This window comes from Dipodomys merriami, unplaced genomic scaffold (genome assembly GCF_024711535.1).
Source record: "Dipodomys merriami isolate MVZ:Mamm:240054 unplaced genomic scaffold, mDipMer1.0.p SCAF_38, whole genome shotgun sequence".
NCBI lineage: Eukaryota > Metazoa > Chordata > Mammalia > Rodentia > Heteromyidae > Dipodomys > Dipodomys merriami.
In genome coordinates this window covers 6,318,862-6,390,950 of record NW_027205381.1, presented here as the reverse complement: position 1 = coordinate 6,390,950, position 72,089 = coordinate 6,318,862, and positions in this window count along the sequence as shown.

Here is a 72,089-nt window from a genome sequence, read left to right as displayed (position 1 = left end):
ACAGTAAAAGCAGCTTACTTTTTTAGGTATTAAAAATCATTTGTCAGCAGCAAACCTTTCCTGGTAGCTAGGCTACAAGTCCAAAGCAGTACAAGAGCATCTTGTGCACAAGGCTGCCATAGAGAAGCTCATTTGCACATGAAGCATGTTCGCTGGAACTTCTATTAAGGCCAACTTCCAAACCAGAGCCTGGGAGGGTCAACTATGCCAGCTGATTCAGAGAGACAATTAAAAACTATTTTGTGATTCCGCCTAAGCCAAAGACAGGAAGTGTTCTGAAGCAAATTAGCAATCTCTCCACAGCCCCACAGGCCCACAAATGCCTTCTAACATGTTGACTATGAGCAGAGAGTTGAGTGAAGTTAGTGCACTTTCCTGACCTGTGGGGATGGGAGGATGAGCAGTACGGAGGTCTGGGGATGGGAAGATGAGCAGCACAGAGGTCTGGGGATGGGAAGATGAGCAGTATGGAGGTCTAGGGATGGGAAGATGAGCAGTACGGAGGTCTAGGGATGGGAAGATGAGCAGTACGGAGGTCTAGGCATGGGAAGATGAGCAGTACAGAGGTGTCTTTTTTATATCAAAAGGTAATCTCAAATTCTTTAATATTATAACAAAGATTCTTTTGGATCTAGACCAAGACAGGCTCACCAAATTCAGGTATTTCAAACTCATTCTGAGTTCTAGATGTAAATGTCCAAATAGCAAGCTACTTCCATACCTTCCAGAGGTTTCTCCATCACTCAGTCCATGCCCAACATCCATTCCCCTATCTGTATGACTGAGTTCTTTAATTCTCCATCCAAATATTTCTTCTCAACGCCTGTAAACTCTTTAAATTATTTGTCCCCATGAACTCTGATAGTATTTCAGGCAACATAAAGTTTATTTATTAACCATGGAACTTTTTATTTATAATGGTATATACATATATATATGAATAAAGCACACGTATTAATTTTTATGCTCTTATCTACTAACACAATGCCTTGTGTTTTCCATCTATAGACTCAAGACAGATTTTACTGCCACTGTTTTGTAGGAAAGGCTAACCTATACAGGCACGACTGAATATAGGGATTCCTATATCAAACTATTCCTATATTTCTATAGTCCAACAACCATGGCCATTATTCATATCATTGTCTCATATTATAAAAAGGTATCCTTTAGGGAAAACAAAAGATTGATTGTCTATGCCAAAGAAAATAATGCCAATCTATTTTCTAAAGATCTCCTCTAATTGCATAGAAAATAGGCGGCATAGATTTAGTTAATGACTCTCTAATTACTTTTTAAATGTTTTTTTATTGTGAAAATACTGTACAGAGGTGTTACAGTTACATGAGCAAGGTAATGAGTACATTTCTTATCAAGCATTATTGCCTCCTCCTTTGTTTAGGTCTGGGGTCTTATACTTCTCTTCCTGAGATTGCTCTGGGGCAAAGGGGAAAGCATGGTGTCTACCAGCAGTTTTGGAAACTGTTCATTGACTCCATCACTCATTCAACATCATATTCACTGACCACCTACCTCATGCCAGATTTGCTGTGGCAAATGTACAGGAGGCTGCCAGGAACCAGCTGTGGGGCACCCATAGCCTCCTCCACACAAAGCAGTGGGACTCTAGCAATGAATCAATGTACTCTTTTTTAATTTTTTTATTGTAAAGATATTGTAGAGCGGGGTTACAGTTACATGAGTAAGGTAATGAGTACACTTCCTATCAAGCATTGTTATCCTCTCCTTTGTTTTTCCCCTACCATCCCTTCCTTCCCCACCTCCCCAACTCCTCCTACCCCCCTCCCAAATTTGTAAAGTTTGTTTTCAACATAGTGTCCTGTACATCTCATTGTTACAATGGGTCAACCTACATCCTTATTTCAGCATTTTGTTATTTCCCTTCCCCTTCCCAAATTAGAAAAATGTATATACAAGATGCAGATGCAGGGCACAGGAATCAAATACAGTGACAACAGGGGTCATACCATGGGGGAAGAATATACAAAGAAACAAAAAATCATACAGTACATTAAAAAACAACAGCAACAAAGAAAAAAATCTCTGTGTCCCTATCTTGGGGTTCATTTCACTTAGCAACATCTTATATGGTCATATGTGCATAGCTTTTGACCTTTTCTGCTTGTCTGGTAAAATTATCCTCGATGTATACTAGTTATTGCAAATAAAGGAAACCGTGGGACCTATATTTCTTTGGGTTGTGGTAAACAGCCTGGTGGACCCTCAGAAAGTTTAAAACAGAATTGTTCCATGATCCAGCAGGGAAAAAGGATTTATTTTGCTTATGATTTCAGAGGTTTGGTCAATAGTGGCCAGGAGGCTGTGAGTAGGAATTATCCAGTAGGCTAGAAGTAAGCAAAACAGGTTAGCAAGATAGCAGAACCTGTGTGTATTTGCAGCAGGAAAGTATGGTGGGTTCAGACCTGCTGGAACCAGCTCATACTGCAGCAGATGGAAGAAGGGTAAAATCTGAAAAGGGTTGTGGCCAGATCTGCCTCTTAGGGTCATGCCCCCAGTAACACTTTCCCCAACCACGTCCCACCTTCCAAAGCCCCACCAGTGCCCTATAGTCTGTTCAAACTCTTAATCCAGCCATGCATTCATCCATTATTAGGCGAGAATTCTCATATCTAATTTTCTCTGGAAACCCAGAGATGTGCCTTACAAATCTCTGTATTTCTCAGTCCCATCATACTAGTGTTTGGTTCATCAGCAACTCAAAAATATCATCACAAATCCAGATTATTTTTACCTTTATATTACACATGCTAGATTATTCTCAGGAGAGAGTTCCTCATGATTGCAAAGCAGTTGAACTTGTTCTAGTCTTTACGTATTTTCATCCAACGTTTATTTCTTAGCTTTCTTCTTAAGAATGAAGGATACATACTCTTCACTTCATGTGTGGGATTAGAGAAAAGATGGCAAATTAGGGAGATTTTAGTCGTGGAGTCAAAACCACTGTGCAGAAAGACTTCAGAGTACCCTACCAATCACCAGTGGTCTCCTCTGGGCCAGGCATTCTAGGAAACTAAAAAAAGAAATATAGCCAGAGGCTGCTTTATCAAGTCCCCTCCAGCAGCTCAGGACAGAACCATCTGAAGGCTAAAAGGTAACACCATTAACAGTGGTGAAGAGTTGCTGTGTCATTGCACTTGATGATGAAGATTTCAATGAATGATTTCAAGAACAGAATACTTTCAGCCTCAAAACCTGGGTATATCCAAGAATCAGAGGTCATATGGATGCAGGAAATCAGGGCTCCACTGTAGGCCATTTCCTTCCATTAATATTGTTTTATAAATCATAAATGGCATTACCTGGCCAAATGCATCTATAACTCTGTTGCTTAATGAAAACACATTGGGGATCCCCAACTGTAACACCTAAACCCCTCTAGGAGAAATGCCTTTCCCCAAATTTCATTTGAGGTAAATTTAATTAGGAATAGTACTGAGAATGTCTGCTTTGTGGACTCACAGCTTCATTTGTCAAGACTGACTTTAGTATCTTTTTGTTTTTGGTTTTTTGTCCTAGTCCTGGCACTTGAACTCAGGGCCTGGGCATTGTCCCTGAGCTTCTTTTGCTCAAGTCTAGCACCTGACCACTTGAACCACACGACACTTCTGGCTTTTTCTGTGTATGTGGTACTAAGGAATCAAACACAGGCTGTATGCATGCTAGGCAAGCACTCTACCACTGAGCCACCTTCCCAGCCCCTGACTTTAATTTTTATGGTCACCATATTACACAGATACCTGGAGCCCAGTGGGCATTCCAAACCAAGGTCATTTCCTGAGAACTATAGACTCCTCGTGTCACCCTGATACCACATCTCCTCAGAGCATAATTCTGCACTCTCCAGGGCCCATGGTCGCCTCTTCTGTGGAAGATTTTTTAAATTCCCATACATAAAGCCCTGCTTCCTGACATAGGTGATGAGGGGAAAAATTCATGGTTAATGTATAGCTTCACCACAAACAGGTAGCAAATAGCAAAGAAATAGCAGTATGATCCAAGATCCAGTATGAGTTTCCACAATCTAGGCTTGCTAAAGTGAGATATGTCTCAAAAAATACTCAAAGCAAAAAGGGCCAGGGACATGGCTCAAGTGATAGAGCAACTGCCTAGCAAGCATGAAGCCCTGAGTCTAATATCCAATTTTTTAAGTAAATAAAAATTTTTCATTAGAAGTTACAAAATGACGTGATAATGGGAAGGAAAGAAGGAAAAGTGATGTAAGACTCTTCGAATGAAGAGACACAGCATAAGCAATAAATATGAATGCCATGATTATGAATTTTAAGTCCCAATTTCCTGAAATATCTAGAAAGCTAGTGAAGCATGATTTTGCAGGGGAGGGTGTGTTAGTAAAGGTGTTTCCAAAGCACGCTCGCCTGTGAGTCTGTGCGGATCAGATAAGAATATTCCCCTCTGTGTGGGCAGATACCATTGTGGTTTTGGAGGTAGAGTTTGGGAGATGGAACATCAACATATCACCAACTATAGCCCTCAATATGATGACAGAATAACAGAAAGAAGCAATGGAACTAAACTTGGATATGCTTCCCTTTCTGCAAGGCTGAAAGATGTTGCTGAAAGATGGCAGGAAGAACCTTCCAAGTAGTGAATAGAGATAAGAAAGTAAAAGATCAGGAAAGAGGAAGAGAAAGGAGGTTTCAAATTTTGACCAAAAAGAAGTCTTTCAATTAAAGACTGAAATGTATCCTTTGCTCTGAGAAGCTGAAGCAAAGTTGTGAACTGTAGCCTGGAACTGAGAAATCTGCAGACACCAGGGAAAATCCAGAAATATAGAAATGTCTAGGAGAAGCAGAAATGGGATTTTTGGACAGCTTCCTTGCTCTAGGGATGTCAAATGAGTGCTGAGGAATAAGTTGCTCTTCCTTTTCTCTCTTGTGCTCAGGTACTGGAAACTATATAATTCCTCCTCTTTTCTTCTCTTCCCTTAGCTCGACACCAAATGTTCAACCAAAAGTGCTCTTCTCCATTTTTATGACCTTCTAGGGCCAATATGTCCACAGAAGGAATCTGCCTCTAGGGGTTTCTGATCACGAAGCTTTTAGGAAGTAATCCATATCCCAAGCATGAAGAGTCATTGGTAGATGTGCGAGACTCATCAGGGATTCTATAACTCTCATTACCTGTGCTTCAGGCCAGCTAGCACAACTAGAAAGCTGTAGAGATCCATGCTGCTGGTCACCAAGATACAGAATTGACCCACAAACCTACAAACAGATCAAGAAAAAGTGGAAAGTAGATGCAATTGATATTATTAATCCATTCAAATAAATGGCATCATTTTCATCGATATAGGTGAGCCCAGAGGAAACTGCTGTCAGACACAATAGGATAAACATCACATTTCCTTCATGTGCCAAACCAAAAAAAAATTTGCTCTCACAGAAGTATAGAATGAGCCAGGCCCTGATGGATTATACGAGGATAATCCTAACTACTCAGGAACTAAAATCTGGAGGACTGTGTTTCAAAACCAGCCTAGGCAGAGAAGTTTGCTAGGCTCTAACTCCAAAATAACTAGCAAAAAGCCAGATTAGAGGCTTGGTTCAAGTGTAAAGCACTAGGTGAATAAGCAAGCCATTCAAGTTGCAAGGCCATGGGTTTAAGCCCTGGCACCACCACCACCATCATCATCATCATTGATAAAGCTGCAAAAGAGATAGGCCTTGTGTATGTATTAATTGGTAGAACACCAGCCAAGCAAGGAAACTGAGCAGAACAAGAGTATAAGGCCTGGAATCAAGCCTTGGTATGAAGAACAGAAAAAGAAAGAAGAGAAGGAGGAGGAGGAGGAGAGCAAGGATGAGGACAAGGACAAGGATGAGAGGGAGGAAGAAGAGGAGAGTGATCATCAGAGGCTAGAAAGAAAGAATGGCAAGGGGCTAGTTAACGGATACACAGGTGCAGCTGGATCAAAGGAGTAACTTCCGGTACTTTATAACATAAAAGAGTAACTACAGTTGACAGTTCATTGCTTAATTCAAAATATCTAGTAAAAATCATTTGTGACATTCATGACACAAAGGATAAGTCTTCAAGCTAATGGACGTGTCAGTTACCCTCATCTGCCCATTGAACAGATGAGTATTGAGAGATGGAGCTCACACGGACTGAGGGTTGTCTCATTGCTAATCACACACTCAGGCTTCTGAATAACAGGAGAGTCCCATCATTTTGGATACTTTTATAAATGTGGCTGAGACAATAAATAAAGTCTTTTCCAATAATATAACTCCTGGGTAGACAGCATTGTAGTGTAGGCCTGTTGAGACTTAGTTTATTTTTTAATGGCAAGTCTGGGCTTTATTCCATTTCTGAGCTTGGTCAGAGCCTCTGAATGGGGAACATTTGAGTTTGGGATTTTATTAATGTTGAAATGATAGCTATGAATTAAGAATAATATTTTTATTTAATTGCTTTTTAGACTAATATCTGTTTTTAAAGTTCACTATGTAAGCTCATGAAATTTATTTTCTCTACACCTGCCTGACAAGTCCCAGGGCCCCTACCCAAGCTGTCTGTGCTCTAGTCATATGTAGGCAGAGAGAGAGAGAGAAGAGGCAGGAAGGGGGGGGGGGAGTCTGGGTACTTTACATCATCCAGAGGCACCTATAGAGCCAAGTCTGAACAGGAAGCTACAGATTTACCACAAATCGGGCAGACCCTAGTGCAGTATAAGGACAGCCAAGAGCAAGGGGTCAAGAGGAGAAGGGAAAGCTGGTGACAGCCTCTGGTGAGGTATAGTGACAAAAAAGTTTGACAATGGCTAGAAAATAGATACACATTTCCATGTGGGACAGTCAGATTGAGATAAGCAAGGGACCCTTGAATTTTAGATTCTCCCTAATGTTTACAATTCAACCCAACCAGACACTAAGACTATTTCAGCTCTTATACTAAACATCCGGCATCCTGGGAAACCCGTGAGGCTGGCATATCAATCACCAAGAGATAATGAGACTGGTGATAGTGGCAAACCAGAATGCCTGGCTACCCTCCATCCCCAGCCAACATCTGGACCCTGCGATGTAGGACTGGAGATTACTTTGCTGCAGTTCCTTCAACAGAATCTTTGCTTCCATGATTTCTCCTTAGAAGAAGGTAGCAAAATGACTCTGTCTCTTAGTTTCAAAAATGGAAGGCACCGTGAGTCTGCAATCTGCAGACTTGCAGAGACTGGAAGTGGACCACTGTTGAGGATTATGGAAACCAGCACGGATGACTTGTGTCTCATGGGCACAGAGTTTCAGCCAGGGAAGAAGGAAGTATACTGCAGATGGATGATGGCCATCACTGTACAATAATGTCAAGAAATTAACGCCACTGAATTGCAGACTGAGAAAATGGTTTGAATGGTAAGCTTTCTGTTGTGCATATTTTACCATAATAAACAGAAAAATCTAAGAAACAAAAAGTGATCGAATAAAGAGAGATCAAGAAGAGTTGCTGTGCTGAGGGAAACAGAAGCTGTTTCCTGGTTGGACATGTTGTCTATGGTGGGCTCCACGCATACGCAGCACCCACACAGCACCAAGGGTCATTATCCAAATACCCATCAAGGACAATGAGAAGCAACGTGTTTTCATTGGAACAGAACAGAAGTCTGTACTTTCCACATCCAGGGGCACCATATTGCCTTGCTAGGAAGAGGGGTGAACCTAGGTTGAGAAGATAACCTAACAGACAGAAAGACTTTCTATCAAAATTAATGCCCCTTATTTTTCTGTGTGTTGGTCCTGAGGTTTGAACTCAGGGCCTGGGCACTATTCTTTATCTTTTTCCCTCCAGGCTCATGCTGTGCCACTTGAGCAGCACCTCCACTGCTGATTTTTTGGCAGTTACCTGGAGGTAAGGATTTTGTGGGCTTTCCAGCCCGGGACAGCTTCAGTCTCTGTATACAGTCACAGGCACAGGAATCCCAAAGGGAAAGTTACAAGAGAAGCCACAAGAGGAAACTTTTATTATCAAAGCTGACCAATGCCCTCCAATAATATACTTAAATATCAGGCAGATAGGAGGTCATGGTGCTGGGAAGGAAGTGAGCTCCGGGGATGGTGTATGGTTAGAAGTGCTGTGTTTTAACTCCTCAGTGGCTAGTCAGAATGTCCCTGCAATCACTTGACTACTGGAGTATGAAGCCTATTCTGACTTGCCTTCCCATTACGACACTGATTGCAACAAAACATAAACCACCCAGTACCTCATGAGACACAGTGACATTTGTTCTATCTCAACTTTCTGCAGATAGAAAGGCCAGGGAAGCTGTGGTATCTGATAGCAGGAGACAGTGCTATAACCTAGTGTCTGATTGAGAACCAGCATTTAAGGAGTATTACTGGCTGAGTGCTACTTGAAATGCCTGGTGATGCTGCAGAGAAATGAAGCAAGTCAAGAAAATGCCTGGTAGACTCTGCAGCCACCTCTCATCTTAATTCAAGCACACAATCTTGTGGGACTCAGGGACTCTGTAGAGCAGAAGCCATGACCATACGCAGCCAGTATCTCAATGTCCTTTACATGCATTTACAATTCTATACAATGCTGCTTCACTGCTCTTGGTTATGATGGTTCCCAGACCAAGGAACATGACATGCATGCATGTAGCATAAGAGACTCTGAGGATAGGACAATAGAACATTCTGGAAAACGCTGGAAATCCAGAAGGAAGCAAATATGAAATAAAGTTTTCCTTTATAGCATGGTCAGATTCCAGAGGATAGCCTGCATCCTGGGCATGGCATGCAGGAGTCCATCCTCCTACTGGAAATAAAGAGGCCCTGTGCCATAGTGCGTTCTCCATGAGATGGATGGCAATGGTGGGGAGAGGAGGAGGCCTGGGTCAAGGAGGCCCTGGGCTTCTTCAAGGAGGACACCCTGAGAAGGAAGCAAGGTGTCCATAAAACCAATGGAGATTTACTCTATTAAAAATAAGGTCTCTGGCTAGGAAGGTAGCTCAGTGGCAGAGTGCTTACCTTGCATGCATGAGGCACCACATAAGCAGAAAAAGCCAGAAGTGGCACTGTGACTCAAGTGGTCAAGCACTAGCCTTGAGCTAAAGAGCTGAGGGACAGTGCCCAGGCCCAGAGTTCAGGCCTCATGACCAACAAAAAATAAAAAAGTAAAACAAAATAAGGTGTCCTGCTAGGTGCTAGTGGCTCATGTCTATAATCTTCACTAATCAGGAGGCTGGGCCGAAATGTCCCCATGAGACTCTTATCTCTAATTAACCACTTAATAACCAGAAGTGGTGAAAAGCAAAAAGAGCACAGGGACAACACCCAGGCCCTGAGTTCAAGCCCCGACAAACAAACAAACAAAAACAAATCTCCTTTCTGTTGTAAGGAAGTTGGCACAAGCTTTATGTGGTCATTCCGATGACATGAGTTCAAATATACAAGGCAAGCAGCATGGTGACTAGACAGACAGTAAGTCCTTATTTTCACCTTCTCTATGGCACATATAGGAGTTCTGAGGCTCAAAATAGCCAAACAGCTTATAGAAAAACACACAGATCTGCCCTGACTCCACAACTCATGTTTGCGATCCCAGCACAACGCTGCAGAACTAAGATGCTAGAACTCAGAAGTCATTTCCCATGGTTCAGTAAATACTCCAAGCTTATTTTGTATCACGACTCTCTTTGTTTTCTGTAGATATGCTAACATTAGCAACATTAAAGCAATTATCTGTGAAATTATCCTCAAATTATATTAGCATGCCCATAGAATAGGATTTGGCATGTAATTTAATAGTAGGTGAGTTCAACAGAACTGCCTTTAAAATGAGTCCCAAAGAACCTATAATGAGAGACTATTTATTCAACAATTCTAGAAGCTATGCAATGTGTGATCACCAAAGGCATTCAAAGATGAGCAGATTTTACCTAAAAACAGGCTGAAAAAAATGGACAATCGCTTGAAGTTTTATGGTTTTAATTTTGGAACCATTTCTCTTTATCATCTTTGGAATCATCTTCATGTGTTGTTTACTGTCTAAGCATAGTAACTATTACTTAATGAAACTCTCTTTAATTAATTCTAAAAGTTCATTACCAAGTCCATCTTTCTGACAGGTGAAGCTAGTCACTCTGTCATGTGAACCAATTAATAGTATATAGACAGAACTCATATGACTGGAACAAACTGACCAAAAGTTAGAGATATTGGCTAAGTGATTTTTGTTTCAGTCTTTGCTTGGCTAATGAAACACCTTAGTTCAGACTGTGAGCATTTGAGAGAGAAACTATAGACTCATTATGAACAATCTTAATCACATTTAGTATTGCCCCTGGCAGTTTACATTAATTTCCAATTTGGTCCATGTTATGAGGTGAGTTAGAAGTTAGAGGCCTGAAGATTAATGACTAATTGCAAATCTCCCCCGAGTAAAGAGCAGAGCTAAGATTCAACCACAGATGGACTTAATTCATCTCTGTCTGTGCTTCCACTGCAGCAATACTATGTTGGATCTGATTTGATCTGACTCATCTGATGGAGAAATATGCTGTATATTACTACGAATAGGAAAAAAAGGCCAAAGATATCCACATTGTGGGCAAGATGGTAAATTAGTATAACATTATGGAAAACAATACAAAGATTTCTCAGACTACTGAGACAAGAACTACAACATGACCCAGCAGTTTTCCTATCTGATTATATTCAAAGAAAATGAAGTTTGTATGTAAAATAAATAGGTTAAAAATATATAGTAGATATGCTACAAATTCAATGCTATACCTATCAATATCCCAACCTCTTTCTTCAATGAAATAGAAGAAGCAATTGAAAAGTTCATATGGAACAATAAAAACCTCAAATAGAAAAACAATCCTTAGGGGCTGGGAAGGTGGCTCAGTGGTAGAGCGCTTGCCTTGCATGCATGAGGCTCTGGGTTCGATTCCTCAGCACCACATAAGCAAAAAGAAAAGCTGGAAGTGGCACTGTGGCTCAAGTGGTAGAGAACTAGCCTTGAGCTGAAGAGCTGAGGAACAGCACCCAGGCCCAGAGTTCAGGCCCCATGACTGGACCCCCCCAAAAAAAAAGAAAAAAGAAAGAAAAACAATCCTTAGCAAAATGAACAGCACTGAAGGAATACCAATACCAAGTTTCAAACTCTACTACAAAGCCATAGTAATCAAAACAGCTTGGTACTGGCACAAGAACAGACCTCAGGACCAATGGAATAGAACTGAAGACCCAGAAATGAACCCACAGATCTATAGCCACCTAATCTTCAATAAGGAAGCTAAAAAAAAATAGAATGGAAGAAAGACAGCCTCTTCAGTAAATGGTGCTGGTAAAATTGGTTAAATACCTGTAGAAAATTAAGCTAGATCTTTATATATCCCCCTGTACCAGAATCAACTCCAAATGGATCAAAGACCAGATACCCTGAAAACATCACAGGAAGAAATAGGAGAAAGTCCAGGACTCCCCGGCACAGGCCAGAATTTTCTTAATAAAGACCCAGAAACACAATAAATCAAAGAAAGGTTGGACAAATGGGATTGCATGAAACTGCAGAGTTTCTGCATGCCAAAGGACATCACTAGCAAATCAATAGAAAGCTCACAGATTAGGAGAAGATCTTCACTAGCCATACAATGGACAAGGGCCTTGTATCTAAAATATACTTAGAACTCAAAAACTTAACTCCCCCAACAACAAATCCTCAAAGAAAGAACCACTGATTAATAAATGGGCTAAAGACTTGGAGATTTTAAGCAGAAATAAAAATGGCCAGTAACAAATGAAGAAATGCTCAACATCTCTGGCCATAGAAGAAATGCAAATCAAAAACAACATTGAGATTCCACCTCACCCCAGTTAGAATGGCCCAGCAATGACCCAGAAATCCCACTTTTAGGCATTGACCCAAATGGTCACAAACAAGGCCATACTAAAGCTACTAGCAAAACTATGCTTATCGCAGCATTATTCACTATAGCTAAGATGTGGAACCAACCCAGATGCCCCTCAGTAGATGAATGGATCAAGAAAAAAATATATCTATATATATACATACATACATACATATATATATGTATATATGAATTCTGTGCTTCCATTAGAAAGAATGACACTGCCCCATTTGTTAGGAAATGGAAAGACTTGGAAAAAATATTATATTAAGTGAAGTAAGCTAGGCCCAAAACAGCACAGGTCCCATGGTTTCCCTTATTTGCAATAACTAGTATACACATAGGACAAGCAGAAAAGGGTCAAAAGCTATGCACATATGACCATATAAGATGATGCTAAGTGAAATGAACCCCAAGATAGGGACACAGAGTTTTTTTCTTTGTTGCTGTTGTTTTTAATGTACTCTGTGATTTTTTTGTTTCTTTATATATTCTTCCCCCATGGTATAACCCCTGTTGTCACTGTATTTGATTCCAGTACCCTGCATCTTGTATATACATTTTTCTAATTTGGCGAGGGGAAGGCAAATAACAAAATGCTGAAATAAGGATACAGGTTGACCCATTGTAGCAATGAGATGTACAAGACACTATGTTGAAAACAAACTTTACAGCTTTGGGGTGGGGGAGGGAGGAGTTGGGGAGGTGGGAGGGCAGGGATGGTAGTAGAAAAACAAATGAAAAGGTAACAATGCTCAATAGGAGTGTACTCATTACCTTATTCATGAAACTGTAACCCCCTTTGTACAGTATCTTTACAATAAAAATATATGTTAAAATATATGCATTACATATTAAAACACACTAAAATAAATAAACCATAGAGATTAAAAACAACTCCCATAATATATACTAGATATGGACAGTGAAATGTGTGATGTTAGTTTGAGAGAAACTAGATGAAGCTTGTAGATACTATTAAAGTGAAGTCAGCCACACATTGCCTGATCTCTGAGTCTAAAGACTCAGACTTACAGAAGCAGAGAGTACAAGGATGTTTTCCAGGAGCTGAGAGGGGTAGTTTGAGGAGGTTTGTAAATGGGTACAAAGTTTTAGTTAGAAATGTATATCAATTCTGGAGATCTACTACAATTCATGACTATAGTAGATGATACTGTTTGGTGAATTTGAAAATTGCTGAAAGTATATTTTAAGTGTTCTTAAAACCAAAAAAGTTGAGTCTTTAACTCCCATTTTCTGTAAAGGAAGCAAGAAATGTTTCTCCCATTTCTATTTCTCTATACTGTAACCCTACAATGCTAAAATAAAACCTTACTAAAACTTTACTAAAAATTATCTCTGTGAGATTATTGATATGTGAATTAGCTCTAACTAATCATTTTGTTGAATATAAACATATCAATACATCTGGTCATATACCATAAATGTACACAGAAAAGTAAAGATAAACTAAATAATTAAATTAAATTTAAAATCAAGTCTGTCTAGGTGCTAGAGGCTCATTCCAGTAATCCTAACTACTCAAGATGAGATCTCAGAATTAAGGTTCAAAGCCAGACTGGGAAGAAAAGTCTATGAAACTCTAATCTCCAGTTAACCATCAAAAAAAAACAGAAGTTGAGGTGTGGTTCAGGTGGTAGAGCATCAACCTTGAGCAAAAAGAAAGGTAAGACAGCACAAGTCACTGGAGTACTATGTATAAATAAGTAAATAAATAACAGAAAATTTAGTCCGAACTGAATCGGATCGCTAAAGAGTAAGACAAGTTGTCTGACCTTGAAGAACATTAATTTTATCAGTAACTTTAACAAGAGCCCAGAGACCAGCAGGCAACTCGGTGAAGGCCACCAGGGGGCTCCAGTGAGAAAATGGCGCTCAAACAAGGTTCCACCAAGGAAGGAGCAAAGCAGAGCACAGGGGAATCTCAGCGTGCTCAGGAGCAGTGAAGGAAGCATTGCGACTAAAACAAAGGAAGTGGCATGAAACAGCACTTCAGGAGTGGGCACCAGGACTATCCTGCGACCCAGAGCAGTGTCCAAGCCAATGAGGACTATGCAGCAAATCATAGGTACAAAAACAACAAGAGAACATGGATTTTTAGAATCTTTTATAAAGAGGATATTAAAGAATTCCATAGGGCTGGGAAGGTGGCTCAGTGGTAGAGCGCTTGCCTTGCATGCCTGAGGCCCTGGGTTCAATTCCTCATAAGCAAAAAGAAAAAAGCCGGAGGTGTCGCTGTGGCTCAAGTGGTAGAGCGCTAGCCTTGAGCTGAAGAGCTGAGGGACAGTGCCCAGGCGCAGAGTTCAGGCCCCACGACCAGACCGCCCCCCCCCCAGAAAAAAAAGAATTCCACAGACATTCCATTCACATACTTTTCTTTCAGGAGAGAAAAGCTAGAAAACCCATTCACAGACAGATAGATACACAGAGATAGATAATGATACATATATACATGCATGCACACATACATACATAGAAATAGATGATAGATATAGCACAAATACACACACACACACACACACACACACACACACACAGAGCAAGGAAATAGTTGTTATATCTGTACCAAGTCAAGTTTGTCCCATGCTTCATTCCCCCACAACATTCTAGAGGACTCCTGCTAATTTCTGAGTAGTCTGTTAGTGGTGCAGTTTGCAGGAAAACATTGTTTATTGTGTTCATTGATCAGTGTAGGGTGCTACTCCCAAGAACAAGTGTTCACATAGAATTCCATCTTGTGGTAATTTAGTTGCCTGAAATTTGAGCCAATCATAGGAGAATGTTTTCTTTTTTAAATTTTTTATTTATTTTTTATTGTGAAAGTACTGTACAGAGGGGTTACAATTACATGGGCAAGATGACGAGTACATTTCTTATCAAGCATTGTAGCCTCCTCCTTTGTTTCCCCTTCCCATCCTCCCCCTGCCCGCCCACCCAATCCTCCCCGCCCCCCCCCCCACCAAAGTTATAAAGTTCGTTTTCGACATAACAACTTGTACTTATCATTGTTGCAACAGTTCCACCTGTAAGAGAATGTTTTCTTGAGAAGGAAAAAGGGTGGATAAGGTAGATCATTTACTTTCTACAGTAGCATTAAACCATTCTAACACAGAGAATGATATAACTATATAGAACAATCTTTTGTACATTCATTGTTTCCCCCACTGAATCTGGACCTTGGATCTATTGTGTGCCAAGCACTGTATGCTACACAGTATATGCAGACCTGTGTAGAAAAACTGTATAGAAGAAAACAGCAAGTTCTGTTCTCATGCATTCTAGCAAAACAAGATGGAATAGACCTGTGTGTGTGTGTGTGTGTGTGTGTGTGTGTGTGTGTGTGTGTGTGTGTGTGTGTGTGTGTGTGTGTGTGTGTGTGTGTGTGTGTGTGTGTACGGGAGGTTTAGGAGGCTGCTTCCTTAAATTAACTAGTAAGAATTCTTAGACTATTGGGATTAGTACTTGGGGAAAAGACTGAATGGAAGTGGCACGCAGAGCCTCCCTCTCTGAGAAGAGTCTTAGGCAGATCTGTCCCAAGGTGGGGGCCTGGTGCATCTTGGGAGGGTAAGTATGGACCCAACGAACAGGGACGGACCTCTTCCTTCTTGGAGCCTAACTCCATCCTGGGAATAGGGGTTTTCTTTGTGATAAAACAGCATCCAGATGGTCAAGGAGGGTACTGTTAAACTTAGGCAAAAACCCACTGATATTGCGTACTTTGAGCACATGCATCACATGCTTTCCAGGTACAGGGAACACCATTGTGTACATTTTTCTGCTTCAAACATCAACTTAGGGAAATAACTTGCAAAAATAACAAAAACAGCCAGGCGCTGGTGGCTCACACCTGTAATCCTAGCTACTCAGGAGGCTGAGATCTGAGGATCACAGTTCAAAGCCAGCTCGGGCAAGGAAAGTCCATGAGACTCTTATCTCCACTTAACCACCAGAAAACCAGAAGTGGTGCTGTGGCTCAAGTGATAGAGCACTAGCCTTGAGCTGGAGTTCTGTCTTGCTCTCTTCAGGTGCTGGACAACAGTCTCAGCTGGCAAGTCATTTCGTGAGGACATGAGGCAGGGCAGAAGTGGAAACAGCTATAGAATGGGCTCTGATGGTCCCTGCTAACACTCAGCTTTCCTTCATGTTAAGGAGGAGGAGGAAGTAGCAGCACCTGTTTCCTGCTTCCTGTTTAAAGGATTTTGAAGAGAACTGATTCCATGGGGAAAAGACAGAGAAAGATCAATTCAATGTAGATGGAAAATAATAATGGCTGGTAACAGGATGGCAGCTGCAAGAGAGAAATGCCTTGTCCTGGATGGCAAGGCATTTGTGAAGTTGAGTGGATGGGATTTGCTGAGGAAGTGGATTCAAGCACTAGAGAAAATGGTGCTCCTCAGATGACTGAAGCAGAGTGAGTTATTAATGGAGGTGAGGAGGAGGAGGAGGAGCAGGGCAAGGCAGGAGGAATCCAGAGTTGAGTGTGGATATCCTGTGTGAGACGCCTCCCAGACACATGCAACCAGAAGCTCAGTTTTCAAGTCTGGAGTGTAGAGGAAAGGACATAGGGAAACACAAGCCCAAAGCCAGTAGCATGCAAATGGTATGCAAAATCTCATCAAAAACAGATGAGATTATTTAGAGACAAGATACAGGACAGAGTTCTATAATACCCAGAGCTTAGAAATTCTGGGAAGGTACTAAGAATGACTGCAAACAGAGCTTAAGAGCTAGTTACTCACACCTGTAATTCTAATTAATCAGAAAGCTGAAAGCTGAGAACTGCAATTTGAAGCCAGGTAGGGCATGAGACTTCTATCTCCAAGTGACTACCAAAATATTAGAAGGTGAGCTTTGATTCAAATGATAAAGCATTAGCCTTGAGTAAAAATGCCAGGGGATAATGCCCAGGCTCTTTATTTAAGCCCCAGCACTATCACACTTACACACAGAAGAATCTTATGAGTTTACACTCCTACCAACAGAATATTAGGGTTCCCTTTTTGCTGTATCCTCATCAGTATCTGTTATCATTCATTTTCTTGATAATGGTCACTCTAAGTGGGGTGAGACAGAATTCTCAGTGTTATGATTTGTATTACATTTATGGCCAGAGATGTCAAGCAGTTCTTCATGTGTCTATTGGACATTCTTACTTCTTTCTCAGAGAAGACCCTCTCTAGCTCATTAGCTCATTTATTAATTGGGTTGTCGGCTTTTGATGGGTTAATTTTTTAAGTTCTCTGTATATTCTGGATATTGGGCCATTGTCTGATGTGTATCTGGGAAAAATCTTCTCCCATTCTGTAGGCTTATTGACTATGTCCTTTGCATGCAGAAACTTTTATGTTTGTTGAGTCCCATTTATTCTTTCTTTGATCTATGCAGCCATTTTAGAAAGCAATATGAAGTTCCTCAAAATTTAAATACAAAACTACCCTATGATCCAGCAATTTTATTTCTAAGCATTTACTCCAAAGATTACACAAAAGGATACAGTAAAGCCACCAGCACAAACATGTTCAATGCAGCACTATTCTCCTTAGCCAAGGTATGGAATCAACCCAGATGCTCCTCAATGGACAAATGCATGGTATATATACACACTAGAATTTTACTCATCCATTAGAAAGAATGATATTGTACCATTTGCAAAGAAATGGAAAGACTTGGGAAAATTGTTATGTGAAGTAAATCAGGACCAGCGAGACAATGGATACATTTTTCCCTTATATGTAGAAGCTAGATTTAACATAAACTGTAAGTAAATACATTGGGTATATGCAAGTGTATACAAACATAACTGAAATATGATAGATTCAAGGGAGAACCCACATAATGTGATTCCATAGAAAAGCAAAGTCAAAATTCAGCAAAGCAAATACCAGGATTTGGGTAGCTGAAAGGGGTGAGGTGAGGTCGAGGGGAAAGGCGTAAACAAATGAAGAGAAGATGAGGGGATAATTGAGTCAAGAATTCAATGTATAACCTACACAATTAAGCAGGGGAGGGATAGATGAGAATGTTGAATGGGGTGACATTAATTAAGATGCATTGTATTCATAAACTGTTTTGTTAAAAGGCACCTCCTTTGTACATCTAAAGGCCAATAAAATATTTTTTTGATCTTATGAAGTAGAAATCTAGTAGGCTCTCAATTGGAGGAAAGAACTAATTGTTCTAACTTCACCTGTGAGATGAAAAAGAGCACTGTAAATCGACTGTCTCTCCAATTATATGAAGCCTTCAACAGAAACATAGATTAAAATACTGGGATTATCACATGAAAATAATGTACTTGGAACCCAACTGAACTTCTGTTTAGCTAGGATTGGATTAGTGGCATTGCATTAGAACACAATCCTGTATTTTCCTACAACTGTTTTTTAAACACTTCCTCACTCTCTGGCTGTTCTCACCATGATATTTTTCTCAAACTGACAAATCATCCAGTAGTTCCAAGATGTCTGACCACTTTTCTTGAAGAATGGTTTTAGAAGTGAGCTCTGGCCCTGGTGTGCTCATTGGCACTATCTGTGAGGTTGGTATTTCTAGGACACAAAAGGAAAATGTATATGTATATTGAGACGCCAGAGCAAAAAATATGTGTAGATATGTCAATGAATCTCTCTCTCTTTCGGTATGTATGTATGTATGTATGTATGTGCAGCCATACTACTCTGACTTTTCACAAGGTTATTCTCTGGTGGAACCCACAGCCCCCAAATCACTCCAGGTTCCTTCAAAACCTGCTTCCATCGCTTTCATGACATGGTTAATCCAATACATTTATGTAATGGTTTCAAAATTGTTCTATACCCCAGCTGGAAACAGCCATACCCACTAGAATGCAGTGCTTGTGGGCAGGTCACTGCCTTTCATGTTAGATTCTGCAGTCATTTCCAAAGTTACCGCCTTCCTCCCGACTACTACATAAGGTCCTCGTTACAGCTTGGGGTCTATTATCTCATAATGTACATTCAATCCACCACACCTTGATTATTTTTAACTTTCAGACATTAATGAAGATTCATCTTTCTTCTATAAAGTGTTGTAGATTTTGAGGGGCATGTATGGACCATAACAGCGTGCTACAGGACACAACAGTGTCATGAGAGTCCTGTGTTCTCCAAGTCCTTGGCAGCCGCTGGTCCGTGTTCTCTCTCCACATCAGCTTTGATCCACAAATAAGTATGAATGGGATAGTACACAATACAGCATTCATAGCAATAGAATAGGACATTATATATCATGCATATTGGTGTCTTTCACCTAGCAACATTCACTGAAGACATCTATGTTTTGGGTGTTGTTGTTGTTGTTGTTGTTGTTTTCTGTCATGGGGCTTGAATTCTGGGCTTGGGCGCTGTCCCTGCGCTCTTCAACTCAAGGTGAGCGCTCTCCCTCTTGAGCCACAGTGCCACTTCCAGTTTTGTTTTGTTTTTTATAATTAGAGATAAGATTCTCACGGACTTTCCTGCCTGGGCTTGCTTTGAACTGTGATCCTCAGATCTTAGCCTCCTGAGTAGCTAGGATTACAGGCGTGAGCCACCAGCGACATCTATGTTTTTGTATGGCTCATACCTCACTGCTATATAGTGGTTTACTATATAGATACCTCAATATAAACTGTCTACCCATTCACCTACTGAAAAACATCTTGATTGCTTTGAGTTTGGGGTAACTAAGTAAAACATTCACAGGCAGATGCTTGTGTCTGCCAGCATTCTCATAATGGAAAGATGACATTTAGCTTTCAAGACGCTGCAGGCTATCTTCTGAGGTGATTATAGCATCAGAAAATCCTTCATCAATCAGGTATCGCATCCACAACATCACTGTCAACTTTGGAATATTAGCCATTCTGATGGGGGTAGTGATATTTCTAATGCATATATGCTGGTAACTTCTTTTCACTTGAATTTCCCTAAAATGACAAATGAAGTTTAGCATCTTTTCAAATACCCATCTGGTATGTGTGTGTGTATGTGTGTGTACAGTGTGTGTGTGTGTGTGTGTGTGTGTGTGTGTGTGTACATATTAATATATGGCCTGCTTTTTAAATTGAGTTTTTCATTTTCATCTTGTTCAGATTTTTTTCTCATAGTTCTCAAATAGTCATGTAAGAGAATTTCAATTTAATATGACCATTTATGCAGAGTGCATCCTGATCAAATCACCCCAGCATTCTCCCTCTTCATCCCACCTGCCCTTCCCCAGTAGCTACATCACATTTCCTACATCCATTTTCACATGTGCATATTGAGTGTCATGACTGCATTTTTCCACCATTCTTTTTCTCATTTGTCTGCTGCATACCCATTACCCACCCCCTTTCAAGACATGCAGCAGCTTCCTTATATGTTTTTGTTAGGTTGTTAATAGTTCAGAGGTCATACCATACAATTCCACTCCTGCACACACCATATTTGATTATGCATATGTGTATTTTCCCCGGTGAATGTTTACCGGGGAGATTGTATTTCAGTCTAAGTTTCACACATGGAACAAGCATGTGCTGTTGCCTTTCTGGGCCTGGCTAACTTCACTCATGATTTTTTTCCATACCCATTCATTTCATTCCAAATGACATAATTTCCTCCTTTGTGATGGCTAAATAAAATTCCTGTGTGTGTTTGTGTATCTGTGTGTGTGTGTGCACATGAGTGCCTGTGTGGCCATTCTGATTAGAATGAGCTAGAATCCCCATGCTGTTCTGATTTCAATTTATTTCCTTGAGCAATTATTGGTCCCTAGTACTACTTTTGCTCCTTTGTGCAGTTATTAATTGGGTTATTGATTCTTGAAGCTTATTGTTTTGAGGTTTCTATATATTCTCTTTGTTAATCCTTTGTCAGATGCATAGCTGGTAGATTTTCTACTCTTCTATGAATGGTCCTTTCATTCTGATGACTAAATCTTTTGCTGTGTGAAAACATTTAAGCTACTTAAAAAAATAATTTAGTGGCTTATATCAGGGGGATTTCATTGTTACATTTCTGCCATGTTAATGTTGTATTCCAAGCAACTTCACCTCCATATTTCACTCCTTGCATCTTTCCCTCTAAGAAACAGTATTCCCAACAATTTTCTTTGTCCTGATTTCATAGTTACAAATAGTCTATCTTGACAATATTCAGTCTTCTTTGTCTTTCTCCCAGGGATGCTACCATCTTGCTGGCCCCGCACACAGAGTCTGTTTTTCTCTTCCTACTTAGTCTATTCCTTCTCTACCCCTACTTAGTCTATTCCTTTCCTCCCCTATGCCTACTTACCATCGGCTTGTTGCATGTCTCTCTGCTGTTCTCATATAGACTTGAAATGTGTTGTGCAGTTATTCAGTTTCTTGCTTCTTCATTCTCCCCTCTCCTCCTCTCTTAACTTGATTCATTTTCTGTTTAACCATCTAAGCAATTATGTATATAAATATTTCTACTTATGTATGTGTACACATACTTATGTATGAGTACAAATGTCTCAGATCTAGCGTCCACATATAAGTGAAATCATATAATAGCTTGTTTTGGGAACTTGAATAGACTCTCTTTAAGTAGAATGTATTCAGTGTTGCATTCATTTTTCATACAAATGACATGGCTTCATTCTCTTTATACCTGTGTAATATTCCATAGTGTGACAGCAATATATATGATGTGCATATACATATATCTCACGACTTCTTTATTCATTTGTTGTTGCACATCATGGTTGATTCCATCATTTGGGAATTGTGAAAGTATTGACAATACCATGGAAATGCAGGTGTTTCTCTGGTGTATTGATTTAGTCTCCTTCTGATATATACCAAATAAATGTTTGGCAAGACCATAGGGAAGATCTATTTTTAGGCTTTTGGGGTATCTCCATGCTGATTTCCAAATGCACTGTACTAGTTTGCACTTACACAAACAGTATATAAGGAACTTAGTTTTCCCATGTCTTCTCAGAAGTTTTGGTTTTTGTTTTATTTATTCTTGATGGCTGGCACTATGATTAGAATGAGAGAATCTCAGTGTGGTTTTGCTTTTCATTTCCTTTATGAATAGATAGATATATTGAACACTTTTTGATGGATTTACTAATATTCTAATTTATTTGTATTTTTTCTTGTGAGAGTTGTCTGTTTGGTTCACTTGCCAGTTTGTTGATAGGATTATTTGTTCTCTTGCTCTTTAATTGCTTGAATTCTTTGCATACTCTGGATATAAATCCTTTATCTGTTGAAAAGCCAGTAAAGACTGTTTTTCCTTTTCTATGGATTCTCTCTTGGTTGTCTTGATTGTTTCTTTTGCTGCACAGAAACTCTTTGATTTTATATAATCCCATTTGTCAATTCTTGCATTCATTCTCTGAGCTCTGGAGTCTTTTTTTTTGTGAAAATACCATACAGAGGGGTTACAATTACATGGGCAAGATAATGAGTACATTTCTTATCAAGCATTGTTGCCTCCTCCTTTGTTTTCCCTTCCCATCCCTTCCCATCTCCCCCTAACCCCCCTGTACCTCCCCCCAAAGTTGTAAAGTTCGTTTTTCGACTTAATGATTTATACATCTCCTTGTTGCAATGGGTCCACCTGTATCCCTATTTAAACGATTTGTTTTTTCCCTTCCCCTCCACAAATTATACCAACATCAAATACAGTGAAAGCAGGGGTTATACCATGGAGGAGGGACATACAAAGCAGGAAATTTTTACCTCTTCCTATATCTTCTAATGTTTTTCCTACATTTTCCTGTAGTAGATTTGAAGTTTCATATCTTTGAGGTCATCTATCCAACTGGTGTGTGTGTGTGTGTGTGCGTGCGTGCGTGTGCACATGCACACGCACGCACCCACACACAGTCCTGGGGCTTGAACTCAGGGCATGGGCATTGTCCCCAAGCTTTTCTGCTGAAGGCTAACACTACCACTTGAACCACAGTTCCATTTTCAGTATTTGTGCAGATAGGAGTCTCACAGACTTTCCTGCTAGGGCTAGCTTTGAACTGCAATACATAGATCTCAACCTCCTGAGCAGCTAACCTACAATAGAAAATAACTTATTGCAAAAAAAAGTGATAGAGTATGGAAGATAAGTGAATGTGTGAAGATACCTGTCAAATCTGTGCAAAGGTGCAGTAAAAATAGGAATAGTAGAGTGAAGAGTAGACTTCCAGTGAGAAAAAAGAAGTAAAAGGAAAAAAATCCGTTTTTTTTCTGTTTGACTGGCTCTATAAAATGTGTGTGTTCTGGTGCTATAGGTACATTTAATTAGAAAGAGTATCTAGCTGCTAGAGGACCACCCAACATGCTCCTTGTTTTTTGAGAGGGAGATTCCCAGGAATGAAGAAAGCCCTATGCAAGTTTGTCACTGTAAAGGATTCCACAACGCAGGAACCAAGCACCACTCACGGGGCACACGCATTGTGGCTTGGCCCTTCGCCTGAGGTAGGCCCAGTGGATCCCAGGGACTGGTCTGATCACAGGCAGGTTCCTCAGCACGACCAGGACACTGAAACACAATGACCAACGGAGGAGCCCTGCCTGCAGCTCTAGCTTCTCCTGCCTACTTAAGTCCTTTAGTGAAGTCTCGCATGAAGTCTTTCTGTTGTGGCAGCAGACTAACCACGCACTTCCAGAAGAGCTTGCCTTTTGCCCCTGACTAGTGTCCCAAACACCAGATTGTTCCAGAATCAACACTTTCCCCAAGGTCATGACAGAAAAGTTCCACAAGGCTGAGCTGCCCCAGTGGTGTTTTTCTCACAGGGGAAGAGATAAGGAGAAAATTGTTTAAAGAGCCAAAACTACATATAGAAGCCTTCACAAAAACAGAAAAGAATGAAACAGAAAAAGAAGGGGGAAATGGAGGAGAAAAAGAGAGAACTTCGAGTCCCTCTGCTGGTGAGGGAATTTTCCTGTAAGATTAACTGCTGTCTTCTCTCACAAGATTGTGATTTGCTACTTTTGATTTCCACTAGCTTCTGCCTCTTTCTGTCCTCTTTCTTTCTTTTTTTTCTCTTTCCTTCCCCCTCCTCCCCCTCCTTCCCCTACTCATTCTCCTCTTCCTCCTCCTTCTTTTTCTCGGTGCCCTCATCTGAGACTGTTTTCCCCTTAAACTACATCTGCTTTAGTTTGCAGAGACAAAGAAAATGTGACTGTGTTTTCCAAAACTCCATCTTGTTAAGATTTAAGAGTTCAATTTATGTTTTATATACAACTTTTCTATCATATATATATATATATATATATATATATATATATATATATATCCAACCAGTTGTGACTTGTCTTCATTTTCTTAACAGTCTTCCATAGAACAAAAGTTCTAGTTTTAATTAGCCCAATTTATCTACTTTCCCTGTCATTTATCAAGATTTGGAAGTTCTATCTAAAAGCTCACATTTATCAAGATTTAGGAGTTGTATTTCAAAGCTCATTACCACCCTTAAAGTCACATGACTTTTCCCATGTTTCTCTATACTTTTGTGCTTTGTATCTTGGTTTTTGATCTACTTTGGATTAGTTTTGTGAAAAATGTAAGGTCTATATTTGTTGTTTTTCTGTCTAGTAATATGTAATTGCTCCAAAGTTCTTTGCTGAATATTACCCTGGTCCCACTGACTTGCCTTTGTGGGTTGGGCAAAGTTTGCTGACTGTATTTCCCTGCATTTGTGTCTAGCCTTTCTGCACTGCATAGCTGATATAAAGCAGCTATTCTTCAGCATCATTCTTCCTTGATTATTGTGGCTTGATAGTAAACTTTGAAATCAGTGCCTTTTAACTTAGCATCTTTATACTTTCCTTTAGAAAATACAGTCCAGATTATTTTATAGATTATTTATCTCTACAAAGTAGCCCAAGAGACCTTGATAATTTGTTGACTCTATAGATTAAATTGAAAGAATAAAAATTGTAACATTGTCCCTTTTGTACCATGATCTTAGTATGCCTTCTAATTTGTTTAAATATCTTGATTTATTTAATCAGTTCTCAAACTTTTTCATATATAGAACTTATACATGCATTGTTAGATAAATAAGGATAAATGAGAGGAGTTATTGTAAATGCTTTTAATTTACATTATACAAAGGTTGTCACTGACTTTTTTATATCGCTATTAAGGTATAATTTGCATCCCACTTGATTTGCCTTCTGGAAATGGCACCTGCCTGGTTTAAATATGTCCATAAAGCTGTGCCAACCTCCCATAATATAAATTTAGAGTAATTCGTTGCCTTAAAGAGAAACCCAAGGTTCACAGCAGACACTCCATTTCCTTACAGCCTTCCATGTAAGTTTGTCTCTCTAGCTCTGCCTATTCTGGATTTTTTTGAAGAAAGTGACCTCACAGTACAAGGAGGTTTGAACTTGGCTTCTCTCATTTCACATGGTACTTTTGGGTTCATCCGCAGTCAGTCTCTGTTTATTGTGTTGTCGCAGCCCATCCATTTGCCCATTTGTCTGTGCATGGCATTGGAGATGTTCCCATTTTAAATCTGAGCAACACTTCTATAAATATTCATGCACAAGGCAAGTTCTTAATTAATCTTAATCAAATTATATGTTACTTGAAGCCTCATATAACATTAAAAACAGAATGTTTCCAGCATTATCAATGCCATCATGACAAATCAGCTGATTCACAGAGAGAAACCATTGCTATGAAGTTTTCTTTTTTATTAAGAGAATTTTAGAATCGCATGAAGCTGTATAAAACAATAGAGCAATACTCCTCTGTTCTCTATGAACTGAAAGTAGCATTTTGAAGCTCTATAGTATAATGTACATCCAAATTCTGATTTACTAAAACTCTGCTTATAGTATTAGCTCATTTCTTCCTTGTGTATGTGTGTGTGTGTGTGCACGCGCGTGCATCTGTACAGTTTTATCACCTATTAGTGATAGCCTCCTCAAGTCAAGATGCTAAACCATTCTGACCCCACATTAGACCCTCTTCCCTTTTAACCACGCCCACCTTCCACTCCACTCCTGTCCTGTCCATTGCCCTCATTATTATTACCCTCATTCTCTGAGATCATTAGTGAAAACCCCTCTCCCACTTTGATGCTAACAATTGGTGCCATTTTTTGCCTCTTCATAAGCTAGGAAAAGAATTGAAACATTCATGATCATTTCAACAGTAAACTTAATGTTTGTTAATTATCATTGTTATTATTCTCATGAATTTCTATTCTCATTTCTAATTATTTTCTTATTGATCCATTCACTTTAAGTTTAGAGTTTTCTTCCCCTGTCTCTAGTAGCTAACTTTTATTTATTTATTTATTTTTGCTGTTCCTGGGGCTTGAACTTGGGTCCTGGTGCTGTCCCTGAGCTTCTTGGCACTCTACCACTTGAGTCACAGTGCCACTTCTGGCTTTTTCTGAGTAGTATGTTAGAGATAAGTCTCCAAAATCTTTCTTGTCCAGACAGGCTTCAAGCCACAATCCTCAAATCTCAGCCTCCTGAATAGCTAGAATTACAGGCCAGAGCCACCAGTACCCAGCTAAAGCTTATTTTTCGAATTTGTATTTTTCTCTTATATATATATATATATATATATATATATATATATATATATATATATATATATTCTCTGAATTCTATACTATTTCTTAAAGTACTGATTCATGGAACATCCCATATATTTTGATTCTATGCTTTCAGTTTTATGTAATATAAAATATTTTAAAATATGCCTTGCATTGTCTTATCATTTTAGAAGTATCTTATTTCATTTCAAACTGTTTATGTATTGCCCAGCTGTCTTTCTGTTATTTATTTCTACTTTTATTCTATTGTGATCTAAGACTATACTTTCTGTGATTTCTGTTCTTTTAAATTTTCTCAGATGTGTTTATGGCTCAGAATGGGATCTATCTTGAGTTCCTGTGAGCTTGAGAAGATTGTGCATTCTGTTAATGTTGCATGAACTATTCCATAAATGTCAATTAGCTTAGGTTGATTGATGGAGCTTCACAGGCCATTCATATCCATACTGATTTTCTGCCTGCTTTCTCTATCAATTACCAAGTGGAGGGTGGTGGATGGTAGATTATTCCACTAGGATGGTAGATTGGTTCATTTGTCTTTGCAGTTGTGTGATTTCTCATCTCCTATATCTCAATGCTTTGTTGTCAGGCACGTGTCATTAAGGATTGTTATATCTTCTGGAATTGACCCTTTTGTAATTATGTGTTGCCCCTCTCATCTTCCAATAATACTCCTTGTTCCCAATATTGCTTTGTTTGACATTCACAAAGCAGCCCCACCTTCTGATTATCATGTCTTCTTCTCTATCCCTTTGTGTTTCAGCCATCTGAGTCCTAATATTTTAATTGGTTTTCTATTATTATTTTTAAATAGTTGTAGAAAAGTTGCAATTTAACAAAGCAGTTTATGAATACAATATATCTTGATCAACATCACCCCATTTAACATTCTTACCCATTCCTCCCCTACCCAACTCTTCCCTGAGTCTTCTTAATTTTGTAGGATATACATTGGATTCTTGTCTGAATTTTCCCCGCCTTCTCCTATTTATTCATTTACTCCTTTCCATTTGATCCCACACCACCATAAGCTTTATATTTTTGTCCCCTCTGAAAATTCTTTGTCTTTTTAATTACTGTCCTTGGATCATTTTTCATCCAAAGTAAGTATTGTTGTATTTGAATCAACATCTGTTGTCTTCCTGTTTTATTTTGTGTTTTTATGCATTTTTATTGTTATTGTAAAGGTGATGTACAGTTACAGGTGATAGTTCCCCCCCATCCCTACCCACAAGTTGTATAGTTCATTTTCAACACAGTGTCTAGTAAGTATCACCGCTGTATGTGTTCAGCCTTTTCCCCACTATTTCTTTGCCCTTTCTTACCTTCCCTCAGACAGATAAATGAATAAACCAGACAAAAGGAAAGAAAACAGAAACAGCAACAAAGAATAAACCACTTGTTTCCATTTCCTGGAGTTTATTTCAATAAATATTCTTTTGTCACTCGTGGGGCCTGAACTCTGGGCCTGGGCACTGTGTCTCAGCTCTTCAGCTCAAGGCTAATGCTCTACCACTTGAACCACAGTGCCACTTCTGGCTTTTTCTGTTTATGTGGTGCTAAAGAATCGAACCCAGGGCCTCATGCATGCAAGGCAAGTTCTGTACCACTGAGCCACCTTCCCATCTCAATAAGTATTATTTTATATGATCAGATGCATATAGATATTATAGATATTGTGCCTGTGATCTTCTCCTAAGAGTAATTTATCATGACCCAGTGTATTTCTTTTTATTATCTAGTGTGTAGATTTATGGGCACATACTAGATACCACAAACGATGTTCATCACAGCATTATTTACCATATAGTCAAGAATCAGCCCAGATGCCCCTCAATAAATGAATGGATCAAGAACATGTGATATATATAGATAGATAGATAGATATAGATATAGATATAGATATATGAAATCTACTCATCCATCAGAAAGAATGATATTGTACCATTTATAAAGAAATGGAAGACTTGGGAAAATTATATTGAGTAAAGTAAGCCAAACCCAGAGAAACAGGTGGTATGGTTTCCCTCATTTGTAGAACGTGCCTTTTGTATTTTTTAAAGAAAAAACAACTCCTTGGTTTCTTTTTTCCATATTTGACTTCTGTACATGATGCCATTTTATCTCCTTCTTACCACCCTGCTTAAAATTCTCAGAAGAGTTTAGTAGTTAGCCTAGAGTTACTCACACAAACCAAGCAAGCTCTGTTCCCATGTTGTAATTAAGTGAGGATCTCTAGTTGCCTTAATGGCAGAGTGAGGCATTACATATACACAAGCTGGAAGAATTCAGTTTTGGCAGGCTTCTCCTTTATTCCCAACTCTTCCCCCATGAGCTCACCTCACTTGCCTAGCAGCTTCTCCAGTGTAAGGTTGTCATGGTGGTGGGGTGGGGAGTGGGGAATGGCCCTGAGCCCTAGCAGCTTCTGCAGGCACCTACTGACTTGCACCATGTCCCACTGCCCATCTTACACTCTGTGGCCGGCTGCTGAATGGGAACATTGCTCACACACTCTTCCCAGCCATAGCAAGATCTCTGTGGAGATGTCCTTCTTAGCCTGACATGAGTATCCAGGGACCACAGGAAATTCTTTTTTTGTAATTTAATTTTATGGTTGAGGTGATGTACAGAGGGGTTACAGTTGCATAAGTAAAGTAATAAGTACATTTCTTGTCTAACTTGTTAACCCCTCCCTCATTTTTCTCCCACTTTCCCTCCCCCTGAACTCCCCCCTGCAAGTTGTACAGATCATTTCCAACATAGTGTCTTATAAGTATTGCTGTTCATTGGTTCACCCTTTGTTCTTTGTCTATTTTGTTGTTCCCCTTCCCTTCCCTAGTTCATATAAACATATATACAATACCCAGGGAACCAAAATCAAATACAGTGACAACAGGGGATAAGCCAAAGGAATAAAATGAAAGAAAAAAGAAATGACTTCACACAGTAACAACAAAGAAAACAACAACAAAGAAAAGCCTCTTGTTTCCCTATCTTGAAATTCATTTCAATTAGCATCATTTTATATAGTCATATATACATAGCTATTGAGCTATTGTGATCCTTTGCTGGGACTATCCTGGACATATACTAATTATTACAAATGAGGAAAACAATGGAGCCTATGTTTCTTTGGCTTACTTCACTTAATATGATTTTTCCAAGTCTTTCCATGGGGAGCAATGTCATTCTTTCTGATGGAAACATATATATATATATACCCAAATAAGGCCACACCGAAGCTGCCAGCACAACCATGTTCATTGCAGTATTATTTACCACAGAAAAGATATGGAACCAACCCAATGCCCCTCAATGGATGGATGGATCAAGAAAATGTGGTGTATATACACAATGGAATTCTATGCTTCCCTCAGAAAGAATGACAGAACCTTTTATAAGGAAAAGAAAATTCTATAGCTGCCCCCCATGACACATAGTGGCCAATACCATTCCAGAAATGGCCCTGAACCTCTCTAGTTTCAGGTCCCTCAAGCCCCTCTCCTGCCAGAGCATGGCACCTGGTGCTACTGCTAACATCCCTTTGCTATTTGTCTTGCCACAGTATATACTTCATTGGAGAGACATTTTGTCTCCTCTGTTCCTCAACCCCCAAGACTTAGGCAGAGGCAGGCAGAACACTAAATTCCACCTACCCATCTCTTCAGTTCCTTTAGCTCTCCACTAGCCCTTCAGCACTTCCCAACATTCTCAGAACCTCTTTCTCCATGTTTCTGATGGTAATTGTCACTCTGAAATCCTTATCTTTGATTGGCTCTCAGACCTTGGGGAAGCCTTCAAAGTGGAATGGAAGGAATTCAGGGGAGCACAGAGAAAAGGTCCTCTGTGATCATCATTCTTCTGTTCTGCACTAAAGTACTTGCTGCCACTTTCTGACCAACTATTACCTGCTGCAGTTGCTGTGTTATAACCAACTCCCTCCCAAGGGCCTGGGCTGCAGTCACTCCTTAAGGAGCCAGTGCAAGGAAACCAGTGTCAAGCCATGACATTTCTTTTCTCCCACTGATACCCTGCAGGCTTCCTTTTTTTCTTCCATTTTCTCACAATTTGACCTTTTGAGTCCTCCATGCACATCTAGACTCTACTAACTGTGAGGTTTCTTGAACCAATGTTGAAGAAAATCCAGATACTAAAATTTCATGGTCAGAACAGTCTTATAGGGGCCAAGGCCCTTTAGGATCATGGGTTTATGTTCTAAACTGAGGTGCTAGAGCTCCATAAACTTACAGTAGCAAATGCGGAAGGGTTGTGGATGAGGTGGAAGACATCACAGTGCCATGTTGATAGAAGCACAGGCCAAGCTCAGGCCAGCAGCAGTATGAGATGCAGCTAAATAGGGAAATAAACTCTTTATATCTGCCGTGGCCTTCTAGAATGATTCACTTCATTACAGTCAGAACATTTTAAATGTTAATAATTTGTTTAGTTTTAAATAAAATTAATAGTTACACTTTTAATTAATGACACAAAAAGGTATTGTGTTAGTCACTTTTCATCCCTGTGACAAAGTATCTGAAAAAAGAAGCAACTTAAGGAGAAGGATTTATGTTTTCCTCACAGTTTCAGAGGTTCCAGTTCATGGTTGGCTGACTGCATGGCTGGGTCCTGTAGCAAGGCAGAAACATCCCAGCAGAAGGCATGAAAGAGCAAAGCTGCTCACTGCACATCAGCCAGAGAGCAGAGACACTCCATGGAAGTCAGGGACAAAATGTGCCCCAATGTCCTACTTCCTCCAGTTAGGCCCATCTTCCACAGTTTCTACTGCCTGCCAAGAGAAGGTAAAGAAATAGAAAAACTGTTGATCAATGAGTTAATCTGCTGAAAAAATGGAGCCTTTACAATCCAGCCATTTGCAGAAAGCCTCACATACGAATATGGCTGTGGGGACCGTGTCTTCAGCAAGTGAGACTGTGGGACCTTCAAACCCACAGCACAGTAGAGAAGACTAGAAGAGGCTTAGCCCTCATATCCTCCACACAGCCCCATTACAGAGTTTCAGTTCATAACCATCACCAAAATGATGCACCGATTCTTACTTTGTCTTTTTTGTTTCCTCTTTCTACATGAAAGTCAGCAAGTGAATACATAACACTCAGTGCCAGGATGTTTTGGGTAGTTTTTTGTCATCTATCCAAATAGCTGCAAGATCATTCCAAATAAACAAAGTATAGCACTTTTTTGTCGGTCTTGGGGCCTGAACTCTGGGCCTGGACGCTATCCCTCAGCTCTTCATCTCAAGGCTAGTACTCTGCCATTTGAGCCACAGTGCCACTTCCAGCCTTTTCTGCTTATGTGGTGCTGAAGAATCCAAACCCAGGGCCTCATGCATGCGAGGCAAGCAGTCTACCTACCACTGAGCCACCTTCCCAGACCCAAAACATAGCTTTTTACTGTGTTTTTTGGTTTATGTGTTCTTTTTATTGTGAAAGTTTGTCATCTCTGTTCTTCAATTTCTTTGTTTAATCTTTATTGCCTTTCTATTTTATTTTTTATTGTTATTATAAAGGTGATATACAGAGGGATTAGAGTTACAAAAGTCAGGTAATGAGTACATTTCTTTTAGGACAGTGTCACTCCCTCCCTTCCACTCTCCCAGGTTTTCCCTCCCATGCCCACACACAAGTTAAATAGTTCATTTTCAACATAGCATCTAGTGAGTACCATTCCTGCATTTGTTTACCCTTTGTCCCTCTATTTCTGTGCACCTCCCAAAGACCGATAAATGAATAAACAAGACAAAAAGGAAAGAAACAAAAACAGCCCAAAAGATAAAACTTCTTGTTTCCATTTCCTGGAGTTCATTTTAATAAATATTATTTTGTATGATCAGATGCACATAGGCACTGTGTCTCTGTTTTCCTCCCTTAAGAATATCCTCCTTTGGTCTAACTGTGTGTGAATGCCTAGAGTCCTGTATAATTTACCACGTTCCAGTGTATATTAGATGTAGCATCCATACATAAGAGAAAACATACGCCAATTGTCTCTGAGCTTGGCTTACCTCACTTTACATGATTTGTTTTAGGTGATCCATTTGATGCGAATGACATAATACTATTATTTCTAATGTCTGTGTAAAATTCCATTGTGTATACATATCACATTTTTGGATCCACTTACCTATTGTAGGGCATCTGAGTAGTTTTCATAACTTGTCCTTCCTTTCTTTGAGGTGCTTAAACTTACTATTTTACATTGCTTATTAGAATTCCTTATTCCTTGCTTTACAGTGTAACTCTTTAAAGAGCTTTTTGTAACAATTGCTGTAGATTTTGCATTTGTAGATTTTGCATTTTTGCGAGAGTCTCTGTGTGTGTGTGTGTGTGTGTGTGTGTGTGTGTGTGTGTGTGTGTGTGTGTGTGTGTGTGTGTGCGTGTTCATATTTAAACTTCAAATCTACTGGTGGTATCCTTTTACCTGGGCAAGTATAATATAATGTTTCCTCTACATACATTTAGAATCAGATCATATAATGCTATAATTTCTGCTTAAGCCACCAAACATAATTTCGAAAACTTGAAAAAAGAGAAAGCTTATTTACCATTTTTTGGTGTTCTTAACATGCTCTTTTTAGTGTTCTTAAGTTCTTTCTTTAATGTTCCCTTTCGGCTTAAAGACTATCCATTTTAGAGTAGGTGTGCTGGTAACAATCTCTCTTGGTTTTCCTTCATCTATAATATGTTGGTTTCTCTTCATTGCTGGATGACATTTTCACCAGCCTTAGTGTGAACTATAAGAACTGATCTCCAAGAAGGGTCCCACATAGCTAACTGGTTCTAAAATTGAGAAAAGAGCCTGGTAGCTATTTGTGATTGTGGAATCCCACATACACACACTTAGCATTTGTGCCACTGTCCTAGCTGCCCAGATGAACAGCTCCCAGAAACAACCTGGGCCTGACCAATGAGCCTGCCATCAAATGTAAACTAAAACCAGCTGGACTGGACATGTTTATGAACCAACCAATCACAGTTGAGTGTTTCCATTCTTCATTTGCATAAACTTACCAAAGTGGAAACTTGGGTAGAAACTTCACTAGCAAAATCCTCAGTTTCTTGGAGTACATTTTTCTCATGTTAAGTGAGTTGTGTCTTCCTAGTTTGCAAACTATAAACTAACTTATTTTACTTTTTCTTTTTTTTTTTTTTTTTTTTTGGTCGGTTGTGGGACCTAACTCTGGGCCTAGGCGCTGTCCCTGCACTCTTCAGCTCAAGGCTAGCGTTCTACTGCTTGAGCTACAGCGCCACTTCCGGTTTTCTAGTGGTTTATTGGAGATAAGAGTCTCACAGAGTTTCCTGCCCAGGCTGGCTTTGAACCGCAATCTTCAGATCTCAGCCTCCCGAGTAGCTAGGATTACAGGCGAGAGCCACGGGTGCCCTGCCTATTATTTTACTTTTTAAAGTAAATAGTGTATGTGTGCATGTGCGTGCGTGTGCATATGTGTGTGTGTGTGTGTGTGTGCGTGTGTGTGTGTGTGTGTGTGTATGTGCTGGTCCTGGGGCTTGAACTCAAGCCTAGGTGCTTTTCCTTAACTTTTTTGCTCAAGGCTAGTGCTCTACTACTTGAGCCAGTTTCACTTCCAGCTTTTTGGTGGTTATTAGAGATAAGAGCCTCATAGACTTTTCTTCCCAGGCTAACTTCACACCTCAACCCTCAAATCTCAGCCTCCTAAATAGTTAGGGTTACAGGCATGAGCCACCAGTGCCTGGCTTCTCAATTTTCATGAATTTTGTACTAGTGAATTTTATTGTTACTATAATTCTGGGTTGACAGTTTTCTTTTAATATTTCAAGAATGTTCTACCACCTTTTCTAATTTCTACCTCCCTGAGAAGGAATCTCTGGTCATTTGATTTTCCCTCCAAAAGATAAGGTGTGGTTTCTCTTTGTTTGCCTTCAAGTTTCTTTCTTCATGTTTTCTCTTTATAAGTGTGACTGCTTTCTTTAGATGGCAGTTTCTTTGTGCTTTTCCTGTTTAGGCCTAACTCAGTTTCTTGAGTCTAAAAGAAATGTCTTTCGTCATACTCATGAAGTTCCCAGGAGTTGCCTATTTAAGAATTTTCTCAGCCTAGCTGCACTTCTCCTTCTGGAACTCCCATGAGATGAATATTTTGTTCTGGCTTCATGCCCCACCCCCACCCCTGAGAATTAATTCTTTCAGTCTATTTTTTTTTGTCATTCCAACTGTGTACTTTCTGTATCTTGTCATTGTTCACAGATTCCTTTTTATCCTCTCTCTGGTCTGCTTTAGAAACACTCCCCTCCCCTCAGTTTCTTGGGGGAAGAGGATTATTGTATTTCTCAGTTCTGAAATGTCCATTTATTTCCTTTTATAATCATCTGTCTCTTTGCTTAGACTTTTTTATGTATTGCCGAGTCTTTGTTTCATGTGTTTACAACTTCTCACAGTGCTGGGATAGCTGCCTTACAATAATTTTTGGCCATGTCTCCTATCTCTGTCACTCTGGTGTCAACATCTATTGGCAGTTGATTCTGTCACATCTTCCTGTTTCCTGGTGTGGTGGATAGGATTTTTAATGGACTCTGAGCTTTTGGCATCTTAGGCCATGAGACCCCAGATGTAGTGTTTTCCCTACTTCACAAGTCTTCCTCTGATATCAGGGGAGGGGTCTTTTTCGCCGCTGTGTTGAACCTTCTGATTTGCTCTGACATTTACCCTGTGTGAGGAGATTGGAAGGCTCTCTTCTGAACATGAATAGGAGTCCAGACTCCCTTATTCGGCCTCCACTGGCTCTACATAGTGAGTGGGGGAGTGGGGGTAGTCATTGTCCTGATGAACAGGAGACCTGGTTTCTCACCTAAACACCTGCTGTTATTAGGCTAGAGACAGAGGGCATTTCATCTCAGCTTAGACAGTGGATGTCAAGGCCCCAATTTGCCTTTGGTTGGAGTGGAGGTTTTCCTGTGGTATCTGGTTGTAGTGGAGAGAAGATTTTGTAAGAGCTTCTGTCTTTCTGTGTTACCCCTTTCCTGGGTGTTTGGCTGGAAAAGATGTGTTGTTGTTGTTGTTGTTGCAGTGGTTTTTCTTCTGTATTCCTTGGCATTTCTAGGCTGGCATCTTCTCCATTATCCAGTCTAGGATCTATGGGGCAAGAAGGAAAGCCAGGGGACTCATGGCATGTCCTCCCTCAAGCGCCCTCATCAGCCTGCTGCCTTCTCTCCACTGTCCAGGTCTGTTTATGCTTGTCCTGTGTAGGATGGCTGCAAATCCCATTGTACTTATGGGAGGAAGAGATAAACGGAAGCACTCTATCTCCCAGAAGTGAAAAGTTCCTGGTAGACTTATTTCTATAGCTCTATGTTTAGCTCTATGTTCAATAAGGTTTTCTTTTTGTTTTTTGTTTTGTTCTTCTTTATTTGTTGTTTTTCAAGTGAGCATGTATTTCTCTCATAATTAAAAAAAAGCATATGCATACAATTGTTCTTCCCATCCTACCCCAAAAGTACCTTTGTGTATCAAAATGTGTACTTTTTTATACTGGATTTAATCTAATGCATGGTCTCCTGCTGGAAAATTAGAATAAGCAATGCTCTGTGTGGTTTTTTTCTATTTTGAATTAAAAACATCCCAAGATGTTTCTTTCTATGTTCAATTACAGAATTATAATTGAATATTTTAATTAAAAGTCAGCCTTGCTTAGCAATGCTGCCCATGGCTGGGAGTGAAGGGCTCCCACAGCTGTGGCAAACTTTTTTTTCCTTCTTAAAGAGCTCTGTCAACCTCTGTTGTCCTTCCAGCCTCACCTGCGTGACCTTGTGGATCACAGGCCCCCATGTAATACTCACTGGATTCAGGCTTCTCTGAGCCATAAACTACTAGACTGAATTAAGGAAAACGGATGGCCCTAGCCTGCAGATCACCAGCAATGGAAAACCATGAGGAGTGTGTGTGTGTGTGTGTGTGTGTGTGTGTGTGTGTGTGTGTGTGTGTGTGTGTGTGCATGTGTGTTTATGTTCCTTCAAGATGGTATTATTTGTTTTTGAATCTGTATAAATGATGTATGTAAAATGTCCTGCGCTGTACCTACTGATGTGTGGACCCAGCACAAAATATTTAAGCAGGATCTTCTCTCTTACTCCCAATGTTACATGTAAAGGAAATTGTAGTCAAAGGAGGTTGAACTTCTAGAAGATTCCAGCACCAAATGCTCTTTGCACAACTGTGGGAAGTTTCCTCTATTTTTGATCTTAGCATTCATCATGATGTCCAGAACAGTGCAATCAAGTCCACAGTTGAGAAAGACAAACCTGATTCTGGAATGGCCATGCACTTTTACCAGTATAGTATTTCTCCTAGAGAAGAGCCCATTTACCCTTAGTAAATAGCTTATTACAAAGTCACGTAAGTATGAAGACAATTGTTTGCCTATTGTTTGCTATAGCTACCATGAATTCAGGAAAGGGCACTATTCACAAGAATACCAGTTAACTGTTAGGCTTAAATATATGCCATATTTCTAAATCTACTAAACAAAACCATTATTTTATTATATTATTTCCTTGGTCAGAAAATTGGGTACAGGTCACCTAGGAGTATCTTCTATCCCTCATTGGCTTACCTAGCTGATGTGATGGTACTTGATGAGCATCCATCAGGGCTGCTTGGGGTGTCTGGGAACTCTTCCTTCCTGTGCTAAGCCTTGGCAGAAGCAGCTGGAAGGCAGGGCACCACCAAGCTCCTTGCTTCTCACAGGAAGCTTGGCACCTCCCTGGCAAGTGAGTTATAGTTTCTCATGGCATGGAGCTTCAATTAGAAGTGCCCTGGAAAAGGTTGCTAATGTCAAGCTATCATCATGACAATTCTACCTTAAGCTTCCTTAAAGCTTAACCGTCACTCCTGTGTATGAGCTGTCTCTAAGCATGCCTCTATGAGGCTCTGGATGGAAGCTCAGGGACTCACAAAGACTGGAACTAGCACTGTGTCCATTCTGCTGTTCTCTAGTAATTAAGACAGTTAAGGACCAGCTCAGATATACAAAGCAAGGGACAGTAGAACCCCACATTGCAATAAATGATCCATGACTATTTTTAAGCATACCTATGTGTATATCTGTGTGTGTATATGTGTATATACTTGCATATGTGTGTTTAAGTTATTGTTGTTAAACCAAAACTCTTAAGATGCAGAATCTAAGATATCAGGGACAATGGAGCTGTTAAGATGCCAGATGGAAAGGGAGCAGATAATGAAAATGTATCCTGCAATTACCAGCAATAAGGCTCTGCCACTGCTGCATTTGTCTGTTAAGCCTAAGAATCCCAAACATTTTTTGGGGGGGAGGTCCGGTCGTGGGGCCTGAACTCTGGGCCTGGGTGCTGTCCCTCAGCTCTTCAGCTCAAGGCTAGTGCTCTACCATTTGAACACAGCGCCACTTCCGGGTTTTTTCTTTTTGCTTATGTGGTGCTGAGGAATGGAACCCAGGGCCTCATGCATGCAAGGCAAGCGCTCTACCACTGAGCCACCTTCCCAGCCCCCCAAACATTTTTTAATGGGAGTCAGGAGAGGAAAGCACACACAGCTCATACTGAACCTCCATTGACAGCAGATGAGAGGGTTATAATTACAAAAGGCCAGAAAGGTTTGGAATAGGAGGACAGTCCATAAGAAGAAGTGCTCTTGCTCATGGATTGGATTGGATTGTATTAGTTGTCATATACATACAAGGTAACACACAAATAGGGTTAATAGTGCATGTATACACACAAGATGCAAGGACCTTGCTAGCTGGCTATTGAATCAATGATTCAGAGTTGTGAAACAGTCTTTTGTCAGATTTACCTCATGGTTATTAACTGACTCGTTTTCCTAGCTCTCTAAAGCTCACCTTACATCTCTGTTCCCTTGTGAGAAAACTTAAGACATTTCAACATTTTTCTTTGACCAGTATGTAAGTAAAGATGAATGGGTGTTTATTGATGTGGGCTAGAATATGCTGGAATATATATTTTATACTGTTTAATGTCATAAGTATATTTGCATACCAACATTCTCTTTAATATAGCAATAGAGTTATACCATCTTGCTTGACCGTCATTATGTACACATTGATCAATTAACTAACTCTTGGTGTGACTCTCTCCTTCCCACAGGAGACAAGGCCTTCTCCTGGGCAGCCTCCTGCTGACACTTAATCCCTTGCCACAGACTGAACATGCCACACACTCATTCACTGGCTTCCCATGCAGTGCAGGGGGACAGGTAGCAAGGTTCTAGACAATCAGTGAGTCTGAAGAGAGTTCCACCAAAGTTGTTCCTCCATATAAACAAAGCTTGCAGGTGTAGGGAGAAGCCATCCCCTTCCTTCAACCTTTGATTTGCATGAAAATCCTGCTCAACCCAAAACAGCCAACTTGTGATGCTGAAGAGCCCAAGAAATGGGGCACAGATGTCCCTGGAGGCCCCTGTATGCCTGCCACTGAACTGATCTTGGAACTGATCATATTGACTTCTGTTCTAGGTAAGTAAATAATTGTCAAAGCATCTTAGCTGTAGACATGCCAGGTCATCAGTGCTAGTGGCAGAAATCCAATCCCACTTTTGGGCATTTACCCAAACGACCACAAACAAAGGTATACTAAAGCTACCAGCACAACTATGCTTATTGCAGCATTATTTACCATAGCTAAGATATGGAACCCATCCAGATGCCCCTCAGTAGATGAATGGAGAAGAAAATGTGGTATAATACACACACACACACACACACACACACACACACACACACACACACACACACATATACACAACAGAATTTTAGGCTTCCATCAGAAAAAAATGACATCACCCCATTTGTTAAGAAATTGAAAGACTTGGAAAAAATTATATTAGGTGAAGTAAGCCAGGCCCAAAGAACCATAGGTCCATGGTTTCCCTTATTTGCAATAACTAGTATATGTGTAGGACAAGCAGCAAAGGTCATCCTTTTTTAATTTTATTGTCAAGATGATTTACAGAGGAGTTACAGTTACATAAGTAAGGTAGGTAGTGAGTACATTTCTTCTTGTTACCCTCATTCTTTTCCACACTTGCACCTGCTCATTCCTTAACAGGCCTCAACGTACATTTTGCTTTATTTTTTGTTATTTAAGAAATTGATGTCAATTTTATGGGCAAAATAATGGCATAGCATTTATGTTTGCATTTTTATTACAAAGCAGTTGATATGGTCATTAGTTGTCTATATTTCTTACTCTAGGAACTGACCGAGCACACTCTTTTTTTAAATAAGTTTTTTATTGTAAAAATACTATAGAGAGGGATTACAGTTACATGAACAAGGTAATGAGTACATTTCTTTTTTTATTATTGTGGAAATACCATACAGAGGGGTTACAATTATATGGGCAAGATAACTAGTACATTTCTCATCAAGCATTGTTGCCTCCTCCTTTGGGGGAAACAAAGGAGTACAATTTTTATCAAGCATTGTTGCCTCCTCCTTTGTTTTCCCCCTACCATTCCTTCCCTCTCACCTCCACAACTACACTCCCCACCCCACCACACCCCCCACCACCTAAAATGTAAAGTTCGTTTTTCAACATAGTGCCTTGTACATCTCATTGTTACAATGGGTCAACCTGTATCCCTATTTAAACATTTTGTTTTTTCCCTTCCCCTCCCCAAATTATACCAATATCAAATACAGTGAAAAGAGGGGTTATATCGTGGGGGAGGAACATACAAAGCAACAAAAAAAATCACATGGTACCTTATAAATACGTTAGAAACAATAGCAAGAAAGACACAACCACTTGTGTCCCTATCTTGTGGTTCGTTTCACTTAACTTCATCTTATCTTGTCATATGTACATAGCTTTTTACCTTTTCTACTTGTCCCAGACATATACTAGTTATTGCAAATCAAGGAAACTATGGGACCTATGTTTCTTTGGGCCTGGCTTACTTCACCTAATATAATTTTTTCCAAATCTTTCCATTTCCTAACAAATGGGGCAATGTCATTCTTTGTGATGATATAGATAGATAGATAGATAGATAGATAGATAGATAGATAGATAGATAGATAGATAGATAGATAGATAGATACACCACATTTTCACTAGCCATGCAACAGATAGAGGTCTCACATTTAAAATATATTTGGAACTCAAAAAATTAAATTCCCCAACAACAAATTCTCAAAGAAACAACTGCCCAATAAATAAGTGGGCTAAAGACTTAAAGAGAAACTTCTCTGAAGAGGAAAGAATGATGGCCAATAGACACATGAAGAAATGCTCAATCTCTCTAGCCATAAAAGGAATGCAAATCAAAACAACATTGAGATACTACCTCACCCCAGTTAGAATGGCTATAATCAAGAACTCTAATAACAACAGATTCTAGAAGGGGTATGGACAGAAGGGAACCTTACTGCATTGTTGGTGGTTGTGTAAACTTGTTCAACCACTTTGGAAAGCAGTATGGAAGTTCCTCAAAAGACTTCACATAGAGCTCCCCTATGACCCAGCAATCCCACTTTAGGGCATTTACCCAAATAATCACAAACAAGACCACACTAAAGCTACCAGCACAACTATGTTTATTGCAGCATTATTTACCATAGCTAAGATATGGAACCAACCCAGATGCCCCTCAGTAGATGAATGGATCAAGAAAATGTGGTGTGTATATGTATATATATATATATATATATATATATATATATATATATATATATATATATATATATATTCTCTTTATATATATTATTATACTTGGGTGTTTGTCTTCTTAATGACCACTCAGAACTCTTTAAGATTGAGAAATAGTAACCAATTTCTACCTCATAGAAATAGTTTCCTGAGTTAATCTTTGGTTTTTCATTTGGCCTATAGTCATTTTTACATGTTGTTATTTAAAATGTTTATGGAGGGCTGGGAAGGTGGCTCAGTGGTAGAGCGCTTACATGCATGAGGCCCTGGGTTCAATTCCTCAGCACCACAGAAGCAGAAAGAAAAAACCCGAAAGTGGCTCTGTGGCTCAAGTGGTAGAACTCTAGCCTGGAGCTGAATAGCCGAGGGACAGTGCTCAGGCCCAGAGTTCAGGCCCCACGACCCTACCCAAAAAATAAAAATAAAAAAAATAAAATAAATAGGGCTGGGAAGGTGGCTCAGTGGTAGAGCGCTTGCCTTGCATGCCTGAAGCCCTGGGTTCAATTCCTCAGCACCACATAAGCAAAAAGAAAAAAAGCCAGAAGTGGCGCTGTGGCTCAAGAGGTAGAGCGCTAACCTTGAACTGAAGCGCTGAGGGACAGCACCCAAGCCCAGAGTTCAGGCCCCACGAATGGACCCAAAAAATAAATAAATAAATGTTTATGGAGTCAAGTTAGCCTTCCCATCTTCTGGTTTCTATCTTTCAGATTCATCTCTGCAGATTATAGCAATATTTACCTCTATGCTATTTTTCTAAATTTATTGCTACAATATTTTAAAATTTCTGGTCTTCACTCCACTTGGAATATCTGGCAGTCTGTGTGCACTTGGCTTCACTTCTTAACCATGAAGCCATTGTCTCAAGATGCTGTGCTTTCAGTAGTGGCTTTTTCCAATTATAATCCACCTCACCCTGTGCAGATTATTCCATTTGATGACTTTTTAAAAAATCTCAGCTGGTAGCCAGATGCAGAGACTAGGGCACAAAACTTAAGAGACAGCATCCAGGCCCTGATTTCAAGACCCAGTGCCACACAAATTTTTTTTTAATTCTCAACTGATTACAAGATTAGCAATTGCTGGGAAAGTGGCTCAGTGGTAGCGCCCTTGCCTTACAAGATTAGCAATTAACCTTGCAATGTCAATTAACAAACATAATCTGTATAAACTTTATATATCTAACCATTCCTCATTTAAAGAAATGAAAATACCCTATGATATGAGCATGTGTATCTATAAACACTAGAAATAGCAGTGATCTTTATTGACTCTGGTCATCCAGTTCTCCAGCCATAAGAACAAACTTGGAAATTTATAAATCTTATCTAGATGCTGCATCAGGAGCCAGTGTAGCCCTCTGAATACACTTAGATCCCTAACATGTAACTCTACCTGTCCTTTTGCCTAGACGCTACGTAGATCAGGGCTGAGAGTACTGTCCAGTATTATAAACAGACTGTTCAGATGAAAAAATAGAAAACTACACCATCTCCTTTCCTAAGAAGAGTGCCCTAGTTATACAATTTATGACGCATATGACTTATAACTAAAACACTAGATGCGCCGATTCTATGGATCAAGAATATAACTTACTCTGTGCTGGTAAAGAATATGAGTTTGACAGGTGCTGGTGACTCATGCCTGTAACCCTAGCTACCTTGGGGGATGAGGTGTGAGAGATGGTGAGTTGAAGCTAGTGCTGACAGAAAGTCTGTGAGGTTTCATCTCCAAAATATCTAGTAAAAAGAAGGGTTGATTGTATGGCTCAAGTGGTTGAGTGCTAGATGTGAGCAGGCAAACTAAGTGAATGCCATGACCAGTACTGGCTGCTGCTGCTGATTATAATAACAATAACAATAATAATAATAATAATAATAATAATAATAATAATAATAATAGAAATTTTCAATATTGTCAACTAAACAATCAACCAACATATAGACTGATCAGTTTGGAGTCAGTGCTACAAATTGGATCACTTGTAGACAGAGCCTATGTCCTTGTGTGAGCTATATTGTATGTTAGCATTGTCTTGTTTCCTACAAAGGTGGCTTTCACATGCTGAAACATAACATCTCTTGCTCTCTAGGGTTTGTAATGACATTAAGGTTTACAAGACATACCTTAAGTAATTGTAAAATATAAATACATTAAGGGCATGCTGATCTATTATGACAATGATCTAAAAATCACTCTGCATACTTCCTGTAAAGTCACTAAATTGTTTCATGCTTTGTCTTTTCTTGCCCTTACGGGTCCCTTCCACAAAGCCAGTCTCAGGGTCTCTGCAAGGAAGAGTCTCTGTCCTCCACCACTGACTCTGAGAAGCTGATCCTAGAAGAAGGAGCAGAGTGGTGCTCTCTCTCTTTGCCTAGGGGTCCAACCCTCACACTTGCTGCTTTTCACCTTCTGCCCAGAAGGCCAGGAAAGCAGCAGGTGTCCAGCTTCCAACAGCACCCTGCTCCTACTGTCCCACAAACACATAGATCACAGGAAGGAAATTCACATTTTTGGTGTGCACTATTTGAAATCTGGGATCCTAAAGTGTTCTATACCTAGTCAATTCCCAGAAATGATAGAGCTCCAAAGACAATATGAACTCTCATCATACCTTACTACTTTTTATTCCAATGCTCGTCTCTCTTTTTTTCCCCAAACTGAATTTCTACCTGCATTTACTCTCCTGACACTGGCCAATGAAGAGTTACCAGGAATATCCTCCATGCCATGTTAGAGCATCTCCTGCTCTGTGTTGTTCAATCTCCAGTCAGTGGTGTGTTTACTTTGTATCTCCCTCTCTCCTAGAAAATTCCTTGAGCTCTGCTCTGACTTTTTATGTAAACTCCACTCCATGCTTCTAACACTGTACATTAGTCACTATACTGAACCTGGCCCGTCTAATTACTATAATTAGTAATTGTAATCTTATTAACGTGCACTTGTCTGTCACAGAACAGTGAAACTATTCAGAGGCATGTGGCAGGAGGTGAAGGGCAATCCTATCCTTTCACATGGCATGGTGTCATGGTGGCACGGAACCTGTGCCTACCTGCTTTGTTAGTCCTGAGTAATCTTTGCGTTAATTGCCATTTTAATAACAGCAAAACCCAAGGGGATAATCTCAATGCCAGCCCAGTACCGTTTCTAGCCATTCTCTCGCCAAATTTCTAATGTCATTAACCCAGAGAATGAGTTTTTGGTCTTAAGGTTTCCTACACTGAAATAAAGTTGTTCCAGAAAAAAAGAGAGAATGAGCACACCTTGAGACCATCGCTGATGATATGTCTAGCCGGAGAGTCTCAGACACCAAGGCTCTGCAGCTCATACAGTCTTCTTAGTCACCTGCAGAGACTGCTCCTCAGGTCTTCTTCCCACTTATCCTGTAACACATGCTACCCGCAGGCACTGGAGACCATGGTCTGATCTTTACAACAGGAGGGCATCTGAACCAGGGCCACTACTGCCAGCTTTATGTGGGAATTAGTCCAACCTGGCCATGTTTCAAACACTCCTGGATTCAGTTCATTCTTAGAGCAGCAAAAGGTCAATTAGACTAGACTTTTTCCAATGTATCTTTTTCCAGGTGGAGAACAAGTTATTTTTAATCCTTATTGCTAACCAGGGTATTTTAACATGACTTTTATTCTTCAAAACTGAATGTCCCTGTTAACATCCTCGTGAAAGTCTATAGGCATGTGTGTATGTCTTTCTCCACACCACTATGGTTTTAGACCATTCAGGTAAAATCCCTTGCTCACTGGCTAGACTCCAAGGGTGATGTTATGGTGACAGATGAGAAGATAGTGGAAAGTGTTAGCATACATTGACAGCGACTCTTCTGTCTCCCTGTCCTTTTCCATTAGCATTCTGGATGCTGTGGGGCTTTGTGGCACTCACAGAGGGCTGCATGTGTTAATAGACAGGGTCGTGAAGTGTTGTATTCATGGACAAGTTCAGAATAGACCAAGACCTGAGGGGCCTTATTACTGTGAATCTACTGATACCAAGCCAAGAGAAGGCAGATGCCACCATTTGGATAGCAAGAAAGAGCAAGACCAACCATGCACAGTTGTCACCCTGATACAATTCCATGATCAAGGTATTCCTTTTGCTATGTTTGCTGCTTAAGACAGACAAAAGAAATGTGTTTTTCTGTTCCCCTCGGTAATAGGGTGTAGCACATGACCTCAGAGCAAGGTTAGCACCATGGAGGAAGGCTGTGGAGTCTGCCTCTGCTGGCCTCTGGAGCTGGCTGGCCCTCCAAAGAGCCTATATGCTTGCTGAATGTCACCAACACAACACTGTTCTGCTTACACCTGACTGGGTGGTCTCCTATAACACAAAACTCAGACTTTGACTGGCACAGAGATTAAATTGTATTGTTTTCCACGTGAAAGAAAGGTTCTACAACTATCATTACAGAATGTTTCCTAACACACCATCCCTGCCAAGGCTACAGAGGTGATTCACAATCCTAAGAAGGTTTCCTGGAGATGGGCAGGGTCCAATTGAGTGGTGGTCTCCGGACTGCAGAGGGTGACAGCTGTTCATTGAGGAGATACCAGATGACTCACAGTGGACTATCAGCACAGAACCTCTACACTGACAGGCTGAGCAGGCAGGGCATAAGTAAGCACCCAAGTTGGATGTGAAGAAGCAAGAAAGTGACAAGAAGACAACTCATTTGTATCTGAGCTCTTTTTTAGAGGAATTTAACAGAATTATTCTGTTAATTTCTGATAAGGACTTAGAGGTGACATAAGAGAATTCAAAGGATTCCCTTTCTACTAACCTAGACAGTGCAAGTGCAAGGAAGAAGAAAGGCAAGTTGCAGGGCTGGGGCACTGAGCTCATCCTTATTTATATTCCATCACAAGTGATGCTGGTCCCACCAAGATGAACCAGTCAATAAAGCTCTGCACGGCCGGTGTCCTGTATATGCAGCAGTTCTGCATGGTCAGGAGACACGTTCCACTGTTTCTGCCATCACACAGTGCCTTTCCCTTGCTGGAGTCCCAGAGAGCCCTCTTCTTATTTAATCTGATTGCAATGTTGGCTGCCACTTTTTCCCAATGATCTTAAAGATTAAAACAGGGTATATATAAGGTTCCTTTACTATCCCATGCTTGTAAACTTAAGATTCATTAATATAGGAGGGAGAGAGAAAGAAAAGACCAACACTCAAAGATAATCTGGATAGTTTATGTGTCATTCAATCTTCCTACAATTCTATGATGTCTGTATTATCATAATCATCAAAGTCATCATGATTGTTTTAAGACAAGATTGCAAAGACAAATTACTAGACTAAAGCTACCTTTCTGGTAAGAAGAAGAAGGGGAGCAAAGCCTCTGGCTTTTTATTCTGAGCTTCCCCAGGACTCCAGACTGCTCCCAGACACATTTCCCCACTTCCTGTCCATCAGTCATGGTCAGGAACCGCATCTCATTGGACTAAACTGGGCTGTGAGTCTCTAAATACAAATGTTCCATTCCTGTATTAAGCGTACCAAGCATTTCTCCCCATGCCTAGAATACATCTGAGAAAAGAACTAAATAAGACAGACACAAAAAAATGAGATCCTCCCTCTGTCCCTCTACCAACAGCCACACATGTTGTTCAGTTTCTGCTCCACAATCATAGCTCTCTCCAATCCAGTAACATGGCTCTTCCATCCAGGTCATACCACCATGGTGTTTCCTGGTAGCAGTTGGACTTCAGTTTTACAGATTCCAGTGTTGATCACATTGCCCACCCACACTCTGTAAATATCCGTTCCTTCAACTTTCCTCTGTTACTCACTTTGAGAGACCCAAGTTTCCTAATGGGTTCCAGAGTCTTCCTCTTGGCTCAGGAGCTAAAGAGTTTGCATCCCATCACCTCTGCCCATTGTAGATCATCCTTGACTTTCAGTGAACTATGTCTCAGTAAACTCCCCAAAAGGTGAAAATATCATAAGTTGAAAATGAAGTTAATGTACTTGACATACTGAACACCATAGCTTAGCACCACAGCACATTGCAGTCTCTGTGGTTCCCCTCACATTCCAGGACCAGCTGGGAGCCAAAGCTACAGCCACTGCCCCGCATCTCAAGATATTCACACCACATATGGAAAGGATCAAAATTCAAAGTACAGTTTTGACTTGATTTTTGGTGGGTTTTGTCCCAGCATAAAGTCAAATCATTAAATTCAACTATTATAAATTAAGATTGGTTAATACTCTTAGAACAATCCTGCATATGTAACCCTTCCCTTTCTTAATTGACACCTACAGTTGACAAATATTGAAATTCAGGCACATAAACTACCTTTGCATTTAAACATTCTAGTTTAGTGTAAGTAATATGGAATCTACTCACCTGTTATTTTATGAAGATTAAATAAAGACACAGACACAGTCTCACAACAAAGTAAGTGCTCAGTAACTATTAGCTCTTCCTAAACTTGTTTTTTTTGCTCAGAGTTTTTTTTTCAGTCGGTCGTGGGGCCTGAACTCTGGGCCTGGGCACTGTCCATCAGCTCTTCAACTCAAAGCTAGCGCCCTACCATTGAGCCACAGCACCGACTTCTGGCTTTTTCTGCTTATGTGGTGCTGAGGAATCGAACCCAGGGCCTCACGCATGCAAGGCAAGCACTCTACCACTGAGCCACCTTTCCAGCTCTAAGCTTGTTTTTTTTTAATGGTTATTTATTATGAGTTCTGTTTTGAATATGGTAAAGCTAACAAAAACTCTGATAAATAAATTCTACTGTGGAAACTCCAGGAATGAGGAGGTCTTAGGAGTAAAAAGATTCACTTAACCATGTTTAATGCAACCTTTCCAAAGATCTTGTGGAAGTTAACATTTCCTGGAGTAATTAGCATTTTTCTTAGAGCTAATATTCTTCCAGAAACAATTTGTCCAAGGTTGATTTGTTTGATTAATGATCTTTGCTCCTTCTCCTCCTTAGTAGGAAATGAAATTCTGGATGGGTGGCTGGAGGAGAGGAGAGGGAGGGAGATGTGGGCCACTGTCCAGAGGAAGCAGCCTGGCTGGGGGCAGGGGTGCCATGGATGCCATGGACACCTGAACATCAGCACAGGTGTGGTATTGAGTATACTATTCCTCCTTCCTCATTAGGCGAGAGATGGGAAAAGATGGTTGGGACTGAGTTCCTTACAGTCCGATTTTATCAAATGGCAACTTGGCCTGAGATATATGCAAGGATGGGCAAAAGGGAAAGAAAGAACAAGGGCAGCAGGGGTGGGATGGGGTGGAGTAGCTCATAGGCTAGTCACAGAAGGTATTAGTCAGTCTTGGGTCACTGTAAGGAAATACCAGAGACAAGTAGCCTATAGAGGGCAATGGTTTAGTTTTCTTCAGGAATTTAGAGGTTCCAGCCTGGGGTCAGTGGGCTTTGCCTGTGGAAGATGCCCCCACCTTGTGGCAGAAGTGGCAAAGCAAAACCACGCGTGTCACAAGCCAGGGAGGAAAAGGAAAGAAGAAAGGGTCTGGGCTCCAGGTTCCCTGCAAGAGCATGTCCACAACCAGCTAAGACCTTCCCAGGTCTACTGCCTCACATAGCATCCGTGCATTGCCTTGAGAGACATTCAACATCCAAATTGCAGCTGACTTCAGTTTAAAGTTATATATTTCAGCTTTCCTATTGAGAACCACATGACATTAATTCCTCCTGAATACTTTTCAGCTGGGAATTCTGCTTTGCAAACACATATTTTGAAACAGGATTACTGGGGGAAATCTAATTTCACTGTATAGTGTATACTTCATGAGTGGATTGTTTCTCCCCTACACTCTACCTTTATTCCCTTTATTATGGGGAAAAATCAATACCAGACAATGGTCTTTAATAGAACACAGGAAGAGCACTCTTCTTTTAAAAAAATGTGCTCAGGCTGAATACCATATCCATAACAAATAGGACACATGGTCTCCCAGAATTGATTGTTTCTTGTGAGAGGTTTTATTTGGTTCCCCAAGTTTTATTTATGAGAAGGAAAGGCAGAAGTGGGAGAACTCTTGAGAGCTGAAGCCTAGAATGGCATGATTCTCATTAGGAAACGTCTCTGATCCCTTTATCTCTTGGAAGCTTCTGGCATTTGCCTGGACCTGTGATGCTACTGACCCAGAGCAACCAGGTCTAAAACCACACCGTGCTGGAAGCAGGGCTGGACTATGGGTGAACTGGCCCTAGGTACCACAAGGTGTGTGCAGTGGCCACAGGACACTCTATTTCAGATGCCCTAAAACATCTTCTGTTTGGTGCTCTAGAAGTATTTTCACATGTTCAAATAAAATTCACTTGTCAAACACTTACTTTAAATCTGATTTTTAAAAAGGAGATTTAGCCAGGAATAGCGGCTCACACCTATAATTCTATCTACTCAGGGAGCTGAACTTAGGAGGATTGTGGTTTAAGTCTAACACAGGAGAAATGTCACAAGGCCTAATTTCAACCAATCCAGCTGGGCATGGGTAGCTTTGCTTCTTACCCTAGCTACATAGAAAGATGAAACAGGAGGATCACAGTCCAGGCTGCCCCAGGAATGAATGCAAGACCCTATGTGAACCATAACTAAAGCAGAAATGCCTGGTGGCATAGCTCAAGTGGTAGACCACCTTGCTAGCAAGTGTGAGGTCCTTTTCAAAACCAAGTACTTCCAAACAAAAGGAGTGCTATCCTTGAGTAAAAAAAAAAAAAAGCTCAGGGACAGTGCCGAGGTCCTGAGTTCAAGCCCTAGAACTGGAAAAGAAGCAAAATACACACACAAATACAAACCAAAAAGCAGGCAGTGTGCATCAATACTAGAGTGTTTACCTAATGTACACAGGACCCTGGAGAGGAGGAGGATAGCAATGATGCTCAGTGAGGATTTCTGCATCATATAACAATTGAATATGCCAAGCCCATCTCTGTGCAGCTGTGCAGTGCCACTGACACCCACCCTCTCTCAGCTTCTCCATGCACACTAGACATGCAACATTCCATCAGCCACTCTGAAAAGAAAGGCATCTCTCTCACTTTTTTTCCCAGACAACCCAGACACCTCAAACCCCTGGGAGAAGAATTTGCTGTTCTGATGAAGTAAAAGCAGAAAGCCTTTTTGTTCTGCCTCCATGAGTTTTCCTTTCCAGTTGGATAGAAAGAGGGAGAGGTAATAAATAATTTCATTAATTTAATCATTAAATCTCACAGATAACTTCATGGCTGAGAGCTACTCCAGGCCAAGTGTTAGAGCAACTTAATTTCCTGGGATTTATAATTCTATCTAAAACCTATAGGTGCATATCACGGCCTTGTGGATCCATTTTACTTCAGGAAGACACCTGCATGACTGGAGGCCAAGGACTCCTCCCCTGGTAGAAGGGAATGGCCCTGCGTGTGGAAGCTGCCCACAATGGCTCTGTCTCTGCAGAGCAGGGAGATGGTCACTACTTCAAGAAACAGAAAAAGTGGTGCATACCTGTTATCTCCCCCTCCATGTGATAATCTCCATAACACTTTAACTAAAAAAAAAACACTTTCATATGTGCTGTCTTGATAAAAGTCATTATTCAATTATAGATTCACGGTCTCCAAATTTGAGAGTCCATTCTTAATATCTGAGTTTCAGTTGTGACTTTTAAAGCTAAGCATAATGGTACCAAATTCCCTTGAAATTTCCTGAGCTCCATCCTTCTCCTCTGTAACAGGGGAGTAATATCCTGCCCATTTGTGTGTGACCTGGTGTGCTTACTTGGGTTTCTTAGGTAAAACTGACAAACACAAATGCAAAGTAAGGATCATGTGGGAGGAATGCTATGGTGGCTTGTATACCCTGGTCTCTCAACGGTCACACCCTGGAAAATCATGTCCTGCAGTCACAGTCTTAAGGACCAACCTGTAACTAGACACTTGTTACCTTGACACTCATGCCCCTGACGCTCAGATCCTTGACATTCACACCCTTGACACTCATGACCTTGACTCTCATTCTTCGATACTCACATTCTTGACACTCATGCCCTTGGCATTTGTGCCTTAGATATCACACAATCAAACCCTTAAAACTCATGACCCTGAGATTTATATCCTTCATAGAAACGCTCTTGAAAACCACACAGTTTATAATCAAACCCTTGATAGTCACACACTTGACTCTCATTCCTTTGACAATTATGTCCTTGACTCTAATATCTTTTTTTTTTAATATTATTTTATTTTATTTGAGAACATACTGTACAGAGGGGCTACAATTACATGGGCAGGATAATGCATACATTTCTTACCAAGCATTGCAGCCTCCTCCCTTGTTTACCCTTCACCTCCCTTCCCAGCCTCCCCCCTCCCCCCACCCAATTATACCCCCCTTCCCCCCCCACCGACATTGTAAAGCTGGTTTTGACATGACATTTTGTACTTCTCATTGTTGCAACAGGTCCACCTGAATCCTTAAACGACTTGTTTGCCCCCATCTCCTCCACATGTTATACTGACATCAAATATAGTGAAAGCGGGGGATACACTGTGGGGGAGGGACATACAAAGCAACAAAGAAATAATCTTATAAATGCGTTAGAAACATATGCATGAAAGAAACGAAAACATTAAAATACATATTTAAGGGTTCGTTTTCCTAACATCACATTATCTGACCTTTTCTGCTTGACTCATACCTATACTAGATATTGCAAATAAGGGAAACCATGGGACCTATGCTTCTTTGGGCCTGGCTTACTTCACTTAATATAATTTTTTCCAAGCCTTTCTATTTCCTAACAAATGGGGAAATGTCATTCTTTCTGATGGAGGCATAGAATTCCATTGTGTATATATACCACATTTTCTTGATCCATTCATCTACTGAGGGGCATCTGGGTTGGTTCCATATCTTAGCTATGGTAAATAATGCTGCAATAAACATAGTTGTGCTGGTAGCTTTAGTGTGGTCTTGTTTGTAAACATTTGGGTAAATGCCCAAAAGTGGGATTGCTGGATCATAGGGGAGATCTATGTGAAGTCTTTTGAGGAACCTCCATACTGCTTTCCAAAGTGGTTGAACAAGTTTACATTCCCACCAACAATGAAGTAAGGTTCCTTTCTGTCCACATCCCCTCCAGCATCTGTTGTTGTTAGAGTTCTTGATTTTTGCTGTTCTAACTGGAGTGAGGTGATATCTCAATGTTGTTTTGATTTGCATTTCTTTTATGGCTAGGGATGTTGAACATTTCTTCATGTGTTTATTGGCCATCCTTCTTTCTTCTTCAGAGAAGCTTCTCTTTAAGTCTTTCGCCCACTTATTTATTGGGCAGTTGTTTCTTTGAGGATTTGTTGTTGGGTGGTTTAATTTTTTGAGTTCCAAGTATATTTTAGATATGAGACCCTTGTCCGTTGTATGGCTAGTAAAGATCTTCTCCCAATCGGTGGGCTTTCTATTGATCTTGCTAGCTATGTCATTTGCCCTGCAGAAGCTCTGCAACCGTATGCAATCCCATTTGTCCAACCTTTCTTTGATTTGTTGTGCTTCCGGGTCTCTATTCAGAAAATTTCGGCCTGAGCCAAGGAGACCTAAGGTTTCTCCTATTCCATCCTGTAATGTTTTCAGAGTGTCTGCTTTGAGTTCAAGGTCTTTGATCCATTTGGAGTGGATTCTGGTGCAGGGTGATATATAAGGATCTAGCTTTAGTTTTCTACATGTAGTTAACCAATTTTGCCAGCACCATTTACTGAAGAGGCTGTCTTTCTTCCATTCTATTGTTTTAGCTTCCTTATCGAAGATTAGATGGCTATAGGTCTGTAGGTTCATTTCTGGGTTTTCAATTCTATTCCATTGGTCCTGAGGTCTGTTCTTATGCCAATACCAAGCTGTTTTGATTACTATGGCTTTATAGTAGAGTTTGAAATTTGGTACTGATATTCCTCCAGCAGTGTTCTTTCCGTTGAGGAGCGTTTTTGCTATTCGGGGTCTTTTATTGTTCCATATGAATTTTTGGATTGCCTCCTCTATTTCCTTGAAGAATGAGGGTGGAATTTTGATAGGTATCGCGTTGAATTTGTAGATAACCTTGGGAAGTATTGCCATTTTCACGATGTTAATCTTGCCAATCCAGGAGCATGGGAGGTTTTGCCATTTTTTAAGTTCTGTGTTGATTTCCTTTTTCAAGATTTTAAAGTTTTCATCATAGAGGTCCTTCACTTCTTTGGTTAAGTTAATTCCTAGGTATTTTATTTTTTGTGGGGCTATTACAAATGGAGTTGCTTTCCTAATTTCAGCCACACTTTTCTCATTGTTGGCATATAGAAAAGCCATTGATTTTGGGGGGTTAATTTTATAACCTGCTACTTTGCCAAAGTTTTGAATCAGCTTGAGTAATTTGGGAGTGGAGTCCATGGGATTCTTTAAATACAAGATCATGTCATCTGCAAAGAGGGAGAGTTTTATTTCTTCTTTCCCTATTTGGATCCCCTTTATGTCTGCATCTTGTCTTATTGCTGTAGCTAGGCATTCTAATACTAGATTGAAGAGAAGTGGAGAGAGTGGGCATCCTTGTCTCGTTCCTAAGTTAAGAGGAAATGGCTTTAGTTTTTCACCATTGAGTATAATGCTGGCTGTAGGTTTGTCATATACAGCCTTTATTGTATTGAGGAATGTTCCATGGATTCCTAATTTTTCCAGAACCTTCATCATAAAGGGGTGTTAGATCTTGTCAAATGCTTTTTCTGCATCTATTGCTTGACTCTAATATCTTTAAGTCTCACATGCTTGACACTTCTGCCCTTGTTAGCAATGCCCTAGCAGTGATACCTTGTGAGTCTCATCCTTGGCAGCCACGCCCTTCACAAACATGCCTCTAACAGATGCATTCAGGATCTCCATGGATACAACCTTAGCATACACTGAACCTTAACATCACCTCAATCACAAAGATTAAGTTCTATATACTAGTTAACTTCTAAAACAAGTGCCAGGAACTGGAACTTTAGCCTCTCAAATTTCTAACTCACGTTGCTGGAAGAGCCAGGTTTCCTCTAAAGGCTCAAAGGTGAGATCTTTCTTTGAGCCTCACAGTTTTCAGTGGCTGCGGTGGATTCCATGCCTTTGATAGTCAGGTCCATGATATGAATGTCCTCCTTTGCAGTGATGTTCTTTGCTTTATGGGCACATCACTCTAGCCTTTGCCTCCACATCATAAGACACCCTCTCCATGTGTCTCCATCATTTTCCTCTTTTCACATCATCAAAACTCAAGTCATACAACATTGATACTGTGCAGGGTAAGGTCATCTTAGTTTTCATTCTGTCTTCAAAAATGACTTTCATTGTAGCTCACATTCACATGTCTGGGAAGACCTGAAATAAAAGGAGCTTAGCATAGTAGAGTAAGTCATTCTAATTAATTAAATCAGCAGGAGCACTGTGCCCATGTGCTGTGTCCAAGACCTCACTGTGGACAGGCATGGAACTGAAAGGTTCCACTCAAGGCTCAGATGAAGTCATCTCTGTTGCTCTATTGCAAGTTCACTGGCTTTTCCTTTGACTCTGCCACCAAGCCTAGCTAGCCAGGATTTTTATTCTTTGTTTTAATTTCTATCATTATATTTTGAGTTCCAGAGTTCCATTTCTTTCCTCTTCATATCTTCTTTTTTTCTGGGATTTTTATTTGTTCACTGATGCTTTCTGTGTTTGCATTTAAAGTTTTTGTCATTTTTAATTGGAACTTTTTTTTAGAATGCTGCATTACAATGTTTCTTAGATATAGGCTGCTGGTAGTTTTTTCCATTCAAGAATATGGGTGTTCTTGGTTTGGCACGTGAGTTTTATTTCAATGTGGACATTTGAGCTATTACAAATCTGGCAATTTAATCTGGTGGTAGAACTTGCTCATTAACTGTTTTCTGCATAGCAATGGCTCACAATGCAGGTGGGACTGGCTTTGGTACAGCTCAGTAAGGTCAAAACCCTGCTCTCCATGGCCTCCTTTGGTAATATCCCAACAGGGAGAGCAAGAGCAGCTTGGGCATAAACCAGTAAAGACAAAAGCTACAGCTCCCCTTGTATATAAGTTTATCTGACTTAGAGAGGGGAGAAGAAGCACAGAAATGGTGGGATAAAGGGTAAACCAATTCAGCACTGAAACCATGTTGGAAATAAACTATACAACATGGGGGAGGGAAGCCAGGGGGAGAAAAACTGGGAGAGAATGAGGGAAGGGGTGACACTGTTCAAAGTGTACTAATTACCTCACTTATGTAACTATAACCCCTCTGTACATCACCTTTACAATAATTTTTTTTGTCAGTCATGGGGCTTGAACTCTGGACCTGAGTGCTGTCCCTCAGCTCTTCAGCTCAAGGCTAGCGCTCTACCACTTGAGCTACAGCGCCACTTCCAGTTTTCTGATGGTTTATTGGAGATAAGAGTTTCACGGACTTTCCTGCCCAGGCTGGCTTTGAACTGCGATCCTCAGATCTCAGCCTCCTGAGTAGCTAGGATTACAGGCGGGAGCCACCTGCGCCCAGCTACAGTAATTTTTTTAAAAAAATATTTTAAAAACAAGGCTGTAAAGGTTATACAAGATCAGGTTAAAGAACAAAACTACAACTCCCATCTGACCTTCTCTACCTCCCACCCACGGAGGGCCTGAGGCACCTCAAAGGCTGCTGAGAACCGAAGACTGGGCTGCCCGCTTGACCTCTGTTCATATGGGTAGAGAACACCTTTCTCAGAGGCATGTGGGCTGAGTGGTTGCTATTGCATAAAAATTTTCTATCTAGCTAAGCTGTGATTTTTCTAGCCCTTTCAGAAGTAAGAGCAGGCTTTTCTTGGGGCCATTATTTCCATCTGTGCTTGTTAGCATTCCTGAGTCTCCAGCTACTTCGGTTATATGACAGGGATATATAAAGCAAAATAAAATTCAGAGCATTCACTGCCAGTGTCCTCCGGATGCTGAGGTCCTTGGCTGATGGGCCTTGTTCTCATCACCCTTCATGCCTCGGTGTATTTGCTCATATACAAATCAAGGGCTAGTTGACTTAACTGGGTGAAGAGAAAACACATACATACACACCACTTCCAGGCTGTCGAATCTCTACAAAGATTTTATACATAGCTAGTTTTGTTTAAATGCAAATCTCTGCTGTCTGTACCAAAAGGTATTTTTATTGTTACTGCACAGGGTTGGGCTAAATTTTAAGAAAAGAAAATCAAACAATGCTGTTAGCCACCTTAAGAGAATAAAGGAGGAAAGCTAGATAGCACTTACCACGTAACTGTTCATTTTGATAGAGGTTAGACATTCATTTTAAAAATGCAATTGAGTTTTAACTAAATAGTGTCACCAATTTGGGAGTAGAAGCATGCTTCATGCATCTAACAATGAGCATTTAAGATATAAATACTTAGTGAGAAGAAGGTCAGAAATGCTCAGCTGTTGTATATATTCTGGCCCTTCCTGACATATTAAAGAAATAAAAATAAGTTAAAGCCATGGAGATTGGAATTATTGAAGTAAAAATAACTGTATTTTGGGGTAAAATGTTAAATCTACACAGAAAATGCAGAAAATCTGCCAAAGTATTACTCCATTCTCAGAGATTTAACAAGGTCACAGGTGACACATGCACTTACCAGTCCATTCTACTTCCATTTTCCTTTTTTTTTTTTGGTCCTGTCATGGGCCTGAACTCTGGGCCTGGGCACTATCCCTCAGCTCTTCAGCTCAAGGCTAGCACTCTACCACTTGAGCCATAGCCCCACTTCCGGCTTTTGTTTTCTGGTTATGTGGTGCTGAGGAATCGAACCCAGGGCCTCCTGCATGCAAGGAAAGTGCTCTACCACTAAGCCACCTTCCCAGCCCCATATACTTCCATTTTCTATCTTAAATAAATATCAATGGTTGAATGATTAATAAACACAATTTAAGAACAATAGCATTAACCAAATTATTAAATTTACAGGAATAAACTTAACAAGGGATGTGCAAAGTCTGCATGGGAACCTACACAACACAAATAAAAAAAATTAAAATATAAATAACTAAAAATTAAGTAAGATCTTCTAAATCCACTTATAAATTCAATGAAATACAATCTAAAGGGAAGCAGAAATTTTTTAAGTGATTGGTAAGTTTATTATAAGCATTATAAGACAGTACAGAGGACCTAGAGGAGTCAAAATAATTTTGAAAAAGAACAAAATGGTAGGAAGGGTATTGTCTGATTTCAGAACTCACTCTGAAGCTGTTATAATTAGCACAATGTTGTTTGGACAAAAGAAAAGATAGAAAAAGCAATAAAACCATATATAGTTCATGTATCTATACATAGTTACTCAATGGTTTTTGATGAAGCTATAGAGATATCTCAGTGGAGAGATTATGCTCTTTTCATCAAGTTATGTCAGAACAACCAGACACACAAATGAAAAATGGACCAGCCATAGATAAAACTATGTCTTTATATAGTCCAAATATATCAACCTAACAGCTAAAACTCTAAAATTTCTAAAATAAAATAGAGAAGAAATTGCTTTGTGGTTTTGACTTTACAAAGATTTGTTATATATGACAAAAAGAGTATGAACTATAACAAAAACCAGTGAATCAGATTTCATCCAAATTAAACCCTGATTTTTGAAAGCTACTAAAGAAAAATAAAAGGAAGCCACACACTGGGAGAATGTATCTGTAATGAGTATTTTTGATCAAGAACTTATATCCATGATATAGAAAGAACCCTAACAAGTCAACAATCAGAAAACACAAACATGCCATAAAACAGTTTAAAAGCTGGTAAATAATTTGAACTTATATTTTGCAGAATAAGATACTCAAAAAGAAAATAATCAATGGAGAATTTATTTTAGTAGATAACAATGGGATGCAAATTTAAGACACCACATATTCCCTTAATAAGATAAATTTTAAAAGATGAATATGTTAAATACTAGCAAAGATATGGACCAATGGGAACCTCCTCCAACCATGAAGACAACAAGCCCTAATCCTTGTTGAGCCAAAATTCCAGTATAAAAGGCACAAACTGAAACATTTCTACAACAAAACAAAGCAAATATAAGTGACAATGCTTTGAGGAAACTTAAACAGGACAGTAGGATGGGGAGATTTTTTTAAGTCAGGGGAGATCTCCTAATGTTCATTAGCATACCAAAATGCTGAAATGGGTAAACTGACCCTTGCTCAATTGAAAATTGAGTTACATAGTTCCTGGAGAATCCCAGCCCCAGAATTTCTTATATCTTATATGATAACAAGAACTATTTTCACATGGAAGAAATTCTCCATTGTTCTCTCACCCTAATGGCCTCTGCAAGGCCACTTGTGTGTGTGTGTGTGTGTGTGTGTGTGTGTGTGTGTGTGTGGTTCCTGGGGCTTGATCTAAGAGCCTGGACACTGTTCCTGAGCATTTTTGCTAAAGGCTAGCACTCTATCATTGAGTCACATATCCACTTCCAGGTTTTAGCTGATTAGTTGAAGATAAGGTCTCATAGACTTTCCTGCCTAGGCTGGCTTCTAATTGTAGTCCTCAGATCTCAGCCTCCTTAGTAGCTAGGAGATGAATGGGTAAAGAAAATGTGGTATATATACACAATAGAATTTTATGCTTCTATCAGAAAGAATGACATTGCTCCTTTCGTAAGGAAATGGAAATACTTGGAAAAAATCATATTAAGTGAAGAAAGCCCAACCCAAAGAAACATAGGTTCTATGGTTTCTCTCATTTCTAATAATTAGTATATGCCAAGGATAGTCCTAGCAGAAAATCATAATAGCTCAATAGTTATGTACATATGACCATTCAAAATGATGCTAATTGAAATGAACTCCAAGACATGGAAACAGCAGGTCTTTTTTTCAGTTGATGTTGCCAATGTACTGCTAGTTCTTTCTTCTTATTTTATTTCATTTTTTCCATTGATTTGTCCCTGGCGGTCTCTGTCTTTGATTCTGGTACCCTCCATCTTGTATGTACATTTTTTCTGATTTGGGGAAGGGAAATAACAAAATGTTGAAAGAAGTACAAAGGATGACCCATTGCAACAATAATACTCACAAGACTTTATGTCAGGAATCACCTTTACAACTTCAGTGTCGGGGGTGGGGGGCGGGGGAGGAGGGAAGGGATAGTGGAAGGACAACAATGGAGCGCGTAACAATGTTCAACAAGAAATGTACCTTACTCATGTAACTGTAACCCCTCTCTCTGTACAGCATCTTTACAATAAAATAATTTTTTTAATGTGTAAGCCACCGATGCCCAGAAGGAATGTTACTTTTAAATGATAGAACTTCTCTGAGAATGGTGGTACATGTCTATAATCCCAGCTACCCAGAAAGCAGAGGTAGGAAGACCATGACTCAAAGCTAGGCCCAAGTGGGGAAAAACTTTACCTGAAAGGCAAACTAATAGAAAGGCTTCTGCTCATTGTTGGGATAAGATGTCCCAGCCGGTCTGATTCTACATAGGAGGATGTTTGTACAAATAAGACCCTTTGGGGACAAATTCAAGGAATTGGGAGATCAATAGAAATAGCATCCTAAACAGGGCTTACCTAGAACCCATTAAGATTAAAAAGCTAAGTTTGACAAATAGGTACTTGTAAAAGGCATCCCTCTGTGAGTCTGACTGCAACCTCCAAAAGATCAAATCTGCAATGACAAGTTTGAAACAGCAACTAACTAAACCTCCTAGTTATTTTCATTGCATACGTCACATTGAAATATGAATTAAGACCAATAGCATTGTGGCTGCCATTAAGCTTTTCTCATTACAATTAGAAACACATAGGCATAAGCTTGTTTAGTGTGTATCACTCATGTAAAAGGTCCCTGCTTGGGATAGTGTCTTCAACAAGCCTTCCTGGAAGGCTTACATACTTGAGCAACATAAATAGACTGCAATAATTAGAACATAGTTTTACATCCTTCGTTGTAAGATATAAGCGACTTTAAAATAAACAAACACGTTAGTTGTTTTTTTTTAATTAACATAGTTACTAGTTAGATTTTTCTCTGTGTGTTTGCTGGTCCCGCCTGTAGAATATAACGTTAAGAGCCACTCCCAGATTGCTGGGAGACTAGGGAATTAGAACATGTGCAGCGGGCCTTGGTCCAGGGGGCTCATCACAACCCAAAAGCTCACCATCGACCCAGGCAACTGCCCCGTAAAACCCCAGCCCACCCTGGCCAGGCCTCCCACCACACTGCTTCTTTGTGCTGGAAACCTTGAATGGCAAGCAGGTCCTTGATGTCCCCTGAGGACCCAGTCATACCTTTGGTCAATGTAGCCCACAGGGCCCTAAAGTTTACTAACCCAGACTTAGTCCAAGATGATTGGCTCTGCGCATACCCATGGATAACACCCTGTACTGCACTAGGGATAAGTGGCTTTTCTGCTCTGAGCTGTAACTTAGGATGCATTCTTGACTCTCCTCCTCTTCCCAGCCTGTTCAGAGCAGGGGAAACAACTCCCTGTGTTCTAGGAAAGGAAAACACTCACATCACAGTCTTAGATGGCCATGGATTCATGGATACAGACCACATCACAGACCTAGATGACCACGGATTCATGGACACACAGACCACTGTTTGCCTGTTCTGTTGAGGGTCTATCTATCTTTCTGTGACAACCCCATCAGCCCAAAAGACTTTTCCTGGAGGATCCAAGACTTCCAGACTCTGCTCTGCCCCCTCAGAGGGAGGGACCTGGAATAGTCATTGTCCTTGCTTTCTCATGGCAATGTTCCATCCATGTGCAGGGAATGAGAGGGGAAGAGCAACTATTAGGCAGACAGGGATAAAAGTGGCAGACACATCACATGGCTGATAGCGTTTGTACCATCATGGTGTTTCTTGTTTGCATAATGCCTCCAACTCATGCTCAGGTTTTCCTTCTTTCCATAATGCTGAGTTCCCACTCAAATACTTCTCATAATTCCCTGGGTGCCTGCTCAACCAATGGAAAGGGCCATGGAAAAAGCTGTAGTGGTGCAGATACAAGCAATCAGTGGAAAGCTGGAGGGAGGAGGGATAGGAGGAGCATAAGTGCTATGAAACAACCCTACAGAGGACCCCACTGGATTCATCACTGGGGCTCCTCTCATGGACAGGACTGGCACTTTATTTCATGGCTTCCCTTTTATCTTCAAGTAAACTGTTTACCTTTAAAAATACATAAAATGTAAAGGCAGCGTATAAGCAACAGGTCCTGAGATCAGTCCCCAAGTACTTCAAAAGCTAATTAACTAGTTTAATTAATAGTAAAGAAATTGTCCTACTGTGGGAATCAAGTAAGCCAAGTTAAATTTAAAGGTGCTCAGCTCTCTTTATTGAACATGACTGGTAGACACAGAGTGGGGTGAAAGGGCAGCAATGTCTGGTGTGTTTGTGGGAGGCAGAGCACACTGCCTCATGGTGGGATGGAGAGCCCTTCCCAGGAAGCAGGAGCCTGTGGTTTAACCTGACCATCCTCTTCCTCATGTGCTTTGACATACATGGCAAGGGCTCTTTTCTGGTTCCAGCATATGTGTCTCTTTTATTGGTGGTGGGGGGGGGGCTTGAACACAGGGCCTGGGCTCTGTCCCTGAGCTTTTTCACTCAAGGCAAGGGCTCTATCACCTTAAGTCACAGCTCAACTTCCCTGACATAGGTCATGGAATACATACAGAGGGGGAAATGCTTAAAAAAAAAAACAGTCAAGCATGTAAAGCAAATATTCTTTCCTCTTCTCCAGTCTCAAAATGAGAGCATTGTGGTGTACACTGCAAATTAACCCTGGTGATTTATTAAGACTCCATTGTGGATTGGAACACCGGTCCTTTCCTGTCACGGCCTGCTGTATGACTGTCATGTCCTGTGAGCAGTGGCTGTGAGTGCTGTCAGCACAAGATGACTGAATGACTGACCCTTTCAGATGTGTATCTTCACCTGGGGACAAAGGCAATAGGGCAGGGCCTTTATTTCTCACTCATCCAGACAGATGTCAACACTGGGAAATGCTAAGGAAGCTCTCAGGCTCCTGTTACTTCCAAGGGAACACAGCAGTCACTTGAATTCGCACAAAGCTTCCTGACATGTCAACCACACAGACACAGCTGAAGGCTGTCCGGCCCATTGCCTTTGAGAATCAATACCATATTGATCCATGCTTAAATTGTCCCCTAATAGTTCCACACACATTAGACCTGTCTCAGTCCATCAGCTGCGAGCTTCTAAGAAGGGAAGTGGGGACCTAGCATCCCAGACAGACCCAGACCATGAGCAGAAAGGTTAGTTCTGCCGTAGGCATACGTGGGTTTCCAGACAGTTGTAGAAGGTTGTTTATTCTTGCCAAGCCTCTGTGTCTTTATCTGTGAAGTAGGAATAATAGCACCTAAGTCCCAGTGTCTGGCAGGGCTATGACTGTTCTGAAATCTGGCTTCTTCAATGTTTCAGAAAGACAACTCTGAGTACAGTCATGCATGGTTAACAAGGAAGAAATAAGGTGAGAAATGATTAATTAGGAAATGCTGTCATTTCCAAACAATAATAGAGTCTACAAACCAAGGCAGCCACAGCCTCATGAGGTAGCAGCATCTTGTGAGACCACTGTTCTTTGGCCAGACAGTTGTCATGCAGGTATGATCACACTTGGAGTTTTCAGGCCAGGTAAACAGACCAGGGGATTGAAGTCCTACTGTGAATATTTGTATAGGTAGACAGTGAGTGGCTTCAGCTTTTTCTGACACTACTGCCTGGTTATCACATTTACTCATATAATAGGATAATCTAGGATCTTGCATCTTTATCCCTAAAGATTTTGCCGTAGGAGGCAGGAGATGGGTGAGTATTCCTGAGGCAGTGAGGGGTAGGGAAATGAGGTGACATATTTGTGTCCTTCATGGCTCACGCTGCATTCATACATGATCCAAGACAGAGCTCCATGTGGGGCCTTTAAGTTATCCTCCTTAACAACCAAGTTGCAGAGAAAAGGCCCGGGGTGTGAGTGGGGTGGGAAATATGGCACTGGCAAGAAGGGAAGAGAAGGGAAGGGAAGCTCCTGTACTGAGCTCTCCCTATCTGAGTGTTATTTAAGGCAAAGCACACAGAGACCTGCATCACATCACTTATATGCATTGCTGAGTCAACTAGCACCTGAGTCTCAATGCTGTGTCCTATCTATCCTCAATATGGCCTAAAACAAGTTTATGCCAGCTGCCCCTCCCAGTCTCTTCATTCCTACCCTGACTCAACAACACAAAAGCACATGTTCTATCCCTTCTGAACCTCAGGGCTGTGCGGTGCTTGCCTGCACTCTTCACTATTTGGGGACAATGTCTCACCCTCTCTAACCAGGGGCCTTGATAAGAAGCAATCTGCTCTTATGTGACAATAATATTCTGTACATGGAAGAATAGTATGTAATCCTTAGGGATTGGCTTTGTTCACTCTCCACAATTTTCCAGAGATTGCCTGCTGATGTTTTGGGGTTTGTCTACATTACTCTAGGGAAATCATGGAGCCATCTGTGTGAACACACACAGCAGGCTGTATCTGGGTCATTTTTAGGCAGGACTTAAAAAGGAAGCTGCTATGAACACTAATGTGCTTGCTTTATTTCTTCGTGGTACTGAGGTTTGAAATCAGAACCTCTTTTTTATTATGTTTAATTACTCAACTGGTGCTCAATTACTTGAGCCACACCTCCAACCTGGCTTTTTTGCTGATTAATTTAGATAGAGTCTTGTGGATCTTTCTGTCTGTGAGTGATTTTGAACCTTGATCCTACAGATCATAGCTGCCTTAATAGGTAGAACTACAGGAATGAGCCATGGACACTGGCTCATGAACAAATTCTTGTGCAAAATTAAGTTCTCATTTCTCCAGGAATAATGCCAGAGGTGCCATGGCTGGGCCATGTGCTTATCGTTGAGTTTTAGAAGGATCAGTCACAGTATGCTCCCAAAGGTGACCATATGAGAGCCAACTAGGCTCTCTACTTTCTCATTTCAAGCTGTCAACTATTCTAGCAGGTGCCCAACTTGTGGCTTAACTTACATTTTCCCATCAGCTTCTCATATGTCTGTTTGATACCTGTGTCCCCTTTTCTGATAGCTCTTTGTGTCCCTTGCTCATTTTCTAAACATACTGTTTGCTCTTTTACTAGTGGGTCCTAAGAGTCCTTTTATATTCAACAGATTAGTTCTTCCTCAAATATATTATCTGCAAATATTTCTCCCAGTCTGTGGCTTGGCATTTGACCTTTTTACCATGATTATTCACAGATCAAAATTTTAATTTTTTAAACAAGCTCTACTTCTCACTTTTTCTTTTTGTAGGATGTATTCCTGGTGTCAGGGCTAAGGATTTCTTAGTGAGTCATCTGCATAAATGAGTGTAGTTTTCTGTGTGGTTTTTGTTGTTGTTGTATTGTCGATTGTAGGACTTGAACTCTGGGCCTGGGTGCTGTCCCTCAGCTCTTCAGCTCAAGGCGAGTGGTTTACCACTTGAGCCACAGTGCCACTTCTGGTTTTCTGGTGGTTTTTGGAGATAAGAGTCTCATAAACTGTCCTGCCCTGGCTTTGAATGATGATCCTCAGATCTCAGCCTCCTGAGTAGCGCCTGGCCAAGTGTGGTTTCCTGAACACCAGTCCATACACTGGGAGCCAAAGTCTTCTGGTGTCTGTTCAGTGCCCCCTTATCATCATTCCCCGCTCCTTTACTTATAATCCTGTTGTCTCAAGTTTTTGTACATGGTTAGAAACTTGTCCGAACTTTCATCAAACATTATTTAGGGAACCCAAGAATAAGTCTACAATTTTTATTGATTTTTGCTTATCATGCCAATCCTTCCTTCTCTATGGTCAAGACTTCTCCTTTTAAGTCATTTTCTTTGCATATCATGAGCTCTTTTCATTTCCTGTGAGTGAATATGCAACAATGAAATTTCTGGATCCTTTGTGAGTATATATGCAACAGTGGAATTGCTGGATCCTATGTGGTACAGTAGATCTATTTTTAGCATTTTGAGAAATCTCTATACTATAATTAATTACATTAATTTATATTCCTACTAAGGGGAATAGCAGTTCCTTTCTTTCAGTTCTAGAACAATATACCCAGTCCTTTCTGGCCACCACAGCTTTGGATGAGAGTCACTGTGAGTTTCTTTCCCACAGAGAGAAATGTTTTCTTCACTGCAAGTTGTTGAATTTTAGTTTTCTTAAGTTTGGCACTACTATGACTTGATGTGGATTTTTTTGTGTTTATTCTATTAAAGTTTGTTCAGCTTCTTATGTCCATGACTTTATGTTTGGGGCCAAGTTTGGGTCATATTTTTTTAAATTGTGAAAATAACATACTGAGGGGTTATAATTACATGAGCAAGGTAATGAGTACATTTCTTATCAAGCATTGTTGCCTCCTCCTTTGTTTTCCCCTTCCCATCCCTTCCCATCCTCCCCCCGGCCCCGTGCTCTCCCCTCCCCCCACCAAAGTTGTAAAGTTCATTTTTCAACATAACATCTTGTACATCTCATTGTTGCAATGGGTCCACCTGTATCCCTATTTAAACAATTTGTTTTTTCCCTTCCCCTCCCCAAATTATACCAACATCAAATAAAGTGAAAACAGGGGAGGGACATACAAAGCAACAAAGAAATATCTTATAAATGTTAGAAACAATAGCAAGAAAGAAAAACCATTTGAGTCCTTATCTTGGGGTTCATTTCGCCTAACATCAACTTATCTGACCATTTCTGTTTGTTTCAGACATATACTAGTTCTTGCAAATAAGGGAAACCATGGGACCTATATTTCTTTGGGCCTGGCTTACTTCACTTAATATAATTTTTTTCCAAGTCTTTCCATTTCCTAACAAATGGGACAATGTCATATTTTAAGCTAGCATTTCACCAAGTAAATTTTCTTCTCTTCTGCTTTTCCTTTCCCTCTGGCATACTGAGGGATCTTATTATCTTTTTCATTCTAGGTTTGACCTATTTTCAGATTTTTTATTGTAAAAGTGATATATAGAGGGGTTACACTTATGTAATTCAGGGAATGAGTACATTTCTTTTTAAATAGTGTCACTCCCTCTCTCATTTTCTCCCAGATTTTTCCCTCAGCTCCCCTCCCCTCAAGTTGTATAGTTCACTTCCAACATAGTATCTAGTGTGCATCACTGCGGAGTTAGTTTACCCTTTGACCTACTGTTTCTTTGCTTCCCCTTCCCCTCCCCAAATCAGATAAACTTACATACAAAACAAAAGGTACCTTGGGGGAAAGGAGAGGGGGAGGGAAGGGATAGTAGGAGAAAAACAAAGGAGGGGATAACAATGCTAGACAAAAATGTCCTCATTACCTTACTGATGTAACTGGGACCTCTCTGTACAGCATCTTTACAAGAAAATAAAATTAAAAACAAACAAACTTTTGTTTGAGGTACAGAAATCAAAAACGTCAACAAACCGGGAAAAAAAAAAAGAAGAAAAAAGAAAAAAAAGAACTGCAAATAGTACAGTAAAGAAAAATCTCTTGTTTCCATTCCTTGGAGCTCATTTCAATAAGCATCATTTTTTATGATCATATATACATAGCTATTGAGCCCTTGTGACCCTCTCTGAAGAATATACTCTTTTGGGCTCACTGTATGAATGTTTAGAGTCCTGCTTAATTATTCATGTCCAAGTGTAATTTTTTGTCTTTTACTATCCATTTGGTTTACCTGTAGACATATAGGCACATTCTAATTATTACAAATGAAGGAAAACATGCGGTCTATGTTTCTTTGGGTCTGGCTTACTTTGCTTAATATAATTTTTGCCAACTCTTTCCTTTTCCTTACAAATGGGGCAATGTTATTCTTTCTGATGGACGCATAGAACTCCATTGTGTATATATGCCACATTTTCTTGATCCATTCCTCCACTAAGGAACATCTATTTTGATTTCATATCTTGGCTATGGTAAACAATGCTGCAATGAACATGGTTGTGTTGGTGGCTTTAGTGTGACCTGGTTTGTGGTCATTTGGAAAAATACCCAGGAGTAGGATTGCTGGGTCATAGGGGAGCTCTATGTCTAGTCTTTTGAGGAATCTCCATACTGCTTTCCAGAGTGTATAAGTTTACATTCCCACCAACAGTGTAGTAGCATTCCCTTTTGGCTGCATCCCCACCAGCATCCAGTATTGTTACTCTTCTTGATAATGGCCATTCTAACTCGTGTGAGGTGGAATCCCACTGTTTTGATTTGCTTTTTTTTTTTTGGTCAATCATGGGGCTTGAACTCTGAGCCTGAGCACTGTCCCTCAGCACTTCAGCTTAAGGCTAGCACTCTACCACTCGAGCTACAGCGCCACTTCTGGTTTTCTGGTGTTTTATTGGAGATAAGAGTTTCACGGGTTTTCCTTCCTGGGCTGGCTTTGAACCGTGATCCTCATATTTTAACCTCCTGAGTAGCTAGGATTACAGGCGTGAGCCATTGGCACCCAGCTTGATTTACATTTCTTTTATGGCCAGAGATGTGTCTATTGGCCATTCTTATTTCTTCTTCAAAGAAGTCTCTCTTAAAATCTTTAGCCTACTTAGTAATTGGATTGTTATTTCTTGGAGAATTTAGTTTGGGCAGGTTTAATATTTTTGAGCTCTGAGTATATTTTAGGTATGAGGCCCTTGTCTGATGCATAGCTAATAAAGATCTTCTCCCATTCTGTGGGTTTCTATTTATCTTGCTAGCTATGTTCTTTGTCATGCAGAAACTCTTCAGTTTGATGTAATCCCATTTATCTAGACTTTCTTAGATTCGTTGTATTCTGTATCTTCACTTAGGAAGTTTTGACGTATGCCAAGGAGCTGTAATATTTACCCTATCCCTTCCTGTAATCTTTTCAGGGTATCTTTGGTCATTTTGGAATTAATTCTGTTGCAGGGTGATATGTAAGGATCTAGCTTCACATATCAACATGAATTCCAAAAAATGGAAATAAGAGGTCCTTATTATGTCCTATATGTAGTTACGTTGGGTTTTTTTTCATTTCTCTTAGTTTTCTGTACCTGTGTCTAGTATATAAGTTCATTCAATCTGTGAAAGGGAAAGGGAATCACAGAAACAGCAGGACAAAGGATGAACTAATGCAACATAGATACTCACTTGACACTACATTGGAAATGAACTCTACAACTTGGGGTGGAGGGAGACTAAGGAGGTGTAAGCAGGAGTTTGATGGTAGATGCCTGGACTCTGTCCTGAGAACCTAGAGAGAGGCCACAGGTTCTTCTGTGCAGCCTGAGTAAGAGCAATCACTGACTTAGAGGCTTCATCCTGCTAGGCTTCTCCTTTGGGGGCTTTTGACAAGAGAGACCATGTCTTGGAGGGCACTCAGTGCTCTTTGACATTCCAGGTTGCTTAATCAACTCCAAATCTGCAATATTCCAGGTAAATAGGAAACCTAGAGACCTTGCCTCCATGACAGTCCTCATATCTGGAGAGCTTTACCATGTCTGGCTTCTTGTGTTTCTTTTCTATGCATGACCAGAGTTTTCAGTTGTGCTGTTTGAAAAACAGCTATATCATCTCCCAGGAGCAAAGCCAAGCAAAAGAAGTAAATATAATGTCAATGTGGTAGAAGCCTATGTGGAGAAGCAGTCACAATAAACAGATCATTAACTGTGGTCAGGGAGAGGGGGGGAAGGAGGGGGGCATGGAATGTCAGCATCCACACAAAGCCTAGTCTGATGACAATGAACCAGAGTTCAGAGGAGCAGTGAACTAGTGGTATGTCTGGCTGATAGTCAATGTTACAAAGACAGGAACTAGAAGTCTGAATGCACCAGAGAATAAAGACAGAATCACTTGCTTTGGATTGGCTCCAATTTATACAACTTGTAAGGATGCAAATCTGAATCCAGAGGATTCAACTCCAGAGGGAGAGAAGGTGTCACACAACACTCAAAGCCCCCCAGAGAGTCTATGCTTTAGATGTAAGGCCCCAATGTATTAAATATCTTGGCTTTATAATCATAGCATCACTAACTATTACATTTGAGAGCTGTGAGGAAATTGGGCCAAGTGTGAAATCCATGCAGCTAATATAATCATCCCAGATTTAACAAAGCTGGTAGAGGAGCAAACTTTGGACTACAGTCCAATATGTTTTCATACCCAGCAACAGATATGTGCAGCCCATTTAGCAGGTTATTTTGGGTAGTTAATTAAAAAAAAATAGCCATTCATTAGAACCATCATATATAGACAGAGCAGATTACATTTGTCCCTTGATAACCTTCATTACTAACCTTAAAACAGATTGATTTAATAAATCCATATGTTGTTTAGCATTAACAGGTATAATTCTAGAATATATATGTATGCATGTGTGTGTGAGTTTAGGGAATCCCTGGCCTTACCTGGCAGACCTGAGACTTTCCCCCTCTGCCAAGAGACACTGGAATGTGCAGGAGTGTCATTGGAGGGACCTAGTCACAGGTAACATGCTCTAGAAAACCTCTGTAGCAAAAGTCCATTAACCTGAGAATCATCCCTTGTGTAGACTCTGAAGTATAGATTCTGAAGTATCACAGTGACCCTTGCAAAGGACCCTAGTCACAGTAAGCACCCAGTCCAAGAATCCGCTTTGTGCTCACTGGCCCAAGACTCTCCTCTCCTTCCCAGAGACACAGATGTGAAGGAAGAGCCAGTGAGAAGGACAAAGTCAACTAGCTAGAAATCTTGCACTCCACAAGCCTGGTGGACTACCTTTCCTACCAGAAGGCTTGGACAGATGGATAGAACATGGTGGCTCATGCCTTTAATCCTAGCTATTCAAGAGCCTAAGACCTGAGAATCATGATTTAAAGTCAGCCTGGGGAGGAAAGGCTTTCAGACTCCAATTAGTCACTAAAATACCAGAAGTGAAGGTGTAGCTCAAGTGCTAGAGCACCAGTCTTGAGTAAAAAAGCTAAGGGATAGTCCTGTCCTGAGTTCAAGCCCTAGTACTAGCAAATATATATATATATATATATATATATATATATATATATATATATATTAGTTAATATGGTATTTTATTATAAAAACATGACTGGGAACCAGTGGCTCACATCTATAATCCTAGTTGCTCAGGAGACTGAGATTTGAGGATCTTGGTTTGAAGCCAGCCCAATCAGAAAAATCTGCAAAGCTCTCATCTCCAATTAAACAGCAAAAAAAGCTGGAGATGAAGATGTGATTCAAGTGGCAGAGCATTAGTCTTGAGCAAAATATCCCAGAGGCAGCACCCAGGCCCTGAATTCAAGCCCCAGTAGCAGCACGAAAACAAAACAAAACAAAAATTTTAAAGACAATAAGGAAATAGTACCTGACCTACAAAGTGTGGGGAAAAAATTAAAGCATATTTCTTTTTTTTTTTCTTTTTGCTTATGTGGTGCTGAGGAATCGAACCCAGGGCCTCGAGCATGCAAGGCAAGCACTCTACCACTGAGCCACCTTCCCAGCCTTAAAGCATATTTGTAAATATCCCATATACCGTGCAAGAATTATTGAAGGAGATTTTTTAAATACATGGACACAAACATGATGATACGTTGAATAGTGGTTTAAAAATAGGTAAACAAAAAGTTCCCCATAAGAGCAGTAAGAAAATTAACACAACAAAATAATAAAAGTGAGAATCCACTTTTTAGGGACTGTGGGTCTTAAGTGATGGCTTAAGATAATCCTATGAGTGTCAATTTAAGCAACATAGATGACTCTATCAGAGCAAGGAGCTATATGGCATTTACCATGCCCAATTCTCCCTTCTTTCTTCGATTCTCAAGTAAACTTGAAAATTGACACGCACAATCACAATGAAAACCAGTAGCCACGGGAGCAACCAGAAGAGACAAAGTGTGGTAGGTACTCCTGCAAAGACTCTTTCCTCAAGAACATCACTGGCTTTCTACTGGTCACCAAAAGGGCTCTGCTTGATGGGCTGGAAATAAAAAGACTTTCTCCCTGTGATGGATTGTTGAAACTATTCAGGAGCAATTTTTTGTGTGTTTTTGTTTGTTTTGTTTTTGCCGGTTATGGGGCCTGAATTTTGGGCCTAGGTGCTGACCCTCAGCTCTTCAGCTCAAGGCTAGACCTCTACCACTTGAGCCACAGCACCACTTCCAACTTTTTCTGCTTACATGGTGCTGAGAAATCAAACCCAGGGCCTCATATATGCAAGGCAAGCACCCTACCACTGAGCCACCTTCCCAGCCCTAGGAACAATTGTTAAACTCAAGAATTACCTAAAGTGGTAAATAATCATTGAACCATAGGCTAACCAAACTGCTTAAAAGAAAACATTGAGCACATATCTACAGAGGCTTTGTGAAATTCTGGCAAGAAACACCTGTGAATGCCCTCACTTCTTGATAGTAGTTGGTATTGACTAAAGCAGGAAGTAAAAGCTAAGGCAGAGTTGACTACTCATTAGTGAAACATTAAAAACACATCCAACACACTCAGAGGAAGCCTCCATAAAGAAGGATCAATGTACTGGTCCAAGATGGTTCAATAAATCTCTGTGTGGTGATAGCTGACCACCAGGCTCACTAGTGAAGTTATTTCATTGGTTATACATACAGGAAACAACTATCAACCCCAGGAGTAAGGGAAAATCTGAGCATTAGCATTTTAGAGTTGTCAAATGTAAGTTTCCTGTTTGAAAAGCAAAATACAAACTATGCAAAAAAATGTCTATATAGAGAGTGTTGAAAGTAGGTGCGTGTTTGTTGAGTGTGAGAGAGTTGGATTTAGGGGCCTTGTGCTGCTCAGCTTTCTTGTTCATGGATGGCATTATATCACTTGAGCTACTCCCCCAGTCTAGCATTTTGACAATTTATAAGAGATGGAGACTTTTCCAAACTTTTCTGCCCAGATTGACTTCAAACTTCAGTCTCTAAGTCT